This window comes from Spinacia oleracea, chromosome 3 (genome assembly GCF_020520425.1).
Source record: "Spinacia oleracea cultivar Varoflay chromosome 3, BTI_SOV_V1, whole genome shotgun sequence".
NCBI lineage: Eukaryota > Viridiplantae > Streptophyta > Magnoliopsida > Caryophyllales > Amaranthaceae > Spinacia > Spinacia oleracea.
This window is the reverse complement of record NC_079489.1, coordinates 85,344,385-85,416,473: the sequence shown is the minus strand read 5'-3', so window position 1 is coordinate 85,416,473 and position 72,089 is coordinate 85,344,385. Positions and strand designations below refer to the sequence as shown.

Below are 72,089 nucleotides of genomic sequence, written 5' to 3'. Positions count from 1 at the left end.
AAATTTATTTTTCCTAATTTAATCTGGTCTGATTTAATTTGATCTGATTTTTCAGGACCCTAAACATTAAAATAAATTCTACAATTATTAATAGTATTTTAATTAATTAAATTCATAATCAATATTACTTGTAAAATAAAGTTCATTCAAATTTATGATATTGTTATTATAAATTAAACATTATTAATTTGAATTTACTCATAATTTAACTAATTCTTATATTAGATAGACCTTAAGTACTTCATCTAATTTTTTTTATTATTATATATGCGTACACTAAAAAAGTAAAATGTATTAACATGAAGTTTTTGTATTAATATTATTATTAATGAACAAAATGAAAACGACAAGCGAAAAACTTCCTTTCTCTCTGTACCTTTCCTCTCAAAGAAGGAAACCCAGTAACTTCCAAACCCCAACTCCACCGCCTAGTCTCGTTGGCGGCTGAGGACCGCTCTTCTCGGGTCGCCGGCTAGATACTCTCCTGTGTGTCGTCGTTCAGTTAGCAAGGTTCTTGCCGGCCAAAGTATGAAATCAACTCAATCGGGTTTTTTCAACCAGATCTAGTAGGTGAAGGTTGAATTTTGAGCGGTGAAATTTTTGCGATTGAATTCATCTACAACTCTTCGCGGTGCCGACGACGGTGGTAGGCTTCGCCTGTTTTGTAGCCGGTTAGTTTGGTTCGAATATCAATTTCATCGTGGTTAGAAGAGGAAGAAGGTTCCAGATCCCTTTTTAAACAACACCTTGTCTGGTTCCAGATCTTTCCCGTACGCCGCCGTTGATAATCTCACCGGTAAAGGTAAAGTGTGGGGTAAGGTTACTAGTTTGGAATAGGATTTTCGATTTTAAAGATTGGTAATTTTGGACTTTTAATACCAAAGCTAACTAATTCGCCGACGTCTCGTAGTGTCGAAAAACCCCGATCTTGACGGTAAAGGTAAAGAATTAGACAGGGCTTCTGTTTTGGTATTAATTTTGTTGTTTAATGGAGGATCTTGCTACTGAGTATGTTGAATTAGTGGTGGGATTAAGGCTTCCCTTTTTGATGATGGGTTGGTATTTGTTGTGTTTGTTCAGTGTGTTTAGATTTCAAGTTTTTTATAATAGTATAGTTCGTAGCTTGTAATTTGGGTTAGTTAAGCCTTTAGGCTCCTTGTGGTTAATATTTGGTTGGTTAATGTTTGAATGTTCATGGTTGTTATGTTCAAGGTTGACGATGGTAGATGTTATGGTTTTGGGCTTCGTTGTGACCCTGAATGGAGTTAAAAAAAATGTCAGTCATGTTAGGTTGTGGTAATAGTCTTGATCTTGAAGGTAGATTGTTGGGTCATATAATGGAGGAAGAATGTAGTTTGAATAGGTGTGGAAGGAGTGTTGGTTGTGCAGTATAGGTTCGTGAGGGGTGGTCCTTTTGATCTACTCACTCTCAAAATTTCTTATCTGAAGACAACTCCCCAAATTCATTGTTTGGGGGTTCTTAACTTGTCCAGTAAGTGGAGTTTCTCCTTGTTAAATAGGAGGCACTCTGCGTATCCATTTATATGGATACCGAGTCATCTTTGGTGGCTCTGTTTGTGTGTGAGTTTTTACTCACAATGTCGAGTCAACCTTCTCGTAATTTTACCTTCCTTTTGTTTCTTTCTCCTTCGTTTAAAGTCCACGGGTTTAAGGATTCTTCGTGGTGAAAATTTATCAAGCTACAACACAAGTGGAAAAGAGAATGGGGATGTGCAAGATGAGGACATCATTCAAAGGCCAACAAACAAGACAACTTCTATCTCCGTAGTTTATTTTGTTTTTGCAAGCAATGTATTAGTTAGCAGAACTCATGTTAGCAACTTTGGATGTGTTTGGGTTTTCTTTGGCCCCCAAAGTCTAGCTAATGAGTTTTGTTGTAATTTTTAAACTCTTTCGTTAATGTAAGTTTATCCTATGTCAAAAAAAAAAAAAAAAAAAGAGTTTACTTATTTAATTGTCTAAGAAAATGTTCGACATCCATTGCACTCCATATACTCCCTTCATTCTTGAATGTTAGTCACTTTTTGAATTTGAAACAATCCAACAAAAGTACAATTGTCACGTAAATTTTAATAGATATAACCCATGTGGGTAGGAGATATAATAATTAATGGGTTTAGGATAAAAGCTTACTTGAGAGTAAACAAGTGGACCATTTGGATATATATAAGGGTATAAAGGAGATAAATGTTGGACAAATAGGAAAAGATTTCAAGATTGACTAATAAAAAAGAACAACTCAATAAGAAAAGGGGACTAACATTCAAAATATGATGGAGTATTCTTTAGGTGCATGTTCTACGCACATATCTTTCTAATATGGACGTGATTTGGACAAATGGATTCTAATCTGGACGTTGATTTGAATATGTGGGTCTTGATATGGACATGACTGGACATATCGGTTATATCTTGACATATTGGTTTTACTTTGGACATGATCTGGATAAATCAATTTTGATAGTGACATATGGGTTTTGGTCTGAACATGATATGGACAGACCAATTTTTATCTGGACATGGTCTGGACAAATCGATTCTGATATGTACATGATCTAGACCAAATCGGTTCTAATTTGGATATATTGGTTTTGAACTGGACGTACATGATCCGGACATATTGGTTCAGATTTGGACATACATGATCTGCATAGGTTAGTAATTCTGATCTGGAAATATTGGTTATGATCTGAACATTATCTAGATAGATTGATTTCAATCTGGACAAATCGATTGTGATTTGAATATGACACGGACAAATCCATTCTGATTTGGACATGATATATCCAGGAAAATTGATTTTAATCTGGACATGATCTGGACATATCAGATCTGATATGGATATGATCAGGGTATATCATTCTGATCTGAATAGATCTTAAATCTATTATTATTTTTACGGAAATTTCATGAAATGTCCTCGAGTTTTGCCATAATTCACCAAACGCCCATCAAGTTTCAATAATTCATAAAATACCCCTCACAATTCGTACAAATACCCAACATACCCTTACTAATAACGGGCCGTTAGTCCGCCGTTAGCCAAGTTTCCAATTCACCCAAATGCCCCTATTCTGAAACTTATTTCACCAAATGCCCCTATTAGGAAACTTATTTCACCAAATTCTCCAAATTTAAATATAGCTATTCTGATGTTCAGACGGCTAGTTTTTGTGTTTGAAAAGTGGTTCTTGGTCATGGTTGGCTATAAAAACCCCTTTGCTGAATGGTTCTTGTATTTTAGATGTTATTTTACTTTACTTTGCTAATTTCATAAGATTTGTGTCATGAGTTTTCTTTCAAAATCATCTTCCACACCCAATCATTCCACATATATTAGGGTACCTAACAAATTTTGTTATTGTGGTAGGAATGGAGGTTGAAGTGGTGTTCCACAAGCTCTTCTGGATAGCTGCTAATGCTTTTTGGGGTAGTTTTTTGCACATCTGTTTTGATCTTGCACATATTCGTTGAGTAGAAAATAACATTAAATGTAGTTGGTGCAAAGATGTTTTGTAAGTGAAGCTAAAAACAGAAATGCTTCCCACTTTGGTATTTTGTGCAGATTATGCAACATCAATTATTTATGAAATGTGAATTTGTTTCTCATTACTTGTGTTTACTTCATGATTACAAACAGTAAAATTACAAACATCAATATCCCCATTTGTATTACAACTTTGACTACTTTTTGTTGTTGTTTTAGCTTCTTCTTCATTTGCTTCAATTCTTCTTGCATCTTACTGTTTCGCCTGTTTTCAATACTTTCTCATTCGTCTAAGCTTCCCCCGCATTGTCCTTCGTGTTGTTGCCCCTTGTTTTTTTGCTCAACTACTCCCTTTCACCATCTCAGATTGTTTCAAGGATCACACTTGTAGTACAACCTTTGTGGATTGAGTGTTGTATTAGAGCTTCGAATGACAAATTTCCTACCACAATAACAAAATTTGGTAGGTACTCTAATATATATGTGGACTCATTGGGTGTGGATGATGATTTTGAAAGAAAACTCATGACAAAAATCTTATGAAATTAGCAAAGCAAATCAAAATAACATCTAACTTACAAGAACCATTCAGCAAAGGGGCTTTTATAGTCGACTGTGACCAACAACTACCTTTCAAACACAAAAACTAGTCGCTGAAACATCAAAATAGCTATATTTAAGTTTGGGGCATTTGGTGAAAAAAGTTTCACAATAGGGGCATTTGGTGAAATAAGTTTCAGAATAGGGGCATTTGGGTGAATTGAAAACTTGGCTAACGGCAGACTAACGGTCCGTTATTAGTAAGGGTATGTTGGGTATTTGTACGAATTGTGAGGGGTATTTTATGAATTATTGAAACTTGATGGGCGTTTGGTGAATTATGGAAAAATTCGAGGGCATTTCATGAAATATCCGTTATTTTTATATGATTTGGACAGATCAGTTATGTTATGGACAAACTGATTATGTGCATTTGAATATTTTATTAATGTTTATTTTAGTATTCCTTACACAACAAATCACAATTACGCCACCACTGACAATAATAAATTCAATAATATTAATAACAATAAAAAAAATTACTTCATCTGTCTAAAAAAAATTGCAACACTTTTGACTAACACGTTTGTCAAGATATAAGTTTGACCATAATATCTCTAATTATCTTGTTCTAAAAGAATCTTAAAATTTAACATTATAAAAGTATATAATGGGATCAATTCAACAACATTTTACTTGATAGTATTTTCTTTTAATAGATTAGTAAAATACATGTCAAAGTTGGTGTATAAATAGTGACAAAACTAAAAGTATTACAATTTTTAAATAAACGGAGGAAGTAATAATTTGATATGATATGATATGATATGATATGATATGATATGATGTAATATGGTCTGGTTTGATATCATGCAAACTTATTTTGTATCTGATCTAATCTTGTCTGATTTGTTCTGAAATAAGTATTAAGATCCTGATTTAAGTAAAAAGATTCAGAAATAAGGTGAACTAAACAGAGCCTAAATTGCCACTCCTATTTCATAAAGTTAATTTCATTTGCAATCTTGACACTATTTATAACGGAAGATAATCTTCTAACAAAGTAGGTCTTACACGCAACCTTTGTACAATAAATTTATCGTATATTGGAGCAACTTTTACCTTTTTTTTTGGTAATAATATGCATGTTTTGATTAACTTTTTATATTATGAATTAATTTTTATGGATAAACTTATTAAGTTTCACATGGTTACCTTTATAAACTATGACTTATGAGTAATTTTGAAGAGATATTTTTACTTAAAAGAAAAAAAAATTAGTATCATTAAAAATAAATAACTTTTACTAATATGGGATAACTTTTAATTATTTATGGTAACTTTATATTTGTCTTACAATATATATTTATTTTATATCAGGTGTAATTAAGAATTAGTGGTCTTCTAAATTATTTCCAAGGTATAAGAAAAAACACAGTCATGTGGGGTCTTGCTTGACTCGTCTCAATAATTACTTTAACAATATCAAAATTTATAACTTTTACTAAAATGTATTTAAAGATATTAACGATACAAAATGTGAATTGACAAATTCATGTACCCATTGTAAATGATCGACAAGAAATTTCAGGAACGGAGGGAGTACCTCATTACTTTAATAAACACTGGATTAGATCCCGTGCATGCATGGATTTTGATCATCTTTTTTACAAAATATTTAACTGAATATCTTCCAAACTACTACGTAGTTATAACATTTTTAACATACTCGTTTAAATTTATTCATCTAATATACATATTTATAATGCTTATATGGTAATTTGGCTATAATATTGAGTGATATATTTTTCATTATTAATATAGCGATTTGACTAAAATATTACCAATTTAGAATAATTATTATTACGCCGTATCTATTATTGCAATAATTTATAAACTAAATTTTGTTTCCATACATAAATAGTTTATATAAAAGGTAGAGAATAAATATAAAATCAAACGGATACACTTTTTTTTGGGAAAGTGGTTTTTGGCGGGAAAAAATCGCACCAAGAATTGACACGTGTCATTCACGGTGTCTCTTTTAGTATATAGTAATATATAGATTTTCAAATATCTTCAACTATACTACCTCCGTTTCAAAATGATATTTACTCTTTTCGTTTTTGTCCATTTTGTAATGTTCTATAAACTTTGTTTTATTCTATTTTTGGAAATGAAAACTATTATCTAACCCTTCTTACCCCACAATATTTACAATTTTTCACTCACTTTCTCTTACTTTATTATTTTTTTCTTAAATCCACCCACCTTTTTACACATGTCTCTTGCTTTATCCATATTTTATTACTCCATCCGTCCCAGATTAGTTGTTACACTTCTAAATTAGGAATGACCCCACTATTATTATATTGTCTCTTTCTTCCCATTAATTTTTTTTTGTCCCCACACCCTCTCTCATTCAATTAAAAAAAATACCCCACTAACTCCTATCACATCTACTTTTTCAATAAAATAACAATTGATAACCACACTACTACTTATCGCATTAAACTGTGTGCTCAGGAGAGTGTAACAACTATTTTGGGACGGAGGGAGTATATTCAACAACTTTTCTACTTTTATTTTAATATTTGTGCAAATATAACCATAAAAATTTTATGAAACAGAGGTAGTATATGAAAAAAAAAAGTTAGAGTAAGATAAGATATAATTAATAAAAATAGGGTTACTCAAAGGGGTGCAAGTAAGCCAAGAATCACAATATGCAACAGATTGCATTCGGATAAATCTCGTCCATATACACAATTTTCATTATACATAAAATTATATATTTGACTTTTAACCATCAAAAAGTAAGTGTAAATAAAAAAAGTAAATATTTTACTTTTGAGATGTTCAAATGTTCAAAACTAATTACTCCCTCCGTTCCAAAATGTTTGTTACGTTTGGACTTTTGCACGTTTATTAACGTATAATAAAGATTCTTTTGGTTTTTTATTAAAAAAATAAATCAAGTAAAACCTCAATCCACTAATAATTACAACAACCAATAAGATTGTTTTATTTATCAAAATGAACCAATAATGGAAAAGCACAAAGATTGCTAACTTAACATACTTGGGAAATTGTAAAGAAATTTAATGAGTTGAAAAAATTGGACCAATTAAAATTAAAAGTTGGCACAAAAAATAATATTATAATAAGTTTATAAAAGGAAAGATTCCCCCATGTAACAAACATTTTGAAACAACCTAAAAGGAATACGTAACAAACATTTTGGAACGGAGGGAGTACTATTTTATGAAAAAAACCTCGCTTATTAACTAGGTTAATTAATAAACGAGCTTGTCATGTATCGTTCATAAATAGAAAATCCCCTTAAAGAAACGAGTTTGAACAAATTTGTATCTCGATTAATTGAAAGATCATACTCGAGCCCAAACTCACCCAAATTGAATGAACAAGAACACGGGCATGGTAGTACCTAATTCGACTTGGCTCGTTTACATTCCTTGTTACACGACTACAATTTGTTACTAAGACTTTGTTATATTCGAGTTATTTTGTCTGAACTTATATATTATGGAGTATCTGAATTTATTTTATTTGGAAAAAAAAAACTTATTTTGATATGAAATGAACTTATTTTTGTGTGAAAAATATATGGAAAAACATAGTTATCTGAGCTTATTTTGTCTGAAGGATACACTACAAGAAATTGTACTTATTAACGACGGGAAATCCCGTCGCGAAAGGCCAATAATCGTTGATTAACGACGGGATTTCCTGTCGCGAACCCGTCATAAAAGGGGGCCGTCGTTAATAGAAATCCCGTCGTAAATCCGTCTTAAACCCGTCGTAAAAGACATTTGCGACGGTTATTCCCGTCATTGTTTGGTTGTTAACCCCGTCGCAAAAGGCTTTTGCGACGGGATTTTTGACCCGTCGTAATTAGATTGTCGTTAAAGATACAAATTCTTGTAGTGATAATTACACATAAATTTTTTAAAATCGGATAAGTAAAATCTGGTGAATATAACACATAAGATCCTCCACATGAGTATGGTGGTTCTTATGTTCAAGTATATAATGATAAAGCATAATTACTCAAAGGTCAAAATTTTCTTTAATAGGTTTTGTGTGCCCTCACATATTCGTACAATGATTTTACTGTACCTTGGGCACCTCACACATAACACGAGGTAGGCTACATCGCAGTCCACCAGCGATAAAAAGATCTCATACCCAGGGTAAAATTGTATTTTCGCTACATGAGTTGAAAAGTCAAATAAATTACTAAATATCGGCAATATGACAGTAATTGATACAACAATGACAATATTTTAATACAACAATGACAGTATTTATGTAAACGATGATAATACTTATATAACACGTGTATTCATACTTTTGTCCATTCATTTAATATGCAACACTTTTATCCATTCATTTAAGTGGTCCCTTTATTTTTTCTATTTCATTACACTTATATACATAATTTCCTTTTTTGGGTGATTGTGACAGTATTTTAATACAACAATGACAGTATATATATAACAATGACAATACTTATATTACCGATGACAGTATATAACAAGTTAGCAACACTTGTACACATTTATTTAAGTGTGGACCATCTTTCCATTTTTTTTTTTTTTTTTTATGGGTGGATATGAATTTTTTTTGTCGCTGGTGGACAGCGATATAGCATGCCTCTAACACCACATAACACCGATTTCAGCAAAGTATCGATACAATTATCTTGATCTAGGATAAAAATGACCATTATTAAATCTAATAGTGACAATGGGTATCTAAGGTGAGAAGTACCACTACTCTTTCACCCCCTTATCCCCACTAATATATTTTTAAATCAGCAACTTTCCTGTCAGACGGCCTGACACACACGCGTCTGTCAGACCACCTGGTTTCCCACGCGCGAGTGGGAACACGCGCAGTATATTTTTTTTTAAAAAAAAAAAAAATTCATTTCAAGCCTGAAGTTCCCCTCTCCTCTCTCCTGGTTCAAAATTACTGAAAGCCTCCGCCTCTTTCCTCCTCCTGTGCGCTTCCCCTCTCTCTCCTCAAAGTCGTCGCCTTCCATGGAAGCTTTCTCCGGCTACATCGATCTCGACGCCGACCTCTCTCCCTCGTCAAGTTCGCCGTTCATTTGGATTTGATTTGGATTTAGGATTTTGATTTAGGTTTTTAATTTTAGGTTTTTGATTTTAAGATTTTGATTTAGGTTTTTGATTTTAGGATTTTGATTTTGATTTTGATTTTGATTTAGATTATTGACCAGCTGCCGACTGCCCATCGAGAATCATCGCTACCTGAGCTTCTCCCTTTTCGACCGGAGATCTTGCGGTGCGGTGGCCAGCGAACAACGAGAGAGGAAAGAGAAGGGCGCTGAAGGAAGGAGAGTCGGCGAAGAACTAGAACCTGAAGATCGGCGAGGAGAGCATGAATAGAGAAGATCGATTGATGGAGACAATGTTACTGCAAAAGGAGGGAGGTTGTAGCGGGGAAGATTGGAAAGTAGCTACTAGTCTACTAGCTAGTGTCTTGAGATTGAGGTTTTAGTGGAGAGTAAATTCACGTGATTGGATTTGTACGAGCTCCATTATTTACTTACTACTAAAAAAAAGTACTTCCTTCAACTAAAATGTATAACTAAAGACCCTCATTTTGTTATTAATATTTACTATTTAGCATTAAAATTTGATTATTTTAATAACTATTTAACTAAATGTTTAACTAATTAGTTTCGTTGCTTAACTAATTTGTTTCTTTGCTCAACTAATTAGCCTCATTGCTTAAATAATTGATTCCATTGCTTAACAAATTTGTTACATTGGTTAACTAATTGGTTCCATTGTTTAACTAATTGGTTTTATTTATTAACTAATTGGTTTCACTGGTTAACTAATTGGTTCTATTGTTTAATTAATTGGTTTCATTGGCTAACTAATTGTTCTATTGGATAACTAATTGGTTATATATTAACTAATTGTTTCCACTGCTTAATTAATTGGTTCTATTGCTTAACTAATTGGTTCCATTGGTTAACTAATTGGTTCCATTGCTTAACTAATTGGTTCCATTGCTTAACAAATTAATCTTCACTATAGAGTACAAAAGTATAACTAAATATGGAAAAACATTAACTAATTTTTACTAAATGCAATAAAAGCATAACTAAGTACAATAAAATCATAACTATCCCAACAAAAGCATGAACATATTCATAAGTAAACACAACATTAACTACTATAACTAAATATTCTGGTTTCCACATTTTGTCACCATCATTGCATAGAAACATAGTATCTGTAAACTTATTGGTTCCATTGCTTTAATTAATTCGTATCATTGCTTAACTAATTTGTTATTAGTTAAGCCCAAAATTCAATTAGTTAAGTTTAGGTACCAATTAGTTAAGAAATTAAATCAATTAGTGAAACATTGAAACTCAATTAGTTAAGCATTTGAACCAATTAGTTAAGCAATCGGACTAATTAGTTAAGATTTGAACCAATTAGTTAAGCAATCGAACTCATTAGTTAAGCATTTGAACCAATTAGTTAAGCCTAATATTCAATTAGTTAACTCTAATATTCAATTAGTTAAGCCTAACATTCAATTAGTTAAGCCCAAAATTCAATTAGTTAAGTTTGGGTACCAATTAGTTAAGCAATTAAATCAATTAGTGAAACGTTGAAATTCAATTAGTTAAGCATTTGAACCAATTAGTTAAGCATTTGAACCAATTAGTTAAGCCTAATATTCAATTAGTTAAACCCAAAATTCAATTAGTTAAGTTTGGGTACCAATTAGTTAAGCCATTAAATCAATTAGTGAAACGTTGAAATTCAATTAGTTAAGCATTTGAACCAATTAGTTAAACAATCGAACTAATTAGTTAAGCATTTGAACCAATTAGTCAAGCCTAATATTCAATTAGTTAATTAAGCCTAACATTCAATTAGTTAAGCCCAAAATTCAATTAGTTAAGTTTTGGTACCAAATAGTTAAGCAATTAAATCAATTAGTGAAACGTTGAAATTCAATTAGTTAAGCATTTGAACCAATTAGTTAAGCAATCGAACTAATTAGTTAAGCATTTGAACCAATTAGTTAAGCCTAATATTCAATTAGTTAAGCCTAAAATTCAATTTATTAAGCCCAAATTCAATTAGTTAAGTTTTGGTACCAATTAATTAAGCAATTAAATCAATTAGTGAAACGTTGAAATTCAATTAGTTAAGCATTTGAACCAATTAGTTAAGCCTAATATTCAATTAGTTAAGCCCCAAATTCAATTATTAAGTTTTGGTACCAATTAGTTAAGCAATTAAATCAATTAGTGAAACGTTGAAATTCAATTAGTTAAGCATTTGAACCAATTAGTTAAGCAATCGAACTAATTAGTTAAGCATTTGAACCAATTAGTTAAGCCTAATATTCAATTAATTAGTTAAGCCTAAAATTCAATTTATTAAGCCCAAATTCAATTAGTTAAGTTTTGGTACCAATTAGTTAAGCAATTAAATCAATTAGTGAAACGTTGAAATTCAATTAGTTAAGCATTTGAACCAATTAGTTAAGCCCAAAATTCAATTAGTTAAGTTTGGGTACCAATTAGTTAAGCAATTAAATCAATTAGTGAAACGTTGAAATTCAATTAGTTAAGCATTTGAACCAATTAGTTAAGCAATCGAACTAATTAGTTAAGCATTTGAACCAATTAGTTAAGCCTAATATTCAAGTAGTTAAGCTTAAAATTCAATTTATTAAGCCCAAATTCAATTAGTTAAGTTTTGGTACCAATTAGTTAAGCAATTAAATCAATTAGTGAAACGTTGAAATTCAATTAGTTAAGCATTTGAACCAATTAGTTAAGCCTAATATTCAATTAGTTAAGCCCCAAATTCAATTATTAAGTTTTGGTACCAATTAGTTAAGCAATTAAATCAATTAGTGAAATGTTGAAATTCAATTGGTTAAGCATTTGAACCAATTAGTTAAGCAATCGAACTAATTAGTTAAGCATTTGAACCAATTAGTTAAGCCTAATATTCAATTAGTTAAGCCTAAAATTCAATTTATTAAGCCCAAATTCAATTAGTTAAGTTTTGGTACCAATTAGTTAAGCAATTAAATCAATTAGTGAAACGTTGAAATTCAATTAGTTAAGCATTTGAACCAATTAGTTAAGCCCAAAATTCAATTAGTTAAGTTTGGGTACCAATTAGTTAAGCAATTAAATCAATTAGTGAAACGTTGAAATTCAATTAGTTAAGCATTTGAACCAATTAGTTAAGCAATCGAACTAATTAGTTAAGCATTTGAACCAATTAGTTAAGCCTAATATTCAAGTAGTTAAGCTTAAAATTCAATTTATTAAGCCCAAATTCAATTAGTTAAGTTTTGGTACCAATTAGTTAAGCAATTAAATCAATTAGTGAAACGTTGAAATTCAATTAGTTAAACATTTGAACCAATTAGTTAAGCCTAATATTCAATTAGTTAAGCCCCAAATTCAATTATTAAGTTTTGGTACCAATTAGTTAAGAAATTAAATCAATTAGTGAAACGTTGAAATTCAATTAGTTAAGCATTTGAACCAATTAGTTAAGCATTTGAACCAATTAGTTAAGCATTTGAACCAATTAGTTAAGCAATGAAACGAATTAGTTAAGCAATGAAACGAATTAATTAAGCACTGAAATTAATTAGTTATTCAATCGAACTAATTAGTTAAGCATTTGAACCAATTAATTAAGCAAGGAAACCAATATAGTTAAGCACTGGAATTAATTAGTTAATCAATCGAACTAATTAGTTAAGCATTTAAACCAATTAGTTAACTAAATTTCAAGAACCGGTAACAAAAGCAAAAAATAATGTTCTAAACTGAAAAAAATTATAATAAATAAAGCAAAATTATTATTATTAATTAAAACGAAATAAATCATAACTAAAACGACATTATTAATAACTATTGTGAAAAACGACATTATTCATAACTATTGTGAAGAATGACTAATTGAAGAACAACCAGAACTATTTTAAAGTATAACTAATTGAAAGAACAAACAACGCCAAAGCATGTTCCCTGCACCGTTGCTCAAGAGCAACGACCAACCACGTCGCGGCGGCGGCGGCTACAGAAACGTAGGCAAATAAGAGTACGATAGTCGTTGATGCATCTGATGGCGAGCAGCACCGAGCACTGGAACCTCTAGCATCAGGCGGCGGCTTCGAGGCGAGAAGCTTCCCACCTCATCCCTAACCACCTCACCTAGTCGCCTCCAACACTGTCGCAGCCGCCTCAAACACTGTCGGTGGTTGTGGTTGTGCCGGCGGCTCTTCCCTTTCGTCTCCTTCCTTCGCCGCTCTTTCGCTTCCTCGATCGTTGTTCGCCGGCCACGACAACGGCTACTGTTGATGTTACCAAATCATTCGCGAAACCCTAAACAAAAACAAAATCAAAACAAAAATTGAAGCACCTAAATGTAAAATCAACCAAAATAATTAAGAAAGGAACTGAAATCAAAAACCTAAAACTAAGATGGAGGAGAAATATGTTAGAATTACCTTGTTGTTGCAGCCACAAAATATCTCCGGTAGAAGAGGGAGAAGCTCACGGCGACGGAGAGAGAGAGAGGCGACAGAGAGAGAGAGAGAGAGCGGGGAGATATTGAGGGAGAGAGAAGGGGCAGAGAAATCTTGAGGAGAGAGAAAGTAAATTATGGTCTGAAGTTTGGTGAAAACTAGGGTTTTATACGACCCGAAAATTAAAGCCTACAACCCGTATCCGCGTATATTGACCCGCGACACACCCATGGGCTGGGTGGTCTGACAGGTCCGACGGACTTTTCTAAATGTTTGTATTTTTAAATAGACATGGTCCACACTAAATTTATTGTGGACCACGTCTAAAATTTTTTTAACAACTTACATCTAATTTATTTTGATGTGTTTATTAGAATTAATACTTCATGACAAATTTATCAAATTGGTGTCGTTAGCACATGTTGTGCTTGAATAATATGATTATAAGTCACTGTTCTCTTCTAAAAACATAGGGTTACTTTAATTCATAAAAGGGTTACTATATGGCCTACTTCGAGGGCCTAACCTAGTTTTCTCTCCGTATAAAAAAAAATAAAAATAAAATAAAAGGGTTACTATATCTTAGAAAATTGATGTTTAATTTATTAGTCACCATGTGAAAATTAAAAATCACTACATATGTAAAATGAGTGCTAGAGTAACTGTTGGCTTTGGGTCCTAACAATATTATTGTGGATCAGGTCCACACAAGAATAATCCATCTCTATCTCTCGATGCTCCCCAAATCCCTTTCTGCTTGTCCAGTATTTCTCTTTGGAGGTTCCTTTCAGATTGCTCCATACTTTAAAGGATTTTTTTCAAAATTACCACATTATAAAGTCCATTTTTTCAAACTTACCACCTTATAAAATTTTAATTTTTAATTACTACCTTATAAAATCACAAACTTTCAAAGTTACCACTTGTTAACGAATTCTGTCAATTTTTCCGTCAATAGGTGATAACTTTGAAGGTTTATTTATGTTTTTTCTTCCAAAATTTTTGAGTTTAACACTACCACCTTATAAAATCACAAACCTTCAAAATTACCACTTGTTAACGGAAAAATTGACAAAATTCGTTAATAGATGGTAACTTTAAAGGTTTGTGATTTTATAAGATGATAATTTTAAATTAAAATTTAACAAGGTGATAAATTTAAAAATTTGGACTTTATAAGGTGGTAATTTTAAAATTTTCCTACTTTAAATGGAAAATTTTTCAACTTACTTTTTCTCTATCGCTTCCCACATGAGAGTATGAGACCACTCTATATCTCTATCAATCCATAAACACATTCAGCGCGTCTCCTGTGAGACCAGTCACACCATCAACTTGATGGTGTGACGAGCGCGAAGCCAATAGCGTACCTCCCCTAAAACTATTAAAAAAAAAGTAACAGATCTAAACTATAGAAGTAACATACCTAAACTTAAAAAAGTACCTCCTCTAAAATTATATAAAAAAAAAGTAACATGTCTAAACTATAGAAGTAACATACCTAAACTAAAAATGTACCTCCCCTAAAATTATTCCGTATAAAAAAAAGTAACATGTCTAAACTATAGAAGTAACATACCTAAACTAAAAAAGTACCTCATCTAAAATTATATAAAAAAAAAAAGTAACATGTCTAAACTATAGAAGTAACATACCTAAACTAAAAAAAAATACCTCCTCTAAAATTATTAAAAAAAAAAAGTAACATGTCTAAACTATAGAAGTAACATACCTAAACTAAGAAGGTATCTCCCCTAAAACTACTCCGTATAAAAAAAGTAACATGTATAAACTATAGAAGTAACATACCTAAACTAAAAAACGTACCTCCTCTAAAATTATATATAAAAAAAAGTAACATGTCTAAACTATAGAAGTAACATACCTAAATTCACAAGTATGAACTGGTCTCACCATCAGTTGATGGTGAGGACAGTCTCATATAAGAATTTGGAAAACATATTTTACAGTTTTACACCAAATTTTTAATAACTTGGTTTGTAATAGGGCCAAACAAAAAAGGATAGAGTACAACTCCTGATACGAAATAATTAAGTTAAACAAGAGGATGAGAGTTTTTTCTTTTCTTTTCTTTTCTTTTCTTTTGAGGGGATGACGGAAGGAGTAGTTAATTAACACCTCCATCATTCTTTCACTGTTTTTTTTAACTATATTTTCTCTCTCATCCTCACTTTTTTGTATTCTCGTAAAAAAAAACTCACTTTTTCGTATTTGCTTCACAATTTCACATGTTATAAAATCGTGATTTTGCACTAAAATCTCTAGTCTTAAAAAGCAGGCGTGTGAACTTACTTAACACTTCCATTTTCTCTCTCCTCTTTTTTCTCTTCACTTTCTTAAACCTCAATCCGATACGCTTTCCTCAATGTGAATGTAACTTCTTAACAAATTCAATGAACAAAAAAAATTATAAACGTAAAATTGTTTTCCCATTTAAGGTTTGATCCTCCATGCCACTTCTTTGCCCAGTTCGAAGTTGCTGTGATTTGCAGAGTTTCTGCAAATATAATAAAAAAGATGAAAAATTTAGATGTCTTTTTTTTCGTTCTTGGTTGTGCAATCAGCTGTTTTTGTAGCGTTTCCGCTGCGTTCAATCATCGACAACCTTTCAACCCCATCAACTCCATTCTGGGTAATCATCTAATTTTAAATTTGCTCATTTATTTCTTCTGGATTATCATTTTATTGGTTAATATTTGATTTTTGTGGTTTCTTTATTTGTTAATTTTGATATTTGGGATATGGTGTTTTACTGTTCTTGAAATGGGGTTTTCTGGGATAAAGAATGTTATTATATTATTGATCATTTTACTTTTTGTTTGTTGATGATAATGCTTGATTTAGGTCTGAATTATTGTTAAGAGATTTTGTCCTATTTTGTATATTAATTAATTGTTAGTGCTTTTTATGGGACTGATATGAAAGTGAAAAGTAATTTGCATTTTTTATTTTTAGGCAATGGTGGGGGTGTTGTTGGTATAATGATATCATTTTAGTATGGAATAACATCAACTATAGTGTTACAAAAGGAAAGCAAGTTGGACATAAATAATTAACTTCAAATTAATAATAGTTAGATAGTAGCTATCAATGTACAAAGTATTTCTGTTAATTACTGGAATTTGATGCTTCTTACCTGATCAACTACCTAAATTGTCTATAATTTTCTTGATTTGGTATGTACTATTTCTGAATCAATGATCAATTTCTTATCTGGATCTGAGGAAGGAAATTTTTCTGTTGTGCTCATTGTAATTATAATCACTATCTGAATATCATGCCTTTCCCTTACTCTTCCAAAAATGTTGTACAAGAACTATGATGGTGTTGATTTGAAGAACATTGTTCTGAATTTTGTTGGTTCTCTGCTACTGTACAGGCAATGAGAATTTGGGTCCATTGAAAGATGGAATCTTAGGTCAAGCCCAAGCACCGGGGCCTGCATTTGATGAGCCTAAGATACCTTTGATGTTGGCTGGGAATCGAACAAAGAGACCTGATATACTTCGAAAGTTTAGGATTTATCAAGATGGATGGGACATTTCAAATAAGCATTACTGGGCTGTAAGGGACTTTTACTTATTTAATTTTCTGGTTTTGATTCAATTTAAGGGTTTCTCAGTGCCGGTCAGTTCAGATATTGATGAATGTAAATATGTAATAATATTAATTTATTTTTGGTTGTCTATTTGTTAGTTTGTCTTTGATCTTCTGTGAAATGTTTAGTTAAGGAATGTATTTGTTATGATCTTAGATCAGCTTATCACTCCTGAAGTGCTGACGTCCACGAGTGGTTAAATACTTTTGTATATGCCTGATTGTTTATTCCTTATTGCACTAGTTTACCTGTTTAGGTATGTTCTAATTCCAACTAATCTGAATCCTGGTTTGTTCTGTTTTATTTGTTTTCTAGGGGGTGGGAATGTATGTGTACGGACATAGTTGTTTATTTTAATTTTCCTTTTTCATACTTCTGTTTGTAACTTTCATCTTATTTTCTATGAAATATTACATCAGTAGGATGACACTTGATTAATATATTTTAAATTTTATGTCGTGCCTTTCTTTAGTGGGGTTGTTTTGGTATTGTCCACCAGTATCTAAGATAAGCAGCATCATTAGCATGAGATTTCTGATATTTAAAAACTTTTACATAGAGATCAGTTTATAATTTTGATAGCACGTGCTAATAAACTTGTATTTTGAGATCTAGATCTTTGACTACATAATTAGACTTGGATCTTGAACGGAAACCTTATGAATATCTCATGGAATAATTATCTGTAAATATTTTCTATTGTGTGTGTAGGAAATGTTTGTAACATTTATGAGAAAAATTCTGGGTACATGAGACTAATAATGGTAAAAGAATAACATAGAATAATCCTATTATGGTTATGTTGACTACGGACAACTGATCCGTCGTATTCTTAAAACATGTGTTGAATGGTGATTGCACAAGTCTTACGTGTTTATGGCGATGTTATGTCAGAACTAACCTATCTCACTCATAAATGCAAAGGTCGCTGATGGAAGTTTCTGTCGTGGTTAACTTCGATTTGCTATTTCCTGAGTATAAGCATGTGTGAACTTTATGCTCCTGTCAATCGTATGATGTTGTGTTCCAGTTGGAGTTGCAACCAATTTTAATATGACTTTTCTCTTGCAGTCTGTTGTTTTTACTGGTGTTGCTGGTTTCATCATCACACTCGTATGGTTGGTTTGTTTTGGTATAACGCTGGTTGTTCACCATTGTTTTGGATGGAGGATAAGCTTCAAAGGGAAAGGATCACCGCATTCCCAAAAGATTCGTCTTGTGCTGCTAGTACTTTTCTCATGTGCCTCCATGTAAATGACCTGAACTCTTCCTATAGTCGTTGAAAGTTACATAATTTTTATGTTTTCATTCTGGTTTACATTTTTATTAGTCTAATGTTGTTAACTTGTTAAGTCGAACATCCGCGCAATTGTTTCTATCATTTGAGTTGAAATGCTGTCTTTGTCTCTGTGGCATAATGTTGCCTTCAATCTGCCAAATGATGATGAGCCATGAGCCTGTATGAAGTGAAGTATTTGGCATTTTGGCGGTCGTTGTAGTTCTTTTGTGTAATCCTTAACCTGATATCCCTTGATTCTGTTTCCTTTTGATCCTTTTGGCTACCCATGCCGATATGCCAATATATCCTAGTTTATGCTTTTCTCTTTAAGTATAAAATTAGATAAGTGTACATTTGACAGTTTTTGTTCAGTACTTCAATTTTTCAGTGTCAGCTACTGTGGTTTGACTGTATAATTTGTTTGCAATAATTTTTTTCTTATGTTTTGGTTATTTTTTCCTGAGAGGCAATTTGTTTGGGATAAAGCAGAAACTGCACTGGTAAGCAGAAAATGGTTAAAAAGTTCTGGAAAAAGTAAAAAAAGATCGAGAGGCAGACAACATGAAAGATTGTAGTATACACCCAGAACAAAAAAATATAGGAAGTTTCCCGCTTTGTTTAGCATCTTTCAAATGCACAATACCTGTCTCTAATTTAAGGTGCAAAGTATAGTTTTATAAGTGTCATCCTGATTTTCTCTAATATTTTTCTTTCCTCACAGGGTCGGTTGTATTCTGTTATCTGTTGGCCAACTTGAACTTCATAGTGAAGGCTTGCGGACGTTGAAATATGTTGTAAACCAATCAGACTACACGGCTCAAATGCTAAGAAATGCATCGGACTACTTATCTCTGGTAAAGTCTGTTGATGTGCCTCAATTCAACCTGCCACAGAGTACCATGCAGGAGATCGATGATCTAAATTTGCGCTTGAGTTCTGGTGCCGACACATTAAACGAGAAAACAAATAAAAATTCCGTTAAAGTTAGAAGAGTCTTCAATACCGTGTATGAACTCATCATAATATCATATTCCCCAATTATTTTCACTTTCCCAGTAGTTTCAAGGTTCTCATGGTTTTAATTTGAGGTAGTGTTTTAATGTTAATTTTCTGATTCACCGCCGTTGTTCCTTGTTGCAGACGATCAGCGTTAATTACTGTGGCTTCAGTTATGCTTGTTTTGGCCATTCTGGGTCTTGGTATGTAGTATCGATGCCATTCATTTCCTTAAGTGATATCATCTTTATGGTCATTTGATTCCAGGGGTGACATAATACTTTTTTTTGCTGTGCAGTGCTTTCACTCCTTGGGCGCCAAAATGTGATTCATATGTAAGCCTTTGTAATGTGAATTATTTTGTCCTTCCTATCACCAATGTACACTTCAAGATAACATTTGTGTTTTTTCTTTTTATGCTAATTTATGTCTCATACCTTGGCTGCAGATTCATTTTCAGTGGATGGATACTCGTGGCAGTTACTTTGACTCTTTGTGGAACTTTTATGATCTTCAATTCGTAAGTTAGATTCAAGAAACTTTGTTTTCTTTTATAAATGCTGTCATTGTGGTTCTCTGTCTGACTAATGGTGAATGGAATGAACTTGGTGTATGATGCAGTGCTATTTCTGACTCATGTGTGGCAATGCAAGAGTGGGTTGATAATCCACAAGCCGAGACAGCTCTTAGCAACATTCTTCCATGTGAAGATGAGAGAGCAACCAACAACACACTGTTTGAAAGCACAAAAGTCGTTAGCATGCTTGTAGACACTGTTAATACCTTCATTTACACTTCAGCAAACACGAATCGGCCACCATCTGATCAGTTCTACTACAATCAATCTGGACCTTTGATGCCCCCTCTTTGCTATCCTTTTGATAGTAAAATGCAAGACCGCGAGTGTTCATCACAAGAGGTGTCCATGACAAATGCTTCCACGGTATGTAATTCTTTTAGTTCTTTTGTCTTTTGTCTTTTTTCTAATTGTTGGTGATACCCGAGTAAGATTGTTTAATGGACAATTATACCAGTATAATTGTATAACATAGATTCTACCTGAACTATACTGCAGGTATGGGCGAAATACATATGCACGACATCCGTGGATAATAAGAATTGTACAAGCGTTGGGAGGTTGACACCAGAGGTATATATTCAACTAGTGTTGGCAGTAAACGCAAGTTACGCTGTGCTGCATTACACCCCTGGGATGCTCAACCTTCAGAACTGCAATTTCTTGCGGGACACATTTATGACAATTACAAAGAGGTTTTGCCCGAGTTTGGAGCATAACCTTGTAATTGTGATTATAGGATTGGGATTCATCTCAGCTGGTATAATGCTCTGTCTTATTCTTTGGTTAGTATATGCAAACCGCCCCCAAAGGGAGGAAGCGTTTGTGAAAAACCCTTCTATAATAGGCACTATCAACCAGCTGAATGAAAACAACAAGGAAGGTCGTCTTAATATCAGAACTTTTGTAGTAACTTCTCCAGCTAGAGTTGCTCCAGATATAGAAAAATAGTTCGTCTCAGATTTTACTTTTCCAATTTATGCCAGAGAAACCGAGGTGGCGCCAATTTGATATACACCATCTTGAGTTGAGTGGTAGGATCTAGGAAATGTATGATTAATGTATACCGTTTTGTAATTAGTATAATGCTCCATAAATTATTTATACACGATTAGAAAATAAACTGTCATTAATTTATTATTGTTTTTAACTAAGGTCCCGCTTCGTTCACCTTATTTTTACTAACTAGTTAGCACCCGTGCATTATTCATTAAAAGGTTTAATAACTAGTTTATTCAAAAGTTATATTTATATGAGGGGCAATGGATAATTTTAAAGTGGATATTAGTTAACAATATTGATTTTTTATGTCAACTACTAAAAAAGAAGTAGTTGTATTTAGATGTAATAAATAAAAGGGAGTCACTTCGTAATTTACTCTGCACTAAATATTTTACTATCACTATTGTTTTCGAAAATTATAAATGAGTGGTTGCACTTAATTTCAAAATGAGCATTAAATTGAAATATATATAAAAAAAAAAAAATTTAAAAATCATGTAAGGTTTTGGTGGAAAAAAGAATTGTGCTTTAGTATACTCCGTAGTATATAGATATCATCCGGTATGATCTAATCAAAATCTGAACTTACTTTTTTTCTGCCTGGTTGGGTCCAATCTGAATTTTCAGAACTATGATTTAAATAAAAAACATCTACCGTCGTTATTAATAGATTAAATGACTAACGTCATAATCAATTAATTTTACTCAGTAAAATTATTCAGATTTATAATACACATTGTTTGCCTGCTCATGGTTTAACTACAATACTATTACAGTAGATAGACCTCGAGTTTTTCATCTAAATATTTTTCAATTACAAATACATTCGCTAAATAAAACATATTAACATGAAATATTGTATTAATATTAATACACTATCAAATATTGGTGAAACAAAATGGGAAAAACGACAAAATTTACCTAGTTTTTAAAGGTCAAAAAGAGGTTTTCGACATCCATTTCACTCCACATATTCTTTAATGCATGTTCTACGCACATAAGTACCGTTCTGATTAGGAAGTGATATGGGCATCTGTATTCTAGCCTAGACATATTGGTTCTGATCAAGACATGATCTAGACATGATCTAGACATAGCGATTCTAATCTCGACATGATCTAGATAGATCGGTTAAGATCTAGACATAATATGAAAAGATCAGTTCTGATCTGATCATGACATGAACATATTGGTTCTGATCTGGACATGTCTAGGTAGATTGATTCTGATCTAAACATGATGCAGACAAATTAATTCTTATTTAGACATGATCTAAGTATATCGTTTATGATCTGGATATAATCTGAACAAACTAGTTCTTATACTGACATAATCTAGGAAACAAATTGATTATGATACGAACATGATCTAAGTAGATCAATTCTTATCTTAGTAGATCAATGCTAATTTGTACATGATTTGGACAGATCGGTTCTGATCTTGATATATATTGGTTCTGGCCTAGACGTACATGATCGATCTAGAGAAAACAATTTTGATCTAGACATAATCTTGAGAAATTTATTCTGATCTGGAGATGATCTGGATAAGAGGTTTTGCTCTAGATATGATCTGGACAGATCGGTTGCACACATCTAAATATTTTGGTACATTTTTTGTACCTAAATTACACATTGGCTTATAATGCACCTCATTTTGGGAAAATACCCACTAAGACCAAAGGTTATAGAGGGTTGTCAAAAACTGACCCGACCTAAGAAGACCGAAATGAATAGGTCCGAAAATATGGATCTCGATACCGATCCGAACAAATCTGATATTGACCCGAAATCCGATTTAACCCGTAATTCAACATATGAACCTGAACCGCTAGCAACTTGAGGAGACCAGCAATCCGATTGCATCTAATAACTTTTAACCTAACCGAATCCGCTTCCGACCTGATAGCAATTCGAAAACTGGCTTTACCAAATAACAGTTGTAATCGACCCCAACCGATAAAATCGACATCCTATTTAGCCCGACCCGTGTCAAGCCGAATTCGAGATTAACCCAAACCGAAACCGACTCGAACCCGAAATAGTATATGACTTGACTTCATCCGAATTCAAAATCATCCTAACCGATCTAAATTGACCCAGATAAAATATTGACCGGCATTATCCGATTTCGGCTTGAGCAACCATTTATAACCGATCCGAAACCGATTAAATGACTAGATTTGATAGCCCTACGGTAGTACAGACAATTACTAGCATTAGTATGTACGTAATTCCATATGTGTGGATGTCTATTACTCTTAAGAAGAGTATGCTGCATGTAGAGCAGGACATGTACCGGATTCACAACGTTTTGGCTACACCCAGGTATTAACCCCTCCAAAACGACTTCTTTTGTGTTGTTCAACATGAACATTTATATATAAATTTTAAAAATGCACATTTTACTGATTTGAAAATGATCATTTACTTATTGATTTAGAAATGAACATTTATTATTTTGAAAATTAACATAGTTAAGTACTGTATGAATATGTATTACTTTGAAACATATATATATATGTACATATTGTGCAAAAATTCCAAATAGATTGTTACGGAGTACTAACAAATTCAACATGTTACTTTAACAGTTTTATAAGCTGAAAATAGTACGGAGTAAATAATTTGATATAAATGAATACTACTGAGGAACATATATTGTTTTTGAAAATGATGAACAAAATGTTTAAAGGATATTGAATATACGAGGGTAATAACAATGTATTAAGCTTGAATATTCAACCTTTTACAAATATGTAATAACAATGTATTAAACTTGAATATTCAACCTTTTACAAACGGTTTTTTCATGAAATGCCCCTGAGGTTTGCAATAATGCACCAAATACACCTGCGCGTTTCAAAATTCATAAAATACCCCTATTTACTCAAAACTGTTCACCAAATACCCCTATTATGACTTTTCGTTAGTCCTCCGTTAAGTCATGTTTAAAATTCATAAAATGCACCTAAATATAAAGGTTTTGCATAGTATACACCTATTTGTAAAGTTCTTTGCACCAAATACCCAAACTTCATAATTTGAATCCAACGGCTAGTTTTAATTCAATATAGCCGTTATGTTCATGCTGCCTATAAGTAAGGCTGTTGTTCACTTGACTTGCTCCATGTTTAGCCCTCTATTTCCTAAATAGCTATGAGTTCTAATTCAAAAACCGGATCCTCTTCCATCCCAAGTTTGTCATACCTAAGAGTTCCAAATAAAAACTGCAATTGTGGGAGAAGATTTGCAATTAGGAGCTCGGAAACGGCTAAAAATCCGCAAAAGCTTTACTACAAGTGTGATCCTTGTGATAATTTCAAGTGGTGCAAAGGTTTTGTTGAGCAGACATTTGATGAAGCTCAAAGCAAGGGAAACAGAGCTGATGAAAACAGGGGAATGCAAGAAGAAAATAGGGGAATGCAAGAAGGAAGCAGGGGAATGCATGAAGAGTTGAAGCTATTGAAGAAGAAACTGAAACAACAGAAACAACAATTCAAGTTTGCAATAAAAATTGGTGTAATAATGTTTGCATTTCTAATTTGGATAGCAATGAAGTAGAGTTGTAACAAATTTCAAGCAATAACATCACTTGTTTAAGCATATGAGCTTTACAAAAACTGATTTCTAAGTGGACAAATGCCACTGAAACTGCACAAAAACATCTTGTCTAAGCAATTGTGTTCTTTCCAAAAAGTGATACTAACTGTAAATTGCCTAAGCTATTTTAACTTTGTGCACCTACAATTCACCAAAAACTGACTAACTTTTAACTTTGTGCATGGTTAAGTTGCTGTGTTTGCTCTTTTCCTCCCCCTTGGACCCCCTTGTGATGTACTTGCTCCTGCTGCTGCTGACGTGCTTGGTCCAGTGCTTGGTCCTCCATTCTTACATGTCCTTGAGTTATGACCAAACTCCCTGCACTTTCCACATTTCACATTGCTGTTCCTCTTCCCCTTCCTGGGTTCATTTGGTCCTCTCTTTCTCTTCTTAGCAGGTCTGCCAGCTTGTCTTTTGATGACTGGAGGCTGAATGGTAGGGAGAGAAAAGTTAGGCCACTGTGTTGGGTCTGACATGGGGTGAATGTGGTCTGCATATGTAAGCTTGTATGCAGCAGACTTGAAGAATGGGGAGACAAAATCAATGGGGTTCAGCCTTTGGTCATAAATCACCCTGAGTGCATGCTTGCAGGGGATTCCAGAAATTTGCCACTTCCCACACCCACAGCTTCTAGTTGATAACCTGATGGGGAAGTTCACATGTGCGTCTCTGACCTCAAATTCCCCCCCCACCACAGGCTGTAGCATAGCAGAACCTAGACTCTCCTGTTCTTTCATCCACCTCTTTCTTGGCATACTCAGTCAACTGACCATCCTCCATATCAATTGCCATGTCAAATCTTGCCCCAACCCTCTCCATACACCACTTTCTGATTGCTGTACAACAACACAACAACATACAACATTATACACAGAACATCACAAACATCACAAAATAAAGGAACAGAACATGAAGTGGTGAGCTATACCTTCCAACAATGAGAATACAGGCATGTCTCTGTATGGTTTTGTGCATGCATTGAATGACTCCACAAAGTTTGTTGTGTTGTGATCACAACAAACAGCAGGGTCAAACATATGCCTGGACCACTGCTCCTGGCATGTGTCCAAGTATGCAACAGCATTTGGATCATGAGCAGTGATCTTCTCTAATGCTTTACCATACACATACTCATTGTGTGCATTTGCAGCTATCCAAAACAGTTTGAAGAAAGCAGATCCACTAAATCCATTGTTTTTGCAATTCATGTACAAGTGTTGGCAGCAAACTCTCCTAGTAGCTCTAGGAAAAGTATCTCTCACTGCCAAGTCAACTCCCTACACAGGATATGTTCATTTTAGGCCAATCATATCTGTTGCAATATTATAAAATTGAAACAAAAAAGGAGCAAAATAAACATATACCTTCATCCTGTCACTGATGAAGGTCCAATCATCTTTGTTGCAACCCTCTTGCTCAAACATCTGCCTCAAGCATCTCATGAAATATGTCCAACTATCACAGCTCTCAGTGTCCACTATCCCATAAGCCAGAACAAATATTTCATTGTTCCCATCAATGCCAACAGCTGTGAGTAGGATTCCCTTGTAAAACCCACTTAGATGAGCCCCATCTATTCCAATTATAGGCCTGCACCCCCTCAAAAACCCCTTGACTTGAGCAGCAAAGGAGAAGAAACAAGCTCTGAACTTGGGGTTCACATCCCCACTTGTAGCACCCCATGAAATCAGTGTATAACTTCCTGGGTTTGTCTGTTTAATCATCTCAGCATACCTAGGAAGCAACTCATAAGCCTCAGCCCAACCACCATGTATCTTCTCTACTGCCATACTCCTTACTTTGTACAACAATCTCTTTTTAACCCTCAATTGAAATGTCTCCTGTGCATACTTTCTCAATGTCTCAACAGGAATTTCAGTGTTGGCCTCAATTAGACTCATCATTTTCTTACATAGCCACTCAGAGGTCACCACAGGGTTCTCCTCCAATCTCCCACAAGTTTTGTGGCACCCACTGATCCCCTTAATAGCCCAACTGACACTGTCAAACATCTTACTTGCATGTATCCTCCAGTCACAAGTTTCTATTGCACACACTGCAGTGTACCTCTTACTGTCAGCCCTCTCAACACTAAGTCCAAACCCATCTTGTATGAAAAAACTCCTCAAAACATCTAGGAAAGTGGACTTGTCTGGAAAGATCAACCAAGGTTCTAATTTGATGGACCCATATGGTTGATGAGTCCATATCTTTCCATTCTTGTAGGCCTTATCCATCTTACTAGAACCATCCAAACATTCCTCAAACAATAAGTCAGGCACATCATCTGTTATCACCTCAGCCTCCACATCAGAGTCAACCCAATCATCAAGTTTATCCTCCTCTAGTTCAGAGTCTGGTTCAGATTCCTCCCAATCTGAATCCTCACTCTCCTCTTCTGAACCTATATCCTCAACATCAGTGAACACCCTTGCACTCTTTGACCTCCCTGTACCCTTCCTACCTATGCCCTTCCCTTTGGATACCCAAGTTCCAGCTTTCTTGGCAGTCACTTTGTTCACCCTGAACCCTGTAGGTCTAGTTCTGCCCCCCTTCCTTTTAACAGCTCCAGACTGATTCTGTGTTGGTGTTGAATGGGGTGGCTGATCATTTTGGGTGTTCTGTGGTGGTGGGGAATGGGGTGGTTGATCATTTTGGGTGTTCTGTGGTGGTGGGGAATGGGTGGGGTGTGTTTGTGGTGATGGGTTGGGTTGCTGTGGTGGTGGGATGGGCTGCTGTGTTGTTGGGGTGGGTTGCTGTGCTGGTGGGATTGATTGTTCTGGAGTTGGGGTGGGTTGCTGTGGTGTTGAGGTGGGCTTTTTTGTTGTTGGGGTGGGTTTTTTTGCCTTTGGTGTGGCCTGTTTTTGAGTTGGGGTGGGTCTCCTCTTAGGGGTCAGTTTCTTGGCTTTAGGAACCTTAGGAGCTTTTGGAGTAGTTGGCTTGACTTTGGCCTTTTGTTTTGGTTTAGGAGAAGTAGGTTTTTTGGAGGGTGAAGATTCTTGTGTGGGTTGTGGTTGAGAGGCTCCTGGAAACACCTCATCAGCACCATCCTTGCTTATAATCCTCACATACTCAGTGCTTAAGTCCTCACAATCAACCACAGGCACCTTCACAGCTATTGTGTACTCCATTTGTTCTTGAAGTTCCCTTAAAATGTCCTCTCTCTCCTGTTTTTTCCTCATTTCCTCTTCCTCCTTTCTTTGAGCCCTAAGAAGTTCATCTTGTCTCTCTTTGAGCTTTCTCTCACTCTCCTTCCTATGATGCTCAATTGTGGCAACAACATTTCTAAACACCACTCCTGGTTTGTCTGTACCCTCAACCCATATTTCAGCAGTGTCCTTACCCCAATTCCATCCCCACATTAGCTTCATTGTCTTATCATCTACCAACTCAACTCTACCACAGGGAGACTCAATAAACAGGGCAAATGTACTAGGTAAAAACACATCCTGCCTAACAGATTCCTCAAAAATATCCAAAAACAACCTCAAAAGACGATACTTTTCCATGTCTGTAACTCTCACATCAAAGCTATGTGATCCATGATGCAATAACAACCACATTGCAGTCATCCTAAAGGGAAAATTTAAGAAAAAAAAACATGAATTTCGATTCAACCAACAACAATTCATCAATAAACAACCACAATCATGATCACAATGAAATTCAACAGGTCACAATCACAACTTACAACTAACCAAACAATTATTCACAACAAATCCAAGGAATAACTAACTTCTAACCAATCAATTAATCTCAACTGACAATTTCAAAAAATCACTGACAATTTCGCAAAACCCTAACCCTAATCAATTTCGCGAAAAAAAGTGTACTTTACAAGCAAAATAAATCAGCGAAGAAGGGATTATTACCTTGAAGTAGATAATCCAACTAGGAAAAGGGCCCTTGTTCGTCCACTACACCCGAAGCTCTAAATCGCCTCCAAGTTGCCCCCTTTTTGTCGCGAATTCACCAAACGAACACCCACGAACTCGCCAAAAGAGAACGCAACAAATTTCACTAAATTCTTGAAGATCTACCCAGAATTTTGTCAGTTACAGTAGAATTGATGAGGGTTGAAGAACAGGGGAAAGGAGAGAGAAAGAAGAGAAGTTGAGAAGTTTTTTTTTTTTTGGAATTTCAGTCACAATTGTTACCTAAATCGCGCCAAACAACAATTAAGGGCAAATTGGTAAAACGTCACTAACGGCAAGCTAACGTCCGTTAAATCCAGGAGCATTTAATGAACAGTACGGAACTTTAGGGGTATTTTATGAATTTTGAAACGCACAGGTGTATTTGGTGCATTATTGCAAACCTCAGGGGCATTTCATGAAAAAACCGTTTTACAAATATACATATTCAAAATGAATTTTAACGTGCTTTTGAACTACTATAATACAATACAAGCACTAAACACATGAGCATTAAATCATTTTATAAATGAATATAATACGAATTTGTGATGTATACGTACTAACTTGATAATATGAAATGTATTTTTGATGATAAACTTAAAACTTACCTAAAAACTGAAGGAAATAATGCCCTTGGTCCAAGTATGCATTCTATGTTAAGTCTAATAAATGCGGTTCAGTATTAATTAACAAGTTAATAATTCAGTGAGATCAAGTGAGATGAATGCCTAGCTAGAGGCCGCTTCAGTTCAAGTGGAATTAATGATATTAATCCACAGCTTACTCTTGACTGAACCCGTAGGGTCACACAAATAGTACGTAAACGGATCAAGTATTTAATGGCATTAAATACTCCATCTATGGATATTCGGAATCGACGGATCTTGGTTTCAGTGGGAGCTGAGATCGTCACAGGCAAGAAATGAATACTCCGGAAACGATGATATTGCCGGAAACGGAAATATGGATCGTATCGGAAATATAAACATTATCCAAGTCGTAGATGTTGCCGGAAACGGAAACATGGTACGTATCGGAAAATATTATCGGAAATGGAAATATTGCCAGAATCGGAAATATCGCCGGAAACGGAAATATTGTCAGAATCGGAAATATTATCGGAATCGGAAAATAATTCCGGAAACGGAAATATTAAATATTTGTTCGAAAAGGAAATTAATTCCGGAATCGGAAATATTAAATATTGTTCGTATCGGAAATGAATTCCGGAATCGGGAATTTAATCGGAAGCGTATCGTACGAATTAGCATCGGACGAGGCCCGCTAGACGAAGGCCCAGCACGAAGCCAGGCCGTCGCCCAGCGAGCCAACGCACACCAGCGCACGCCAAGCCTCGACCAGGCCCAGCGCAAGGCCAGGCCCAGCCAAGGCCTTGGGCGCGCGCGCGCGGAGCGCAGCAATGGGCCGAGCGCTGTGCGCCTAGCGTGGGCCGCAAGGCTTGCGCGGGTGTACGGTGCTCGTGCAATGCTTGTGCGAGAATCCTGAAGCAATCAGAATTCGAAGTGTGATTAAATCCTAAAACTATTAGATAATGATTATTTAATTAGAGTCCTAGTAGGGTTATAATTAAATAAATTAGTATCCTAATAGGATTCCAAAACCCTTTCCATAACTCTATAAATACGTGCCTAGGGTCACATATTTTCAGAGATTATTCAAGTATTCAAAGTGAGTTTTTGAGAGAAAATTCAGACACATTTCTTGACCATAAGTGCCGAAATTCTTTAGTACCTTAAGGGCGATTCTAGTTGGTCAATCTTAAGGCGGATCCGGACGTGCTGTGGACTATCTACGGAGGGACGACACTTGGAGTCCTAAAGACTTGTTCTTGTTCGGTTCGGGCGCAGCTAGGGAAGGCACGCAACAAAGAGTATGCATCTAAACTATGCTATATGATTATGTGTAAATAATATGTATTCCTGGCTAAATGGTTTTTCCGCATGATTTATGAATTGTCATATGTATCATAACCTAACAGTGGTATCAGAGCCCCTTATTATTTTCATAATCTAAATTGCATGAACATGGTTAAATATTACAAATTTGCAAGAATTAGAAGGGGTGATTAATTTTCGTAATTGTTAATTAATTGCAAATTGCGTTTATTTAATTATACGTACGCAGTTTTTCGGCAGTTTCTTCGTTACTCATCCAAATCGAGTGATTTTTGTGTCAATTCCGCATGTAAAAAGCATTCTAAAATTTTGACAAAAATAAAATTTTTCTGCCGAACCCAGAATTCTCAAATTCGAAGCCTAACTATGACTTTTCGAAGGTTTTAGTTTTTCGAATGCAAAATTTCGTAAATTTAAGATGTTAAATTAAATATTTGCGATTCTTGTTGATAAATCTTGAATTTTTGATTGACCTACTGTATATGTTTAACAAGTTTGAATGCCTAGCCTTGTTAATTATGCAATCTAATTTGTAATTATGATTAATTTGTTGAAAATTAGAATAATTTAGAATTAATTTGATTTTCATAATTAATTATAATTTAATTAGAAACCTATGATTAAAAACCACCATAAAAATTGTAAATTTATGATAAATTTTAAATTTTTATGACCTAGGCTTGAATCCATAATAATCGGAAATCAATTGAATAATAAATTTTCGATTTTTCGCCCTAAAATTATGAAATTAATATTATTTATTAATTTGTCATTAATTTTAAATATAAATTTTAAATTTTTATGCGATTCGTTCATATAACTTGCACGCACAAAGCAATGGACGCTTCGTGTTACCCTTAAGGGGTGTTGTATAGTGCGGGCATGCGACGACGAGCAAGGGAGCTCGTCGCCCGTGCGGCACGAATGCAATGAGCAGGGGCATGGTGCACGAGCACAAGGCAGCAGCCCTGCCTTGTGTCGTGGGCCACGAGCTATGAATGAATGGGCATGGGCGAAGGCAAGGCATGGCAGTCGCATGTGGGCAGCAAGCGAGCTGCGCCACAACGTGCACTGCCTCGCGCAAGCGCGCGCAGCCTCGCGCGCAGCGAGCGCAAGCTCGCGTGCCACGAGCGCTGCGCCCAGCGTTGATCGCGCGCAATTGCTCGCGCACAGCGAGCGATGGCTCGCGTGCATCAAGCGCTGGAGCGCGCACAGCAAGCGCTGGCGAGCGCGCACAGCGAGCGATGGCTCGCGTGCGTCGAGCGCTGGCGCGCGCGCAGCGAGCACCTCTTGTGCGATGGCTTGCGATGGAAGATGCAGCAGCTATGCGACGAGCGCATGGGCTGCGCGCACATGGCCAGCGATGGCTGTGTGCGTGCGGCCCATGGGCGTGCGATGCGTAGGGTGTTTGCGTTGCGATTAGATCGTTTTGAATGTTTAATTTGAAATTTTCAGTTTACGTAATTTTAATTAATTTTAAAATTAATAATTTAAATTATTTTCTTGGATTTTAATTTTGAATATTGTAATTATAATAAATTTTATTTATTCTAATTATTTTACTAAAATTAAAATCATGAATTAATTTAAATACGACTGAAATTAAATTAAACTTTTGGATTCAATTATAAATTTATATGAGCTTTAAATTTTAATTAAATTTGTATGTTTCCGGTTAGACTAGAAATACATTTTTATGTTTAAAATTAGTAAAGCATATGAATTTATTGGTTTAAGTGGGAGCCCTTTTAGTCATAAACTCTTGATTAGGTCTACAAATCCTTAAGGTTAAAACAACTTGATTAGAATTAATAAGGACTGAATAATTGGTAGATTATTGGTGCCCTTGATTAATTGCTGCAAATGTTTACGTGATGCATAATGTGTTTTACTAACCAGCTATGTGGGCCATTCATGATAATGAATGGGTGAATGGTATATATTGTATATGTACTGTTTTGCAGGTTATGAAGTGACTAGTATGGCCCAAATAGGATAGAAAATATGGTCTGCGTACCATTAATTTGAATGTAATTGGTCTAAAGTACCAAAGTTGTTTTTCAATTCAAATATGGTCTGCGTACCATCAAATAGTTGTAATTAGTTTTAATTATAGCTTATCCTATTTGAAGAAAATGGTGCCTCCCACGGAGATTTTCAAGACGGACTTTGAAGTTAAAGCTTCAAGATGAAGTCGGGCCATACTAGATCACATTTATCTTATGCATGCTTTAAGTTATTTATTGCTTTAAATATGTCTTAATTATGCATAAGATTGTGGCTTGATTATGTTGCATGATTAAGGATTTTAGTTCACTTAAAATCTAACCAACATAGTAAGAGCCTTAAGTTCCAAACTTAAAAATTGAGTTAAAAGGTGCCATGCCAAAATATACACTTGCTTGGATATCCTTTACATCAATCTAGTAATAGTTTTCGCTCAGCGATGTGTTACTTATTGGTCCTAAAGGGGCAAGGTACACAATTAATTGTGAGTACATGTTAGTTTTGGTGAAACTCAACGATATAAGTAAGGAGTCCTTTTATGTCGTGGCAAAATCGATAGGTTTACCTAATAAGTTCTTAGACGTACCTATCAACCAAGAATAGTTTCTAGACTATTAGCAAAAGGCTTTTGCTTACCTAAGATGTTTTAGGATTAAGTCGACAAACTGTGCTTAGTTCTTCAATGATTTTAGGATCTTGGAATCATTTTATTCACACCTGCCGGAACACATAACTTGAATAAAATGCTTAATAAACATTGAATTATGCATGTATGCTAGAATTTAAGTTTATTAAGAGAAACTGTGAATGGTTATTTATTTGTTTATTCTTTTCAATTGTAGTTTTTAGTATGGCAAACAACAATCAAAACATCATCATATGGTCAAGCTGAACCTAGCAAATTTTCTTGAATGGGAAGCTAAGCTAGTTGAAATAGTCAAACTCAATGGACTTGAGTATGTACTATCACATCCCATGCCAAGCTACTATGCCAGAGACATGACCCCTGAGAGATTTTACGCCTGGGATGCGGATCTCAAAAAGGTTATGAGTCTCATGCTGAACAATATCCCTGATGATTGGGCTAGAAGGTTTGTAGCCTATGAACCTTTTACGCTCATCAAGAATCTGAGGGATATCTGTCGTGGAAGCACAGAGGACAGGGACCTGAACGTCCATGAGTTGATTGAATCAATGTCTGGTCTAAAGGTTAGTTCTCCCAACAGGTGTTATAGGATGGAGGTCCAAGAAACACATGTTCAGCTCCTTCGCACTAAACAGAGGGTAGGCGTCCCACTGAGGTTCCATGTGGATCTTATGCGTTCATACTTTGATCGCCTAAGTCTACTAGGAACACCAATAAGCGAAAGGATGGCAGTCTCTATCTTGCTCAATTCACTACACAGTGGGTTTGGTCGCTTCAAGCAACTATACCTAAGTGAACCAAGAGAAGAAACAGTTGCAGAATTTGTTCACCTTGTCAGAAAGGCTGAAATAATACTGGACTGTGAAGCCAAAGATTTACTCAAGGCTAGAAGGAGACCGTTCAAGAAAAGTGGAAAGTCCAAGGGCAATGCTACATCAAAGCAGGACAAGTCCACATCAAGCTGTCTTTATTGTGATGGAATAGGCCATTACAAAAGAGAATGTCCAAAGCTAAAGGAAGATCAGAAGAACGGAACAGTCGTTCCATCTTCAGGTATTTTCGTTATAGACTGTATACTTGCTAATTCAACTTCTTGGGTATTAGATACAGGTTGTGGCTCACACTTATGTTCCAATCCACAGGGACTAAGAAGAAGTAGAAAGTTAAGCAAGGGTGAAGTCGACCTACGAGTGGGAAATGGAGCACGGATTGCTGCATTAGCTGTAGGAACTTACTATTTGTCGTTGCCCTCCGGGCTAGTTTTGGAACTGGAAGAATGTTTCCATGTTCCAAGTCTTACTAAAAACATCATTTCAGTTTCTTGCTTAGATGCTAAGGGATTTTCCTTTTTAATAAAAGACAATAGTTGTTCGTTTTATTTTAAAGAGATGTTTTATGGATCTGCTAGATTAGTCAATGGACTTTATTTATTAGATCACGACAAACAAGTATATAACATAAATACCAAAAAGGCCAAAAAGGATGATTCAGATCTCACCTATCTGTGGCATTGTCGATTAGGCCATATAAACTTGAAACGCTTAGAAAGACTTCAAAAGGAAGGAATTCTAGAACCATTTGACTTAGAGGATTATGGTAAATGCGAATCATGTTTACTTGGCAAAATGACAAAGCAACCTTTCTCTAAAGTTGGAGAAAGAGCAAATGAACTATTGGGTTTAATCCATACAGATGTATGTGGACCAATGAGTACAAATGCTAGAGGTGGTTTCAGCTACTTTATCACTTTCACTGATGACTTCAGTAGGTATGGTTATGTCTACCTAATGAAGCATAAGTCTGAATCCTTTGACAAATTCAAGGAATTTCAGAGTGAAGTAGAGAATCAATTAGGCAAGAAGATTAAGGCACTGCGGTCTGATAGAGGCGGTGAATATCTGAGCTATGAATTTGATGACCATCTGAAAGAATGTGGAATTCTATCAGAATTGACTCCTCCAGGAACACCACAATGGAACGGTGTGTCGGAACGGAGGAACAGAACCTTGCTAGACATGGTCAGGTCAATGATGGGTCAGGCCGAACTTCCATTAGAATTTTGGGGACATGCACTAAATACAGCTGCACTCACTATAAATAGAGCTCCGTCTAAAGCTGTCGAAAAGACTCCATACGAATTATGGTTTGGAAAGCCTCCAAATGTGTCTTTTCTTAAGATTTGGGGATGTGAAGTATACGTCAAACGATTAATTTCAGACAAACTTCATCCAAAATCTGACAAATGTATCCTTGTGGGCTATCCAAAGGAAACAAAGGGGTATTACTTCTACAATACATCTGAGAACAAGGTGTTTGTTGCTCGAGATGGTGTCTTTTTGGAGAAAGATCACATTTCCAAAATGACAAGTGGGAGAAAAGTAGACCTCGAAGAAATTCGAGACGAACAACAAACTCTAGAGAATGCTCAAGATGACATTCATGATGAAACTCAGAGATCTTTAGAAGAATCTGGTGAGAATCATGGTCAATCTAGGAATGTTACCCCGCGTAGATCGCAAAGATATAGATCTCAACCAGAAAGGTACTTAGGTATTTTGACGAACGAGAGCTATGACGTTCAATTACTTGAAAGTGATGAACCTGCGACTTACAAACAAGCTATGACGAGCCCTAGCTCCAAGCAATGGCAAGAAGCCATGCAATCTGAATTAGACTCCATGTCTGAAAACCAAGTATGGGATTTGGTCGATTTGTCAGATGGCTACCAAGCCATTGGAAGCAAATGGGTTTTCAAACTGAAAAAGGACAAGGATGGGAAACTTGAAGTTTTCAAAGCTAGATTGGTTGCAAAAGGTTACAGGCAAGTCCACGGTGTGGATTACGATGAAACCTTTTCACTAGTTGCAATGCTAAAATCTATTCGGATAATGTTAGCAATCGCTGCATATTACGATTACGAAATATGGCAGATGGATGTCAAAACTTCTTTCTTAAACGGCGTTTTAACAGAAACTGTGTTTATGACACAGCCTGAAGGTTTTGAGGATCCAAAGAATGCTAAAAAGGTATGCAAGCTAAAGAAGTCAATCTACGGATTGAAGCAGGCATCCAGGAGCTGGAATATACGTTTTGATGAAGCAGTCAGTGACTTTGGTTTCATCAAGAACGCAGACGAATCTTGTGTATACAAGAAGGTCAGTGGGAGCAAAATTGCTTTCCTAGTATTATATGTCGACGACATATTACTTATCGGAAATGACATTCCTATGTTGAACTCTGTCAAGATTTGGCTTGGGAAATGTTTTTCGATGAAAGATCTAGGAGAAGCACAGTACATATTGGGCATCAAGATTTACAGAGATAGATCTAAAAGGATGATTGGACTTAGTCAAAGCACTTATATTAATAAGGTGCTTGATAGGTTCAAGATGGCGGACTCCAAGCGAGGCTACCTACCCATGTCTCATGGAATGACTCTAAGCAAGACTCAGTGCCCAAAAACACTTGATGAGCGTAGACGAATGAATGGGATTCCATATGCATCATTGATTGGTTCAATAATGTATGCTATGATATGTACACGCCCGGATGTTGCGTACGCACTCAGTGCTACGAGCAGATACCAGTCAGACCCAGGAGAGGCGCATTGGACTGCTGCCAAGAATATTCTGAAGTACCTGAAAAGGCACAAAGATGACTTCCTGGTCTATGGTGGAGATGATGAATTAATTGTTAAAGGCTATACGGACGCAAGTTTCCAAACCGACAGAGATGATTTCAGATCACAGTCTGGGTTTGTCTTCTGCCTCAACGGAGGAGCAGTAAGCTGGAAAAGTGCTAAGCAAAGCACCATTGCGGATTCTACAACTGAAGCGGAGTACATTGCTGCACATGAAGCAGCAAAAGAAGCTATATGGCTAAGGAAGTTCATAGGTGAACTTTGTGTAGTCCCCTCCATTAAAGGACCAATAGCCCTGTATTGTGACAATAACGGAGCTATTGCACAGGCAAAGGAGCCAAGACACCACCAGAGAGTCAAGCATGTACTTCGTAGATTTCACCTTCTACGAGAGTTCGTTGAAAGAAAAGAAGTCGAGATAAGCAAAATTGGAACTGATGACAACATATCAGATCCATTGACTAAACCTCTGCCGCAAGCGAAGCACAACTCGCACACTACAGCTATGGGAATCAAGCATATTGGAGAATGGCTTTGATGTCTCTGTTTAATGTTTTAAAGTTTTAGAGTTTAAATCTTTGTAAAACATTATTGGTTAATCATTCACAATAAATGAAAAGAATTCATTTTTCCATTTAATTTGTGGTTTATTAAATGATGAGTCCCTTCAATTTGACGATATATTCAAGATAGACTGTCAGGACCAGTCCTGTGACTAAGAAATGTCTATCAAGTGAACTTGAATGTCAAAGGTTGAAAATGGTCCCTAGTCGGAGTTTTCTATAAAATTGGACGCATAGAAAACGTTAGACGATTAGAATGCAAGATGACTAGTAGTTCTGTTTCTTGAACTATGTGGACATGGCAATGTCATAATCATTTGCATAGATACTTACTTTGGGAAGACTAGTATCGGACAAGACCTATGAAACTTTACTGTAAGAGATGAAAATCTGTCATAAGTAAATTTTATTAAAATTATTAGACACTAAATCCTCAATACCTGAGTGATTTGAGATTACTTGTTTGAGAACTGGTTGCTTTGACGTTGACCAACCGTCGCACCGTAAAAGGAGGCTATAAAGGCAACGCTCAGGTAATCACCTATCAAACGAAGTCTAATCTCAAGATCGCAAGATTGGGATTGTCCTCCCATAAATCGGGATGAGATGCTTAAAAGTTGTACAAGGCCACTCGGAGAGCTAGAAACTGTGAAATGCATGGCCGTGCTCGGATGAATCATAGGCTATGATCATCTGTTTATTTGATCAGTTGAACTCTGAAACCGAGAAACACCTCTGGACATAATAAGGATGACAACTCTTACCTTATGTTCAAGAGCAAGCATCGAGCGACAAAGGAATTAGGAAATGCACACTTGTCCCTAAGGACAAGTGGGAGACTGAAGGAAATAATGCCCTTGGTCCAAGTATGCATTCTATGTTAAGTCTAATAAATGCGGTTCAGTATTAATTAACAAGTTAATAATTCAGTGAGATCAAGTGAGATGAATGCCTAGCTAGAGGCCGCTTCAGTTCAAGTGGAATTAATGATATTAATCCACAGCTTACTCTTGACTGAACCCGTAGGGTCACACAAATAGTACGTAAACGGATCAAGTATTTAATGGCATTAAATACTCCATCTATGGATATTCGGAATCGACGGATCTTGGTTTCAGTGGGAGCTGAGATCGTCACAGGCAAGAAATGAATACTCCGGAAACGATGATATTGCCGGAAACGGAAATATGGATCGTATCGGAAATATAAACATTATCCAAGTCGTAGATGTTGCCGGAAACGGAAACATGGTACGTATCGGAAAATATTATCGGAAATGGAAATATTGTCAGAATAGGAAATATTGCCGGAAACGGAAATATTGTCAGAATCGGAAATATTATCGGAATCGGAAAATAATTCCGGAAACGGAAATATTAAATATTTGTTCGAAACGGAAATTAATTCCGGAATCGGAAATATTAAATATTGTTCGTATCGGAAATGAATTCCGGAATCGGGAATTTAATCGGAAGCGTATCGTACGAATTAGCATCGGACGAGGCACGCTAGACGAAGGCCCAGCACGAAGCCAGGCCGTCGCCCAGCGAGCCAACGCACACCAGCGCACGCCAAGCCTCGACCAGGCCCAGCGCAAGGCCAGGCCCAACCAAGGCCTTGGGCGCGCGCGCGCGGAGCGCAGCAATGGGCCGAGCGCTGTGCGCCTAGCGTGGGCCGCAAGGCTTGCGCTGGTGTACGGTGCTCGTGCAATGCTTGTGCGGGAATCCTGAAGCAATCAGAATTCGAAGTGTGATTAAATCCTAAAACTATTAGATAATGATTATTTAATTAGAGTCCTAGTAGGGTTATAATTAAATAAATTAGTATCCTAATAGGATTCCAAAACCCTTTCCATAACTCTATAAATACGTGCCTAGGGTCACATATTTTCAGAGATTATTCAAGTATTCAAAGTGAGTTTTTGAGAGAAAATTCAGACACATTTCTTGACCATAAGTGCCGAAATTCTTTAGTACCTTAAGGGCGATTCTAGTTGGTCAATCTTAAGGCGGATCCGGACGTGCTGTGGACTATCTACGGAGGGACGACACTTGGAGTCCTAAAGACTTGTTCTTGTTCGGTTCGGGCGCAGCTAGGGAAGGCACGCAACAAAGAGTATGCATCTAAACTATGCTATATGATTATGTGTAAATAATATGTATTCCTGGCTAAATGGTTTTTCCGCATGATTTATGAATTGTCATATGTATCATAACCTAACAAAAACAAACGTATTACATATGCATTTATGTTAAGAATATCATACCTTTTGATTTTTAAAAAGTTAAAACGAACAAGATCTTTAGTTCAAGTAGTTAATAACATGTTCTCTTTTTATTATGAACATACAATTATTTGAAAATGAACATATCTTTATATTAAATAATATTGGGTTAAAAGTTAAAACATATACGGAGTAATTACGTGTAGTAATTGCAAAATAATTGCAACTTTGTCATTGAAAAACTACCCATACAACCACATATATCTAATAGAATACATATCCGTACATTCTCAAGTAAGTCAATGTTCAAAGAAGATAAAAACAAAAAAACATTTTCGAACATATATTCCGTATCTAATTAGAGATCGATAGTCACAATCCAATATATTTTGTTTATGAATATATTATCTTTTTATTATGAACATAAAAAATTTTCATAATTTATTTTTATTTTTTTGTTATTTTTTTTATTTTTTTTGACAAAAGCTGCACTATCCAAGCACTAAACACAGGAAAAACCTAGAAACCTACATTTTGTTGCCACATTATGGGCCTTTGTCACCTCTGCCCTTGGAACTTTGAGTATAGTACATTGCCGGAAAGTAGAGCCTACAGCTTTGATTTCTGCTATGATTCCCATAATTGTTATATCTACTATCTTTGCAGGGCGAAGATTAGAGACCAAAGCGGACGAATCAGTATCAATTCGCAGACGCTCAATCTGCTTTCCTGAGGCCCAAGTTAGGCCCAGAAGGCACGCTTTTGCTTCTGCATGATCTGAAGAGACTGCCCTGCCATAAAGTCCTGCCACTTCCTCCGACCCATAATTACCGGACATAGTCATTCCCCATCCCGCTTTCCCTGTCTTTTTATCCCACGATCCATCAATCTGCAAAACAAATTCGTTATGAAACACCTTTTCTTGTCCTATATGCACCATGTTGAATCCTGGAGGTTCTAAAGGCCCATCGATAGAAGGTTTTTTGTTCCTTTCCAAATGAATTTCTGCCTCCTTTAGATGGTTAACCCATGCCCCTAAGACAGCCCCTGTATGTCCCCCTTCCCCTCTAAATAGTCGTGCATTTCTCATCTTCCATAAGCACCAAAGCAAAGCAATATATTTCCTAACACGGTCTCCATTCCACCCATCCTCGCTATGAAAGAGCAGGATATATCTCCGTACCCAATCCTTTATTGGGCACGATTCATTTTCTGAGGGGTCAATATGAAGAGAACAAGTAGTCCAACTCAAATGAGCCACCGAACAAAGTCTCAACACATGATTCAAATCTTCCTCCCTACTTCCACAATAACTACAAACCGGATCACATTCCATTCCTCTCCTTACCAAATTTGCCTTGACAGCAAGCCCATTATAAAAGATCTTCCATATAAAAAGTTTCCACTTTGGCATTATGTTCATCTTCCACACTATTCGAAGAGCCACCAATTCATTATCATCCAAAATCCGTGTGTCTTCCGCATATCTTTTGAAGAGAAAATCATAGCCTGATTGTAAAGTAAACCTCCCCGACTTGGTATACTTCCAATATTTGAAATCCTCCATCTCTCCTTTCGGAACCTCCATTGCTAAAATAGCACAAGCATATTTCCACACAAACCTACTTCGAACTAAATCTGGTTTCCAAGCCAACAAACCCCTGTCAATAAACTCACTGACCCTCCATTTTGATGATGGTCCTATAAGTTGGTTGGAACGGACCTCCGGGATCTTACCTCTTACCCAAGCCATCCTTGACGCAAGTACTTTGTTTCCTGTACCTATTTTCCACACCAAACCCTCATGAAACTTACTTTGGGCCGTATATAAACCCTTCCTTCCCCAAGAAGCTCCCTTCCCACTCCCTTTATCCCCTCCAAGCACATTATTATTACGCCCATCAAAGCTGGATATGACTCTTGTAACTAACAGTTGGGGGTTTTGCACCAATCTGTGGACTTGTTTAAACAACATAGCATCATTCAAGACTTCCACTGCTCTAATCCCCATCCCTCCTTCATTTTTTGGCCGCTGGATAACCCCACGACTCACCCAATGCATACCCTTATTTCCCTTCCCAGCCCAAAAGAAACGAGTTACTAAGGCATCTATCTTGTTAGTCACTGAAGCAGGCACCTTCAAGCATCTCATTACATGTGACACAACACTAATCAAAATCGATTGAATCAAGATCACCTTCATCGGTTAAAAAAGGTTCAACGACGACCATGCAAGCACTTTATTTTGAATTTTATCAATGATGAACTGGAAATCCTCCTTTTTCTTCTTACCTAAGTCAATTGGGGCTCCCAAATGGACTCCTAGCTTTCCACATTCCCCTATCGACAAGATAGTCTTAAGCGTCACCCTCAAACTATTATTCAAATATGGCGAGAATTTGACATGGGTTTTCTTGTAATTCAACTGTTGGCCCGAAATTCTACCAAAATCCTCAATGATTTTCATAATGTTCTTGCATGACTTCTCATTTGCCCTAAAGAATATCATTGCGTCATCGGCAAAAAACAAATGGTTAATCGAGGGAGCACGACGACTTACCTTTATTCCCTTGAAAAGCCCAATACTTTCCCCAGGAGAAGCATACGCAAAAAGACATCCATACAGAACAGGAATAAATACGGTGATAGCGGGTCACCTTGACGGAGACCACACCTAGGCTTGAAACCTTTAGTCGTTCTCCCATTGATAAGAGCCTTATAAGTAACTGTAGTGATACATTCAGAAACCAACCCAACCCACCGGTCCGAAAAGCCGTATCCCTTCAATACCTTCAACAGAAAAAGCCAGTTAACTCTATCATACGCCTTTGACATGTCAAGTTTAATTGCTCCCACATCTCCTCTCTTATTCGAGTTAATATAATTTAACATCTCATGACAAAGTAATATATTGTCCTCAATGTATCGACCCGGAATGAATGCATGTTGGTAATCCGAAATTAACGAAGGAAGCACCTTCTGTAACCTCTTGACCATACACTTGGACACGCATTTAAATATTGTGTTACATAATCCAATTGGTCTAAAATGCGAGGCTACCTCGGGTGATGCCACCTTTGGAATCATAACAAGCAACGCTTGATTCCACTCCTTTAAAATATGTCCACTTAAAAAGAAACTCCTCACCCCCTCCATTACCTTTTCCCCTATCTTATCCCAAAACAGATGAAAGAATTCAGCAATCATGCCATCCGGGCCTGGTGATTTGTCCTTTCCAATGTCAAACATAGCACTTCTAATTTCCTCATCCGACATAGGAGCATCCATCATCCTAGAATCTAACATTGATATTTTTGGAAAATGCATATAAACATCCAATAAAGAATCTAGTAAAACCCTCGAAACCTCCTCTTGTCCTTCCACCCATTCATCATCACCATTTTTAATTGAGAAGATTTCATTCCTTGCTTTCCTAACCTTAACTCTCCTAAATAACAAGGAGCTTTCTAATTCCCCCTCTTTGACCCAATTTTCTTTAACCCTTTGCCTCCAATAGTCAAAACCTATTCTACACTTAGACTCCCAATCCTTTAACTGATCCAAGAACAAATCCCCTTGATTCAAACTCAACATTTCTTCCGTAGCTTTTTCAAGTGACTTTGTGACCAATCTCCAGTTTATACCCCAAAATTTCCTATTCTCCAAACACCACTTTTGCAAACTAGTCCTAACATTCCTTTGTCTACAAGCCAAGGAGAACATACTTGATCCTTGATATCTTTCATTCCATGCTGCCATGATCAAGTTCTCCACTTCCTTGAATCTAAATACCCATTTTCCAGCTGATATGGTCTGTTCGAAATAGCTCCCCTTGGTTTAGAATCATACATAATTGCAGCATGATCTCAGCTTGAGATCGGTTCGTTAAAGACTTTCCCATCAGGGAATTTATCCATCCAATCCGAAGAAGCATATGCCCTATCCAATCTTTCCATAATCAAATCATTGTTATACCTCTTGTTTACCCACGTAAATCTTGGTCCCACAAACTCTATTCCTTGCAAACCCAACCTTAGCCTAAAATCTACAAAGTCATCAATCCTCCTAATAACATTCGCACCCCCATACTTATCACTCATGCAATCCAATTGATTAAAATCCCCAATAACCAAACATTCTGACAGAGACTCTAAAAGATTTGCCATTCTATCCCACACTACCTTCCTATATTCAAGAACAGGATCCCCATAAACGAAAAGGACATGCCTACTACTTCCATTACTTTCTTCTATTTTACAAAGTACATAATTTCGAGTGGAGACAACACAACTAACAACAGAACTACCCCACGACAAAATAAACAAACCCCCTTTTGACCCATCCGCATCCACCCCAAAATAAACCCTTGGGTTTAAACAAGCTAACTTCGATGACATATCTACAACTGACATTTTAGTTTCAGACAAAAACATAAAAGTAGGACTTTTAACACGAGCCAGCCAAACTAAGTAAGGAAAAGCAGGGGTTCGCTGGTCATTTAACCCCCTACAGTTCCAAGCCACAATCTTCATAATTTCTCTGGGGGCTGAACAGGGCCAGCCTCCACACCCATCTCCACGTCTTTGATAGACTCCATGATTGCTTGTTGAAATTCCACCTCCATTTCATCAACATCTTCCCTCAATCTGGAAGTTACCTCCACACTCCTTTGCCTCTTTTTATTTCGGGGTGTACTTCCATTACTATCAACTTTCACCCTCTTACCTTTCATTCGGGTAGCAAGATCCTCATTGACCTCAGCACCCCATTGCCTTGCAAAATCGACATCAGTTATCGCTTTTGATATCATCCTCCTCTTCAAGCTCCTTACACCCTCCTCTTCTTCATCTCTTTGCCATACAATGAACCCACCCTTATCTGCCCATCTATATAAAGTTGCATTCCTCTTTCTATGGACCCAATCTAGGTCTTCATCACACTTTCGAATTGAAAAATCTTTCTCCGAGTGCACCTTCTTGTGTTGACATAGCTCCACCTTCTTCTTCTTTTCAGTTTTATCACCTGAGAACATCGACAAGTCAATGGACCCAATAGGAGACACAGGAGAATTTGGTGGGTCAAACTCTGTCAAAGGAACATTTGGGATCCCCTCCACCTCATAATCCTGCACTGGGTGCACCCTGTTAGCTCGAAATGGGCCTCTACAATTCCCCAAAGTCGAAGCTATTTTACGAGTTACTTCTACCATCCTACTCGTAAAATTCCTATCACCATTCCCTCTTTCTTCATACCTTGGCCTGATCACTCCATCCACTAGCCACGTACTTGGAGGTGGCAATGACTGTGGTTCTGGACCTAACCACCCTCCTCTTGTAATATCCTGCAGCAACCCCGTGTTCCTGTCACCCGCTTGAGTTTCGATCATTGGAGTCGAAGTTGCCCATTCCTGGATCCCCAAAGTTTGAAATAGATTCCCTGAACCATTCACTCTCTCCTTTCTCCTAACACCCGCTGCCACTAAAGACTCCCCAACTTCATACGTTGATTTGGCTAACTCCGGAACCGTAATTGGAGGTAAATCATCCGGCAGGTTCGGAAATCTTGTACAAAACCCACTCACTAAGGGTCTCATCCACCCTTTTCCTGCTCTCACCTGACTAGGCCCCAGGTCATTAGTCAAAATACTTTGTGTTATTGTTCTACTAGAATCTTGACTAACCTGATTAATTGGGATATTTGATGTAGGGACCATACCCCCGAGTGGTTGAAGTAGATTAGGGAGAAAATTTGCATTTGGGTTAGTGTTTGGATGGTGGGCCAGATTAGGATTAGGGTTAGGGTTAGGGTTAGGGTTAGGGTTAGGGTTTACAAATTCAGAAGCATTTCTTGAATTGACAGTACCTTGAAAGTTTCTGGAACCTGTAAACACTTCATATGGGTCATCCATCAATCCAAAGCGAACCCCTGGTTGCCTTCTCACATTCAACCTCTGGCCATTAACATCGCCCCCTCTTTCCTCTGATCTTTCATCATCAGCAAACTCCTCATTTCCAGAATAAAATTCATCCGAACTAATGGGGAAGTACCTTGCATCACAATCAGAACTCTCCTCTGATTCACTCCTACTCGCACCTCGCCTTTGATATCTTCTACTGAGAGGAATGTCCTCTGGCTCCTCATATCTCATCAGATCGACCCATGAGTTCCTGTTACCAAAACGATCGTCCAATCCCTCAATGTTGTTGGTGTACACTGGATAATCCGTTGGCCCAAAAAGAACTCGAAGCCCACTCCCTTCCATTCCTTGCAGTCTATTTCGAATCCTTCGTTCAGCCACCCCTTCATCCACCACACATCTCGCCGTTGAATGACCAGCACATCCACATTTCTTGTAAAATCTAAAAACTCCTTCATACTTCAGATACACCCATTGAACTCTATCCCCTTCTAATGGGATATAACACCCAGGCAACAAAGGTTGCGATATATCAACCAAGATTTTTGCCCTTAACTCAGCATTTGATGGTCGCTCTCCATTGACATTATCCGGCCTATTAATGTATCCCACTTGTTCAAAGATTTGTCTCGCCCATCCTTCTGTTAAATAGGGCAAAGGTAACCCATGCACCCTCACCCACAAGCTAGTGGTGTTGAAATTAATCAGATCTGGGCTATCCAGACTCTCAAATCTCCTAAAATTGATCAATCTTCCATCTATCACCGTTGTGTGTTGACGAATAATTGCTTCCATATCCCCTCTGTCTCTACATTCGAACAAGAAAAAGAACCCAAATTGATGAACCCTAATTTCACTTCTACTTACCCATCTTGTTCTCACAATGTGTTGAATGAGTGAAACCTCAGGAGTACTTCTTCCAACAATTGAACTGCTATAATTAATTCTCCCTCTTGACGAAAAATTCGGAGGAGGCTGAATCAGCGGCCCCATTCGAAAGATCCCTCTACGCTCTCTCAGATTTGGTCTAAATTCTCCAGGGTTTTGGCGAGTATTGCCATTTTGGGAAGGTTGGTGGGGAGGGCTTTGATTACTCATGATTGAGATAGAAAGAAGGAAGCAACTGCACACACTAAATAACTCAGAGAATAAAAGGAGAGATTTCAAAGAGATGTGGGTTGTTGATCTTTAAACCTTGCAACATTAACACAATAAATAGCCGAAAAACAAAGGGAAGTTGAAGAGATTTGATTTGCATGCAAGCCACTTGGCTAAAACCCTCTAATGATTTTCTTTACACTCAAGAGAAAACCACTGCCTCTTCCGAAACCTTTCGGAATACTTCACGTAAGAAAACAATTGGCTAAAATTAAAAGTTGAAAAAAAGGAAACCAACTTTTGAAAAGGGAGATTAAGAGTTAACCTTTAGAAAACTCAGAAAATAAGAAATTGATTGGCTCAAGGAAAAAGTAATGATGGCTTCTATTAATGAACCAATACAGATAAATGCATAACACAGTAATTAATATGAAAACCCAATCACTACCAATCTGATTGGCCCAAAGATTCGCAGAAAACCAAGAAAAAGATCTTAAGATCAGAAGATTTAGAAGGTTTTTTGGTTAAGGAAGACTTGGAAGAAAAACAGAAGTCTTTTAGTCTTGCATGCTACAGTACCACTCAAGTGTTTCAACTTGCCTAGAGCTCACATAGTGAGAGATGCTCTAAAATTTTAGAGAGAGAAAAGATCAACAAGATCTTATGTAAAAAAAAAATAAAAAAAAATTCATAATATGATGAGCACTATTTGTACTTTTTCAAATATGTAAATAAAACTTTACATAAATGAACATCATTTCTTTCAAAATGAGTATGATCAACAATAGTATGAATTGATATTGTAACATATGAAATCATTGTGTATTTCACTTGAATTTTCTTTTTATTAAGTTGTTTCTTGTGGAATAACTTAAATTTTAAAATTAAATGGTTGAAATGAACACTATAGTCTATTTAAAAATAATTTTATGCAAATTTAACAACTTAACAATAAAAATATCATAATATATATCCCAAAATAAACATAATGTTTACTTCTGATTTTTAACATTTTGACAACTCTCTAAATTTTATAAAGTTGTAACTATGAATACCATGTACATAAAATTATTTGTAGGAAAAATGACAAAATTATACGTAATGCACAGAAAAATGAACATTTTATTATCTGATAGTGACCATTTTATTCTTTGAAATTGAACTTTTTTTTAAGTTACAAAACTTAATAAATGAATATATATATTTAATACTATTATAAATTAGATATATGACCATTATAATCTCAAAATAAACTTCAAAATTTTTCGAATGTACCATAATGATATATTAATACGAGCATTTAAAAAAATCTAGATAAAAAAAAGAAATCTAGATCTAAAACTTTTGGAGAAATTTGTTAAGAAATTGGAGAAAGAAATTGGAGATCTCAACCAGAACTTTTTAAAATAGCTTACGTATTAGCAATGTGAATTTTAAGACAAAAGACAATATTATACACAACAAAAATGAGCAATTTATTCTCAGAAAATGAATACATTGTTTTCAAAAAAAGAACATTATTATATTCCATCATTTAATCAACAAGCATATATTCAATCTTCCTAAGAAACATATATGAATATTAGTATGTATTAATATAAACTTTGAAAAATATAGATCTAAACTAAAAGTAAAATTTCAGATCTGGATTTCTCAAAATTTGACAAGAAAAATGAACAGGTAAACCAGAAATTTTTTTAACCCCTTAATAATTAACAAAATATAAGTAAAGAATGTTTAAATCACATTTATTTTTGCATTTTTTCATCTAAAATCTTGCCCAAGTTGATTTTCTTTCAAACATCAACTGTGTTCTTCCTTAATTTTGCTTGAAATCTCAAAAACTTTTGGTGATATGTGTTTCTTTTTTTTTTCCCCAAATTTGATGCATATTTCGACGAATATTAGTGTTTTGTGAGTGGTTGTGGGGACGAAATTGATGAAAAAAACTTGTTGGAAGTTTAATGGAGATTTTTGGAGAGAGAAAATTTCTGGTTTTTTTAGAGAGATATGAATTTTATATAGAGAGAAGAATTTTTGGAGAGAGAAATAAATTTGGAGAGAGAAAATTTCTGGTATTTTTTAGAGAGAAATTAATTTTAGAGAGAGGAACTTTTTGGAGAGAGAAAGTGGGGTTTTGAAATGAATTTTTTATTTTATTTTATTTTAACAGCCCATATATAAGCCTTTTTATTACATGTGCTTGGCACATGGGGGTATACCAATAGAAGGCTATACTCGGATACAACTATTACAGATACTACCGGAGTAACGTGCCTTTCGGTGGATCATGTTCGAAATGGGACAACAAGAGTCGATTCAGAATTGTGCCTAACTTGCACATATGAGGCTCATGCACGGTTGTGAAGGGGTCGAAAAAGGACGAGGCACTTTTCCTAAAGAATGGCTCGAATCGATTGTCCTCAAGGATGTGGCAATCATATTAAGTAAAATGGGACTAACAGTGGACAATAGCCTCTTTTTACTAGACTTCGAAGTTGCCATTTGAAGGAAATAATGCCCTTGGTCCAAGTATGCATATAATATTAAGTCTAATAAATGCGGTTCAGTATTAATTAACAAGTTAATAATTCAGTGAGATCAAGTGAGCTGAATGCCTAGCTAGAGGCCGCTTCAGTTCAAGTGGAATTAATAATATTAATCCACAGCTTACTCCTGACTGAACCCGTAGGGTCACACAAATAGTACGTAAACGGATCAAGTATTTAATGGCATTAAATACTCCATCTATGGATATTCGGAATCGACGGATCTCGGTTTCAGTGGGAGCTAAGATCGTCAAAGGCAAGCAAATGAATACTCCGGAAACGATGATATTGCCGGAAACGGAAATATGGATCGTATCGGAAATATAAATATTATCCAAGTCGTAGATGTTGCCGGAAACGGAAACATGGTACGTATCGGAAAATATTAATGGAAATGGAAATATTGTCGGAAACGGAAATATTGCCGGAAACGGAAATATTGTCTGAATCGGAAATATTATCGGAATCGGAAAATAATTCCGGAAACGGAAATATTAAATATTTGTTCGAAACGGAAATTAATTCCGAAATCAGAAATATTAAATATTGTTCATATCGGAAATGAATTCCGGAACCGGGAATTTAATCGGAAGCGCATCGTACGAATTAGCATCGGACGAGGCTTGCTAGACGAAGGCCCAACACGAAGCCAGGCCCGCGCCCAGCAAGCCAAGCGCCCAAACAAGGAGCTGCCACAGCCTCGCCAGGCCCAGCGCAAGGCCAGGCCCAGCAAGGCCATAGGCGCGCGCGGGCTTATGCTCGTGCGCTGCGAGGCAGCGCCTGCTCGTGTGGGCCGCAAGGCCTGCGCGGGTGCGTGCGTTCCTCGTGGTCGTGCAACACTCGTGTTCATAACGAATCCTAATCCTATCGGAATTCGTGCATTGATTAAATCCTAATCCTAAATGATTAAATTTATTATTTAGAGTTCTATTAGGATTCTAATTAATAAATCCATATCCTAGTAGGATTATAATTCCTTTCCATAAACTCTATAAATATAGGCCTAGGGTCACATATTTAATAGACGATTTTGAAGTATTCAAAGGTAAGTTTTTTAAGCAAAAATCAGCCAAACACTTGCAACCCAAATAGCCGAAAATCTAAGTAACCTTAAGGGCGATTCTAGTTGGTCAAGCTTAAGGCGGATCCGGACGTACTGTGGACTATCTACGGAGGGACGACACTTGGAGTCCTAAAAGACTTGTTCTTGTTCGGTTCGGGCGCAGCTAGGGAGGGCACGCTACAAAGTGTATGCATCTGAATTATGCTAAATGATTATGTGTAAATAATATGTTTCCTGGCTTTATGGTTTTTCCGCATGATTTATGTTTATTCATATGTATCATAACTTAACATTGGTATCACGAGCCTCTTATTATTTTCATAATCTAAATTGCATGACCATGGTTAATATTTACAAATTTGCAAAGAATTAAAGGGGTGATTAATTTTGGTAATTAATTGCAAATTGCGTTTATTTAATTATATGTACGCAGTTTTTCGGCAGTTTCTTCGTTACTCATCCAAATCGAGTGATTTTTGTGTCAATTCCACATGTAAAAGGCATTCTAAAATTTTGACAAAAATAGTCGGCCGAACCCAGAATTCCCAAATTCGAAGCCTAACTATGACTTTTCGGAGGTTTTAGTTTTCGAACGCAAAAGTTTGTAAATTTAAGATGTTAAATTAAGTATTTGCGATTCTTGTTGATAAATCTTGAGTTTTTGATTGACCTACTGTATATGTTTAACAATTATGAATGCCTAGACTTGTTAATTATACAACCTAATTTTTAATTATGATTAATTTGTTGAAATTCGAATAATTTAGAATTAATTTGATTTTCATAATTAATTAATAATTTAATTAGGTATCCATGATTAAAATCCACCATAAAAATTGTTAATTTATGTTAAATTTTAAATTTTTATGACCTAGATTTGAATCCATGTTAATCGGAAATTAATTGATTAATAAATTTTTGATTTTTCGCCCTAAAATTATGAAATTAATACGTTTTATTAATTTGTCATTAATTTTAAATTAAAAATTTTAAATTTTTATGAAAACGCTCATGAATGTTGCACGCACAAAGCAATGGAAGCTACATGTTACCCTTAAGGGGTGTTGTATAGTGCGGGCACGCGACGACGAGCAAGGGAGCTCGTCGCCCGTGCGGTACGAATGTAGCGAGCAACATAGCGTGGCGCGCGCGCGAAGCAAAGGAGCTGGACGTGTGTGCTATGCGATGGGCGAGGGGCAAGGCAAGCGAGCAGTCGCGTGTGGGCAGCAATCGAGCTGCGCCGCAGCGCGCACTGCCTCGCGCAGCGAGCGCTGACTCGCGTGCAGCGAGCGGTGCCTTGCGAGGGTGAGCAGCAGCAGACGCGACACATCACAGAGGCTGCGCGCATCGTGGCCAGCGATGGCTGCGTGTGCGTGTGGCCTATGGCTGTGCGTTGCGTGGTGATGTGCGTACCTTGTGTTACGATTAAATCGTTTTAAATTTTAATTTGAGATTTTCAGTTCGAGTAATTTTAATTAATTTTAAAATTAATAATTTAAATTGTTTTCTTGGATTTTAATTTTGAATGTTATAATTATTATAAATTTTAATAATTATTTTACTAAAATTAAAAACCTTGAATTAATTTAAATTCAACCGAAAAAGAAATTAAATAAAATGGATTCAATTATAAATTTATATGAGCTTTAAATTTTAATTAAATTTGTATGTTTCCGGTTAGACTAGAAATACATTTTTATGTTTAAAATTAGTAAAGCATATGAATTTATTGGTTTGAGTGGGAGCAATTTTAGTCATAAACTCTTGATTAGGTCTACAAATCCTTTAAGGTTAAACAACTTGATTAGAATTAATAAGGACTGAATAATTGGTAGATTATTGGTGCCCTTGATTAATTGCTGCAAATATTTATGTGATGCATAACGTGTTTTACTAACCAACTATGTGGGCCATTCATGATAATGAATGGGTGAATGGTATATATTGTATATGTACTGTTTTGCAGGTTATGAAGTGAATAGTATGGCCCAAATAGGATAGAAAATATGGTCTGCGTACCATTAATTTGAATGTAATTGGTCTAAAGCACCAAATTTGTTTTTCAATTTAAATATGGTCTGCGTACCATCAAATAGTTGTAATTAGTTTAATTATAGCTTATCCTATTTGAAGAAAATGGCGCCTCCCACGGAGATTTTCAAGACGGACTTTGAAGTTGAAGCTTCAAGATGAAGTCGGGCCATACTAGATCACATTTATCTTATGCATGCTTTAAGTTATTTATTGCTTTTAAATATGTCTTAAATATGCATGAGATCGAAGCTTGATTATGTTGCATGATTAAGGATTTTAGTTCACTTAAAATCTAACCAACATAGTAAGAGCCTTATGTTCCAAACTTAAAGATTGAGTTAAAAGATGCCATGCCAAAATAACACTTACTTGGATATCCTTTTTTCATCGATCTTAGTAATAGTTTTCCGCCATAGCGAGGTGTTACTTATCGATACTAAAGGGGTAAGGTACACAAATAATTGCGAGTACATGTTAGTTTTGGTGAAACTCAACGATATAAGTAAGGAGTCCTTTTATGTCGTGGCAAAATCGATAGGTTTACCTAATAAGTTCTTAGACATACCTATCAACCAAGAGTAGTTTCTAGACTATTAGCAAAAGGCTTTTGCTTACCTAAAAGATTTTAGAATTGAGTCTAAATACATAATGTGCTGAATTCTTCAATGGTTTTTAGGATCTTGGTATCATTTTATTCACACCTGCCGGAACAATAAAATCGAATAAAATGCTAATAACTTGTTTAAATTGCATGATTGCTTTAATTTTCAAGTTATTACTCATGATAAATTTTTAGACTTTGCATGCTTCAATGTATGTTTTAATTATTGTTTATGATTAAATATCTTGCACTGCAATAAATCCTTTTAGAAAGGTAATAGTAAATTTCCTCGATTGGTAGTGAATCCAAGAACGATTCACGGAAATGAGAGAAAATGAGAAATTTAAAATGTACGTTTCTTTTAGCGACTTTTATGGTTGTTTTCGAGTATCAAAGTCGAATGGCGAACCGATTGGTGCTTGTGAATTCAAAATACAATGTAGTTTTGAGATCATAAAGCATTGAGTTTAAACGCTCAGCTTTACCAATGGTTAACAACCTAAAATCTTTTTTTCCATTTAATTCTCGAATGAGTCTGGTCCCTAGACATTCGAATAGATCGATGCTTAGAGAACTTTAGAAGCTTCTGGTAAGATCATCTAGTTGAAACAGAATATTCAACATAAATTAAATGGTAAGAACCTTGTTGGAGTGACATTGGACATGTCTAACATAGTATAAAAGTCAACACTAAAGAATTCAATTCTTAAGACTATAAGAAAGGGTACAAGAAATAGGAAAACAAGGAACAAATGAAAGGAATTTACGATTCCGTTTCTACCTATAAGTTTATGTTTAAAGAGAAGTGACCTAGCAATCAAACTTCCTTGGTACCATATACCGCTTGAGGTTCTTACTTCGGTAATAACTCAAACAATGGAAGCTAGGATACACTAATGACCTACACCTGGGAAATGAAGCATGACAATGCTACATTAGTTGTAGGGTCATCTGGTTTGTTTTAAGTCCTTTCAAGGCTGGAACTTAATGGCTATTTTGTTCCATAATCAGCATACCTAAATTTCTGCTTCAAACACAGAAAGACTCACATTCAAGAAAAACAAAAAACAATGTTTGTTTGTTTATTTGAATGAAATGGTCATTTACGGGTTGACTCAATATGCTTGATTAAAACAAACAACTCTTTAACAATAAGAACTTTACTAGGTTCAAATCAATCTCCTGATTTGAGTTCCACAAATCTTTGGAATTGTTACTTAGACCATATCAACAAGTTAACATTCAAAAGCTCTATTTTAATGGACTTTTGAAAGTTGGTTGATTTCCAGATCAATTTAAGACAAGCAAGTCTTACTTGTTGAAAGTAACAAAAGTTATGAACTATTGTTAGAACACCTAGACAATAGAGTTCAAAGCTAAAGAAAGATTTTATGACTTTATTATTTCACATAGATTTGAGTGAATATAGGTTTATTTACTCAAAGTGATATAAATTTGAATCTGTTTGGCTAGTTCAAAGATTCAGAAGTATAAAATCCACATGGCAAGAAATCATAAAGATCTAGGATAGATCATGTTAATGATTACTTGAGACCAAAAATGATCATCAATGATTGTGTGTTGTAAATTTCACGATCTAGCTCCATAAGATATGGCATATCTAAGTTGGAATGATCGAAGTCAATTAGTACTTGATTCGATCAATGATGAATCATAAAGACTTTTCCTATGATTTCTAAACAAAATGCTCAACTACCACCAAACTAAACCAAATTCGTCAAAGCTATTGAAAAGTAATTTCAGAATATCTTTTCATAAATATATATCTAAAGAGTTGCTAAACTCAGTGGGAGCTTAGTGTTTGTTATTCAACAAACTAAGGCCCAAGTATAGATATATGTTTCATTGTGATTTATTCAAATGAGACACAAGGGTGTTGTTTCTACCACGAATTTTTGAGAACATAATGTTTGTTTGCTCGAAATGATGTCTTTTTGGAGATTCGTTTCCAAAATGACAAGTGGGAGAAAATAGAGCTCGAAATTCTTCGAGGCGAACAACAAACATAAACGGACATTCCGGAGGCTTTTCGAAGTGCTTCACAAAATCCGAACTTATTCTTTAAGGACTTTAGAAGTGGCTTTAAAGAATAGACATCTCTTAGAAGACTTTACAAGTGCTTCAAGGAGAACAGAATATTCAAAGGACTTTCAAGTGGCTATTGATATTCTATTGTTTGATGTTCTATACCCAAGTAGGCATATAATTCAAGTCACTGAAACTATGAGATTCTTCTATTAGATAGTGAAGAAACATGGAGTTCAGGTCACTGAAGCTATGCGATTCTTCTATTAGATAGTGAAGAAACCTACAAATTGCAGTCAAACTATTATCATGAGTTTGTGACCTGTCAGAAAGCTATGACGAAACCCAGATTCCCTAAAATGGTTAGAGGCCATATATAGACTCAAATGTTTTAAATGGTTAGAGGCCATAAAACATACTCAATGTTTTGATGACAAAATTGAAATTTTGTTGATTTGCAAGAATAGTTTCACACCTATTGGTTGCAAGTTTGTTTTAAGGATAAAAACCATGAAACATGGAATTGTGTTCACACACAAAGCTAGATTAGTTGCTAAAGGTTACAAGCAAATTCACGGCGTGGATTGTGTTGAAGCCTCATGCAAAATGGTAATGCTTGAGTCTATAATTCAAGCAATGATTGCATATTGGTACATATGGCAATTGGATGACAAAAACTAATTCCTCAATCAAATGTTGGAAGAAACTATGTAAATGGTATGTCATAGGATTTGTGGATCCAAATAAATACTTGAAAAGGAAAGCCAGCTTATGAAATCTAAGTACAGATTTAAGCAAGCAAATTGGGAATTAAAATTGTATTTTAGTGAAGCTAATAAGTATTTTAGTTTCATAAAATGTACATGATTCTTATAGATATATAAGAAGTTTAGTGGGAGTACATAAAAACTTAATTGGTCCTATGTGTGTCATATACATATCTCTCTATTGTGAAATAACATTCAAATGCTAATGACTTAGATTTGAAAATTATTCATCAATGACGGACCAAGGCGAAACTTAGTGCATACTGGGTATTAAGATCCATTCACAAAGATCTTATAATATTGTTCTGGATTAAGTAATGGCATTTACTAAATCAAACACGAAAGACTCCATTGGAGATATTCGATCCATATGAATAAATCTAAGTAAAAGATGTTTGAACTATGTATAAGCATTTACTAAGTTAAAACATCAAAGGATCTAAGTGAGATTCTTAAACCTATATTATATGTCAAAGAATTTAGCTGGATTCAGTATCTGCTGAAATTGAATGAGCTAAAGTTACATGAATAGAATTCAATTGGGAATTATTCTACAAAAGAATTTATCATGTATGATATGATATGAGGATCACCAAAAACGTATAGTATGACTTTAGGCATAACAAACATATACCAATCTCTATTGATCTAAGTGAAGATCAACTAGATTGAGATCAAGAAAAACTTATGGTACTTGAAAATGTACATAGGAATAGTTCTTGATTCAAGGAAATAAAGATATGCTAAATATTGATGCTACACTCATAAACACTGGCAAAGGATCAAGCAAGATTCCTTTGGAGTTAGCAATTGACAAGGACGAGCTAAAGAGCATCGTGTTCCGAAATGGCAACATGGATTGGAGACCATGAGTTGTTGCGTGGGAAATTAAAATACTAATTTGTATGTTCTAAGATACAGCTGGAAATCTTCCACATACCTGTGAACTGCTTGGATAAGTAAATCCAAACAAAGCATCACTAGCAACCTAAACAGTTGAAGTAAAAGTACTTATTGCCTAAGAAGCAATAAAACAAAGTTGTTTATATTAATGAGTTCTTCATTGAACCTGGGTGGATCACATGTCTGCTAACTTGATGGTTCTTCATTGCAAAATGTGTAGAACCACTATCGAAGTAAGAAAGACTAGATCACATAATAAACAAACTCAAAAGATCTTATCATCATATCTCGAAAAACATTCGATGAAAAGGATATTAAGATTGGCAAAGCATGATAACTAAACCTATGCAACAAGTGAGAAGCAACACTCACATTGTAGCACTGGAAATCAAGCATAGCTTTGAAATTCCATGAACTGTTTTAGAAGATGGGTTTGAGGCCCATGGTTGTAAAACATTGGGGTTGAACATTTATCATATATGAAATGTATTTTCATATTCCATTTAATCTTGGTTTAGTATTAAATGATGAGTCCCTTTAAATTTGACGATATATTCAAGATAGACTGTCAGGACTAGTCCTGTGACTAAGAAATGTCTATCAAGTGAACTTGAATGTCAAAAGTTGAAAATGGTCCCTGGTCGGAGTTTTCTATAAAGATGGACGCATAGAAAACGTTAGACAACTAGAATGCAAGATGACTAGTAGTTCTGTTTCTTGAACTATGTGGACATGGCAATATCGTAATCATTTGCATAGATACTTACTTTGGGAAGACTAGTATCGGACAGACCTATGAAACTTTACTGTAAGAGATGAAAATCTTTCATAAGTAAATTTCATTAAAATTATTAGACACTAAATCCTCAATACCTGAGTGATTTGAGATTACTTGTTTGAGAACTGGTTACTTTGACGTTGACCAACCGTCGCACCGTAAAAGGAGGCTATAAAGGCAACGCTCAGGTAATCACCTATCAAACGAAGTCTAATCTGAAGATTGCAAGATTGGGATTGTCCTCCCATAAATCGGGATGAGATGCTTAAATGTTGTACAAGGCCACTCGGAGAGCTAGAAACTGTAAAATGCAGGGCCGTGCTCGGATGAATCATAGGCTATGATTATCTGTTTATTTGATAAGTTGAACTCTGAAACTGAGAAACACCTTTGGACATAATAAGGATGACAACTCTTACCTTATGTTCACGAGCAAGCATCAAGCGACAAAGGAATTAGGAAATGCACACTTGTCCCTAAGGACAAGTGGGAGACTGAAGGAAATAATGCCCTTGGTCCAAGTATGCATATAATGTTAAGTCTAACAAATGCGGTTCAGTATTAATTAACAAGTTAATAATTCAGTGAGATCAAGTGAGCTGAATGCCTAACTAGAGGCCGCTTCAGTTCAAGTGGAATTAATAATATTAATCCACAACTTACTCTTGACTGAACCCGTAGGGTCACACAAATAGTACGTAAAGGATCAAGTATTTAATGGAATTAAATACTCCATCTATGGATATTCGGAATCGACGGATCTCGGTTTCAGTGGGAGCTAAGATCGTCAAAGGCAAGCAAATGAATACTCCGGAAACGATGATATTGCCGGAAACGGAAATATGGATCGTATCGGAAATATAAATATTATCCAAGTCGTAGATGTTGCCGGAAACAGAAACATGGTACGTATCGGAAAATATTAATGGAAATGGAAATATTGCCGGAATCGGAAATATTGCCGGAAACGGAAATATTGTCTGAATCGGAAATATTATCGGAATCGGAAAATAATTCCGGAAACGGAAATATTAAATATTTGTTCGAAACGGAAATTAATTCCGGAATCGGAAATATTAAATATTGTTCGTATCGGAAATGAATTCCGGAACCGGGGAATTTAATCGGAAGCGCATCGTACGAATTAGCATCGGAGGAGGCTTGCTAGACGAAGGCCCAGCACGAAGCCAGGCCCGCGCCCAGCAAGCCAAGCGCCCAAACACGGAGCTGCCACAGCCTCGCCAGGCCCAGCGCAAGGCCAGGCCCAGCAAGGCCATAGGCGCGCGCGGGCTTATGCTCGTGGGCTGCGAGGCAGCGCCTACTCGTGTGGGCCACAAGGCTTGCGCGGGTGCATGCGTTCCTCGTGGTCGTGCAACACTCGTGTTCATAACGAATCCTAATCCTATCGGAATTCGTGCATTGATTAAATCCGAATCCTAAAAGATTAAATTTATTATTTAGAGTTCTATTAGGATTCTAATTAATAAATCCATATCCTAGTAGGATTATAATTCCTTTCCATAAACTCTATAAATATAGGCCTAGGGTCACATATTTAATAGACGATTTTGAAGTATTCAAAGGTAAGTTTTTTAAGCAAAAATCAGCCAAACACTTGCAACCCAAATAGCCGAAAATCTAAGTAACCTTAAGGGCGATTCTAGTTGGTCAAGCTTAAGGCGGATCCGGACGTACTGTGGACTATCTACGGAGGGACGACACTTGGAGTCCTAAAAGACTTGTTCTTGTTCGGTTCGGGCACAGCTAGGGAGGGCACGCTACAAAATGTATGCATCTGAATTATGCTAAATGATTATGTGTAAATAATATGTTTCCTGGCTTTATGGTTTTTCTGCATGATTTATGTTTATTCATATGTATCATAACCTAACACCATTCAGTTTTTAACGACATTGAGGAAAACTGCCAAAACGCGATTATTGTGATACGCAAGTAAAGTCGAAGCCCATGCGAACGTATTTGACCACAACGGCCTTAGGTTCCCTTGTGATCCCTATTATGGAGATCGCTCCACGTACATCCAGCGGAGTAAGGATTGAGAGTTCGGGGGACGTTTACTAATAAGGGGAGTGTCCTATATTAGCCCATGCGACGGTCCTTACTAGTTTAATGCGACGACGAAAAGGGCATGCGTTAGACTACATTCCTAATGAGTTGATTTTAATTCACAGATAATTACTAACAACGTCAAAATAGTGATTTAGATTGATTTAAGGAGCCCAGAAGTAATCAAATTTGTCCAGAGATTATCTTATTAGGCGTGATCGATACAACAGATTTATATGAACAAATTTATACAGTGACGAAAGCAATAAAAATGTAATTTCAGGTTACAGTATAGCTTAGGCTAAACTGCGGTTCTCAGGAACACTAACCACTTGTCTTTACTGGATTTCCTTTTCTATTTTGAACTTCCCGATAACTGGCTGACTGTGCTCGATTCCTGGTACGATTCCTCCAGAGTTTCCCCCTTAGATTATTCGGTGTAGGCTTATTGTTTGACTATAGTTCTGACACCAATTGAGACAATTTTAGGTGTTTAGACGGACATAGTTTATACTTAACAAGAGTTAATACGACAGAATTACCGCAGATACGAGACGGATTTACAGCTTCGGTCAATACTCAAGCTTAAGGGGGGGGGGGGGGGGGGGGGGGGTATTTGGTTGATATTTGGTACCGATTTCCAGATTCTAGCGGGATGTATTTATAGTGTAATAGGTCGAAATAAGATAGACGTTTGAAGAGTTTGAGTTTTTATAAAACTGAAATGACATCGCCAGGTATTTCCAGCGCTAGCATGGTTAGCGCTGGAAATAACCAGCGCTTGCCAGGTTGCGTAAGATCTGCTGGGTGCTGATTCATACACAACTCATTCTAAAAATTTATTTGTGTCGTGATTGGTTGAGAAAAAAACTGTAGCCCCAGTGTTTAATTGCACTGGTGTCTATGCGCTGGAAATTAGCGGCGCGTGTGTGCCACGCGCTAGAATTTTCTAGCGCTGGCAAAAATCTATCCGCGGGTTTTTCCAAATCCTTCTAGTTTACTCCATATTCTTATCTCTTTCATGATTTTATCTCTTAGTAATATCAGTTGGAATGCAACTCTTATCATTTTCAAGGATCAATTGTAGTGCAATGTAATCACTTGGAATATCTATCTTGTACAGTTACTTTATCTGGTAGCTGTTAAGCATAACAATTACTATAAATGACAGTTATTAAAAATGGAAACATAGGTTACGGGATCATGTCAGTCAGTCAAAGGTCATTCGCTGCGTACTTAGAAAAGTGTTGACAAACAGTGTTTGATTTCATCATTGAACTCACCGCTTCGTACCTAGGAGACAAATATAGGAGTCTACAATAGCCTAACATACGTAACGTGTCGTGTAGGATTGTGTCTCACTAACGCGCCCCTTAATAATTGTTTGATACGACGTGATTTGTTAAAAAAATGCGGCCGACATATCGTGCATGTGTCGGTTTTGTGCCTTTGAATATGGTATCCAACTATCCATGAACACCCATGGCCCACGAATATGTCTTTCACGTATCAGGTGGATTTTTTGGTGGCCTTACCCAATGAGCCTATAATGAACCTTTTGCAAAAGCCTAAGCTGTATATGGTACCAATGTTATTACCCAACAGAAGAGTGGATTGCATACGTGTTCAAAGCCCAATTCTTTGAACAACATCTTTTTTTATTGTGCGAATGACCATAGTACCATTATAAACTACTCGTACAAATAAGTAGGGTTGTCAAATCGGATCATTGGTCGGTTATGGATCGGGTATAATCGATTCGAGTATAACTGGATAACGTATTTGTGTGAGGTTATTGCGTTTATGCAGATTGAATGTGTGAATTTACGCGGTGTACAATAAATATTATAAGACCGAAACAAAGTTACGTAGATATAGTGTAAAAGTTATTTTAATTTGGAAAAATTAATTCTAGTAATCCAACCTTTGACCGGTCTTCCATTAACAGTCACACTTATACAATATCTCTCGCTGATCCAACCTTTCACACCTATTTTCTTTTAAACATACCCTTTTCCGGCTACCTGAAAGAAAAGCCAACTAATTTGAAATTGACTTAATTTAGCTCGCGTGACATTTTTTTTTATCGTTTTTCTTTAATATTATGCTGACTCGAACATAAACCCTTCATTTCCCTCCCATCCCCTCTCATTTCACGATTAATTCTTCACCTACTCAACCCTCCTCTGTTTCTCTTTCCTCCTCTCTCACTTTCTCTCACTCTCGCATTCAATTATTTCTACACAAAAGGCCGTAATCGTTGCAGTACGAGTGAAGTTGGTGGTGAATCTCTGCAAATCGGGTACAATATTGGGTGGAGAAGTTAATTGCATGCTCTAAACAATAAAAATTTCAAGGTATGAACATAAACCCTAATAATAGCGCCCAAAAATTGCAACTGCATGCTTTAAATTATAACTAAAGTGTGTATTTATTATAAAATTTATTTAAATTATATTAAAGCCCTAATTTTATGTGAAAATTGTGCAAAATTGTTGTTGTTGGAACCCTAAACCCTAAAATCCGGTTACTGTAAAAAAAAATTAAAATTCTGGAAATTTAGGGGCTTAATTTTGTAAATTGTATTTAAATTCCTAATTAAAAACCCTATGTTAATGTAAGTAAAATGTTGGATTGATTATGGTTTGGAATTGTTTGATTGGTGTTAGGTTAAAATGGGAACACCGGGTGATGTGACCTTGAAATTCTAGCATGGTGGGCTGTTTAAGGAGTATGATCATGGGTTCTCTATGTATGTGGTGAAGGAAATAATGCCCTTGGTCCAAGTTTGCATTTAATACTAAGTCTAATAAATGCGGTTCAGTAGTTATAACAAGTTAATAATTCAGTGAGATCAAGTGATCTGAATGTCTGGCTAGAGGCCTCTTCAGCTCAAATAGAATTAATAATATTAATCTACAGCTTACTGTAAGTTTAGATGAAATCTCCCTCCCGAGGCTATGTATTATTATTAACATATATATAGTGTACAATGCTAATTAGGGTTACATTACCATAAATACAAACCTAAATATGGACAAATAATATTTACATATTATTATGTCTAACACACCCCCTCAATCGGAGCGGGAGGAGGACGGACGCTAAGACTGGATCGAAAATCAACAAACAAAGGTGAAGGGTGCCCCTTTGTGAATATGTCGGCGTACTGAAAGGAAGAAGGCACATGACGAACTCGAATATGGCCTAAAGAGACCTTTTCCCGAACAAAGTGAATATCCATCTCCACATGCTTAGTGCGTTGATGATGTACCGGATTATGAGACATATACACTGCACTAATATTATCACAATATACTACCGTTGCCCGTTTAAGAGGGCAATGTACTTCTAGGAGCAAGTTCCGAATCCACGTCGTTTCGGCCACGACGTTAGCAACGCCTCTATACTCTGCCTCAGCACTGGAACGAGACAAAGTAGCTGGCGCTTAGACGACCAAGAAATAAGATTATCACCAAGAAACACACAATACCCAGAAGTGGATCGGCGTGTGTCCGGAAAACCACCCCAATCAGCATCCGTATAAGAAACCAGACCAGTAGCCGGAGCAGAAGAGAAGTTCATGCCATAGTCTAGAGTACCTTTGATATAACGGAGGACACGCTTCAAAGCATGGAAGTGAGGTTCACGAGGGTCGTGCATGAACAAACATACCTGCTGAACGGCGTAAGATATATCTGGACGGGTGAAAGTGAGATACTGAAGTGCCCCAGCTAGCTGATGATAGAAGGAAGGGTCAGCGATCGGTTTCCCACTATTAGCACTAAGCTTGGACTTAGTGTCAACAGGAGTTACAGCTGACTTACATGAGGACATGTCAGCACGAGCTAGAATTTCCTCTGCATACTTACGTTGGCACAAGAACATGTTCTCCTTTGTGCGGAAGACCGAAATACCAAGAAAATAGGACAAGGGGCCAAGGTCCTTCATTGCAAACTTGGAAGTGAGACGGGCGATAATACTCGTCAGGAGAGTGTTAGAAGAACAAGCAAGAATAATATCGTCAACATATAATAGAGGATAAGAAATATCCGTACCGTGTCGGTAGATGAATAATGAAGTATTACTCTTGCTGTTGACAAATCCCAAAGAGATGATGTAAGTCGCAAGACGCTGATACCAAGCCCGTGGAGCTTGTTTCAGCCCATAGATAGACTTACGAAGAAGATATACATGTTTAGGCTTGTCCGGATGTAAAAACCCTGGTGGTTGGTGCATATAAGCTGTTTCCTGCAAATGTCCATGAAGAAAAGCATTCTTCACATCAAGTTGATGAATAGTCCATTTCCGAGAAAAAGCCAAACTGAGAACCGTACGGATCGTAGTGGGCTTCACCACCGGACTGAATGTCTCACCACAATCAATACCAACCTCCTGTCCCTTACCATTAGCCACTAACCTGTCCTTATGACGCTCAAAGTCCCCATTAGACTTCTCTTTGTGAGTAAACACCCACAAACACCGAATAACATTTGCATCCACAGGACGCGGAACCAAGTCCCACGTATGAGTGTCAATCATGGCATTATACTCATCACTCATGGAATTAAACCAGTTAGGGTCCCGTAAAGCAACCAAAGGAGATTTGGGAAGGGGAGATATTTTAGGCGTGGATGAAGCTAACAAAACAAGGTTTGCATATTTCGAATTTGGCCTGAAAACACCTGCCTTGGACCGTGTTTGCATAGAGTGAGTGGGCTGATGTTGGGGCATGGGCTCAAAATGAGGTGTGGTGGTTTGAGAAATAGAAGGGGAGGAATGGGCCGGAGAGGACACGTCCACTGAAGAGGAGTGGGTAGGCAAGGATTGGGCCGTGGCTGATTGAACAGACCCACAACCCACCCCCTGCCCATTCTGCCCAGTTTCCGCATGCAAAGGAGGAGAGGAAGGGGTGAGTGGGCCAGGCCCACAAGAAGATCCAGCAGTAGGTGATGTGGGGACATCACGTGGACCAGATGAGTGGACTAGAGGGAACAGTGGAGTGGACTCATATTGGGCTGTAGAATTGGGCCTAGGAGGGGAAGAGTTTTGCTGGACCGTGTGCTGAATAATGGGTGGGGGACACACATTCTCAAGGTCGGGAACCGGAAACTCATTATCTCTAGAATGAGGGGAATAATTTGTTGAATTTGGAAAAGTATTTTCCTCAAACACGATGTGTCGGGAGATGATGATTTTCTTAGTTTTAATATCCAAACAACGACAACCACGGTGAGACAACGGATAACCTAGGAAAATGCACGGAGTAGAGCGGGGACTTAATTTATTCGGTGTGGTAGCCGATAAATTAGGATAACAAAGACATCCAAAATTACGTAGATGGTTATAAGAAGGTGCTTTATTATATAGAACCTGCATAGGACAAGGAGCCGTGTGGGCCGAATATTAAGCAAATATGCGGTCATGTGACGGGATTCAACCCAAAAGGAAGGAGGTAGAGAGGCATGAAAGAGAAGGGAACGACATATATGATTTATAGTCCGTATCATGCGCTCAGCCTTGCCATTTTGTGGGGAAGTTTGCGGGCAAGAATGACGCCATATCATTCCATGGGTTTGGGAAAACAATGTAAAAGACACATTATCATATTCCCAACCATTATCACTTTGCAATGCCTTAATAGATACCCCAAATTGAGTTTTAACGTACGTATGGAAACGTACAAACATGGGGAAAACATCCGATTTTGTTTTAATAGGAAAAACCCATAAATAGTGAGAAAAATCATCCAGGAAAAGTAGGTAGTATCTAAATCCCGTATGACTATTAATAGGATATGTAAACAAATCGGTATGAATAATATCAAATGGTGCAAAAGTCTAAGTATGAGAAATCGAAAAAGGAAGGCGACAATGCTTGCCTAATTGGAAGCCATGGAAAATTTTATATTTTTGCCTTTATTACAATAAATAAAATTACGATTTCTAAGAAAACTAAGAACTTGTTCGTTCGGATGACCCAAACGATTGTGCCAGACATCAGACGACAAAGCAGCAAAAGCAGAAGTTGAATTGGAGTTGTGTTAGGTTATGATACATATAAATGAATATAAATCATGCGGAAAAACCATAAACGTCAGGATTCCAAATTAATTGCCACATAACAATTAGCATAATTTAGATGCATAAACTTTTGTAGCGTGCCCTCCCTTGCTGCGCCCGAACCGAACAAGAACAAGTCTTTAGGACTCCAAGTGTCGTCCCTCCGTAGAAAGTCCACAGCACGTCCGGATCCGCCTTAAGATTGACCAACTAGAATCTCCCTTAAGGTACTAATAATACTCGGTTAATATGGGCAAGTGTTTGGCTGAATATTTGCTCAAATTCTTACCTTTGAATACTTGAAACTCGTTGTAATTTATGAGCCCCTAACTTATATTTATAGGCCATGGAATAAGTAATCGAATCCTACTAGGATACGAATTAATTAAATTAGAATCCTAGCAGAACTCTAAATTAATTAATCTATCTTTTTAGGATTAGGAAATTCAATCATCAAAGGAATCCTATACGCTTTAGGTTTCGTAAGTGAACACAAACACACACGCAAGAACAGCAGCCCACGAGGGGCGTCATGCGCGCGCGCGCAGCCCGAGCACTCGCAGCCCACTCACCACGAAGCCCACACGTTGTCGCAGCCTTGGGCGCGCGCTGGGCCTGCCTTGCGGTGGGCCTGGCGCAGCCTTGGGCTGGCGTGTTGTGGCGCGTGTTTCCCTTGCTGGACGTGGGCCTGACTTCGTGCTGGGCCTTCGTCTAGCAAGCTCGTCCAATGCTAATTCGTACGACGCGCTTTCCGATTAATTTCCCGATTCCGGAATTCATTTCCGATACGAACAATATTTAACATTTCCGATTCCGGAATTAATTTCCGTCTCGAACAAATATTTAATATTTCCGTTTTCGGAATTATTTTTCGATTCCGATAATATTTCCGATTCTGACAATATTTCCGTTTCCGGCAATATTTCCGATTCCGGCAATATTTCCATTTCCGATAATATTTTCCGACACGTACCATGTTTCCGTTTCCGGCAACATCTACGACTTGGATGATATTTATATTTCCGATACGATCCATATATCCGTTTCCGGAGTATTCATTTATTTGCCTTTGACGATCTCAGCTCCCACTGAAACCAAGATCCGTCGATTCCGAATATGTATTAAATAGAGTATTCAATGCCATTAAATACTTGATCTGTTTACGTACTATTTGTGTGACCCTACGGGTTCAGTCAAGAGTAAGCTGTGGATTAATATCATTAATCCACTTGAACTGAAGCGGCCTCTAGCCAGGCATTCAGTTCACTTGATCTCACTGAATTATTAAGTTGCATAATTAATACTGAACTTCATTTATTAGACTTATCATTAAATGCATACTTGGACCATGGGCATTATTTCCTTCAGTCTCCCACTTGTCCTTAGGGATAAGTGTGCATTTCCTGATTCCTTTGTTACTCGGTGCTTGCTCTTGAACATAAGGTAAGAGTTGTCATCCTTATTATGTCCAGAGGTGTTTCTCGATTTCAGTTCAACTGATCAAATAAACAGGTAATAATATCCTATGATTCATCTGAGCACGGCCATGCATTTTACAGTTTCTAGCTCTCCTGAGTGGCCTTGTACAACTTTCAGCATCTCATCCCGATTTATTTATGGGAGGACAATCCCAATCTTGCGATCTTGAGATTAGACTTCGTTTGATAGGTGATTACCTGAGCGTTGCCTTTATAGCCTCCTTTTACGGTGCGACGGTTGACAACGTCAAAGTAAGAAGTTCTCAAACAAGTAATCTCAAATCACTCAGGTATTGAGGATCAGTGTCTAATAATTTTAATGAAATTTACTTATGATAGATTTTCATCTCTTACAGTAAAGTTTCATAGGTCTGTCCGATACTAGTCTTCCCAAAGTAAGTATCTATGCAAATGATTGCGACATTGCCATGTCCACATAGTTCAAGAAACAAGACTACTAGTCATCTTGCATTCTAGTCGTCTAACGTTTTCTATGCGTCCATCTTTATAGAAAACTCCGACCAGGGACCATTTTCAACTTTTGACATTCAAGTTCACTTGATAGACATTTCTTAGTCACAGGACTGGTCCTGACAATCTATCTTGAATATATCGTCAAATTGAAGGGACTCATCATTTAATACTAAACCAAGATTAAATGGAATATGAAAATACATTTCATATATGATAAATGTTCAACCCCAACGTTTTACAACCATGGGCCTCAAACCCATCATTAAAACAGTTCATGGAATTCAAAGCTATGCTTGATTTCCAGTGCTACAATGTGAGTGTTGTTTCTCACTTGTTGCATAGGTTTAGTTATCATGCTTTGCCAATCTTAATATCCTTTTCATCGAATGTTCTTCCAGATAGATGATAAGATCTTTTGAGTATGTTTATTTTGTGATCTAGTCTTTCTTGCTTCAGTAGTGGTTCTACGCATTTTGCAATGAAGAACCATCAAGCCAACAGACATGTGATCTACCCAAGTTCAGTGAAGAACTCTTTAACATAAACAACCCTGTTTTATTGCTTCTTAGGCAATAATTACTTCTACTTCAATTGTTTCGGTTGCTAGTGATGCTTTGTTTGGATTTACCTATCCAAGCAGTTCACGGATATGTGGAAGACTTTCCAGCTGTATCTTAGAACATAGAAATTATTATTTTAATTTCCCACGCAACAACTCAAGGTCTCCAATCCATGTTGCCATTTCAAAACACGATGCTCTTTAGCTCGTCCTTGTCAATGGTTAACTCCAAAGGAATCTTTCTTGATCTTTTGCCAGTGTTTATGCGTGTAGCATCAATATTTAGCATATCTTTATTTCCTTGAATCAAGAACTTTTCTTATGTACCTTTTCAAGTACCATAAGTTTTTTCTTGATCTCAATCTAGTTGATCTTCACTTAGATCAATTAGAGACCGGTATATGTTCATCATGCCTAAAGTCATACGATACGTTTTTGGCAATCCTTATATTATATCATACATGATAAATTCTTTTGCAGAATAATTCCCAATTGATTTCTATTCATGTAACTTTACCTCATCTAATTTGAATAGATACTAAATCCAACTAAATTCTTTTACATATAATATAGGTTAAGAATCTCACTTAGATCCTTTGATGTTTAACTTAGTAAATGCTTATACATAGTTCAAACATCCTTTACTTAGATTTATTCATATGGGTCGAATGTCTCCAATGGAGTCTTTCGTGTTTGATTTAGTAAATGCCATTACTTAATCCAAAACAATATTATAAGATCTTTGTAAATATATCTTAATACCCAGTATGTACTAAGTTTCGCCATGGTCCATCATTGATAAATAATTTCAAATCTAAGTCATTAGCATTTGAATGTTATTTCACAATAGAGAGATATGTGTGTGATACACATAGGACCAATTAAGTTTTACGTACTCCCACTAAACTTCTTATATATCTATAAGAATCATGTACATTTTATGAAACTAAAATACTTATTAGCTTCACTAAAATACAGTTCTAATTCCCAATTGCTTGCTTAAATCTGTACTTAGATTTCATAAGCCAGCTTTTCTTTTCAAGCATTTATTTGGATCCACAAATCCTTTGACATACCATGTACATAGTTTCTTCCAACATTTGATTGAGGAAGATGTTTTGTCATCCAATTGCCATATGTACCAATATGCAATCATTGCTTGAATTATAGACTTGAGCATTAAGATTATGCATGAGGCTTCAACACAATCCATGCCATGAATTTGCTTGTAACCTTTAGCAACTAATCTAGCTTTATGTGTGAACACAATTCGATGCTTGATAGTTTTTATCCTTAAAACAAACTTGCAACCAATAGGTGTGAAACTATTCTTGCAAATCAACAAAATTTCAAATTTGTCATCAAAACATTGAGTATGTTTTATGGCCTCTAACCATTTAAAACATTGAGTCTATATATGACCTCTAACCCTTTTAGGGAATCTAGCTTTCGTCATAGCTTTTTTACGAGTCACAAACTCATTAATCTTCATAATAGTTTGACTGCAAGTTGTAGGTTTCCTCACTATCTAATAGAAGAATCTCATAGTTTCATTGACCTGAACTTTATGTTTCTTCACTATCTAATAGAAGAATTTCATAGTTTCAGTGACTTGAACTCTATGTCTACTTGGGTATAGAAATCAAACAATAGAATATCAACAGAAACTTTGAGAGTCCTTTGAATATTCTGTTCTCCTTGAAGCATTTGTAAAGTCTTCTAAGAGATGTCTATTCTTAAAGCCACTTCTAAAGTCTTTAAAGAATACGTGTTCGGATTTTCTAAAGAAATTCGAAAAGCCTCCGGAATGTCCGTTTATGTTTGTTGTTCGTCTCGAATACTTTCGAGGTCTATTTTCTCCCACTTGTCATTTTTGAAACGAATCTCCAAAAGGACATTATTTCGAGAAAACAAACATTATGTTCTCAAAAAGTTCGTGGTAGGAACAATACCCTTGTGTCTCATTTGAATAAATCACAATGAAACATATATCTATACTTGGGCCTTAGTTTGTTGAATAACAAACACTAAGCTCCCACTGAGTTTAGGAACTCTTTAGATATATTATGAAAAGATATTCTGAAATTACTTTTCAATAGCTTTGACGAATTTGGTTTAGTTTGGTGGTAGTTGAGCATTTTGTTTTAGAAATTACAGGAAAAGTCTTTATGATCCATCATTGATCGAATCAAATACTAATCGACTTCGATCATTCCAACTCAGATATGCCATATCTTATGGAGCTAGATTGTGAATTTTACTACACACAATCATTGATGATCATTTTTGACTTAAGTTATCATCAATATAATCTAACCTAGATCTTTATGATTTCTTGCCAAGTGGATTTTATACTTTTGAATCTTTGAACTAGCCAAACAGATTCAAAGTTATATCACTTTGAGTAAATAAACCTATATTCACTCAAATCTATGTGAAATAATAAAGTCATAAAATCTTTTTTTAGCTTTGAACTCTATTGTCTAGGTGTTCTAACAATAGTTCATATATTTTGTTACTTTCAACAAGTAAGACTAGTTTGTCTTGAATTGATCTAGAAATCAACCAACTTTCAAAAGTCCATCAAAATAGAGCTTTTGAATGTTAACTTGTTGACATGGTCTAAGCAACAATGCCAAAGATTAGTGGAACTCAAATCAAGAGATTGATTTGAACCTAGTAAAGTTCTTATTGTTAAAGAGTTGTTTGTTTTAATCAAGCATATTGACTCAACCCGTAAATGACCATTTCATTCAAATAAAAAAACATTGTTTTTGTCTTTCTGAATGTGAGTCTTTCTGCGTTTGAAAACATAAATTTAGGTATTCTGATTAAGGAACAAAATAGCCATTAAGTTCCAGCCTTGAAAGGACTTAAAACAAACTAGATGACCCTACAACTAATGTAGCATTTCCATGCTTCATTTTCCACTTATAGGCCATTAGTGTAGCCTAGCTTCCATTGTTTGAGTTATTACCGAAGTAAGAACCTCAAGAGGTATATGATACCAAGGAAGTTTGATTGCTAGGTCACTTCTCTTTAAACATAAACTTTTAGGTAGAAACGGAATTGTAAGTTCTTTTCATTTGTTCCTTGTTTTTCCTATTTCTTGTACCCTTTCTAATAGCCTTAAGAATTGAATTCTCTAGTGTTGACTTTTATACTTTGTTTAGGCATGTCCAATGTCACTCCAACAAAGTTCTTACCATTTTATTTATGTTGAATATTTGCTTCAACTAGATGATCTTACCAGAAGCTTCTAAAGTTCTCTAAGCATCGATCTATTCAAATGTCTAAGGACTAGACTCATTCGAGAATTTAAATGGAAAAATATATTAGGTTGTTAACCATTGGTAAAGCCGAGAGTTTAAACTCAATGCTTTATGATCTCAAAACTACATTGTATTTTGAATTCACAAGCACCAATCGGTTTGCCATTCGACTTTGATACTCGAAAACAACCATAAAAGTCGCTAAAAGAAACGTACATTTTAAATTTCTCATTCTCTCTCATTTCCGTGAATCGTTCTTGGATTCTCTATTAATCGAGGAAATTTACTGTTACCTTTCTAAAAGGATTTAATGCAGTGCAAGATATTTAATTATAAACAATATTTAAAACATACATTGAAGCATGCAAAGTCTAAACATTTATCATGAGTAATAACTTGAAATTAAAGCAATTATGCAATTCAAACAAGTTATTGACATTTTATTCGAATTTATTGTTCTGACAGGTGTGAATAAAATGATTCCAAGATCCTTAAATCATTGAAGAATTAAGCACATTATGTATTTAGACTCAATTCTAAAATATTTTAGGTAAGCAAAGCCTTTGCTAATAGTCTAGAAACTACTCTTGGTTGATAGGTACGTCTAAGAACTTATTAGGTAAACCTATCGCATTTGCCACGACATAAAATGACTCCTTACTTATATCGTTGAGTTTTACCAAAGCTAACATGTACTCACAATTATTTGTGTACCTTATCCCTTATGAATCAATAAGTAACACCTCGCTATGGCGGAAAACTATTACTAAGATTGATGTAAAGGTTATCCAAGTAAGTGTTAT

The 72,089-nt window shown here is 36.1% G+C and overlaps 2 protein-coding genes across 2 annotated transcripts; one reads left to right on the top strand and one right to left on the bottom strand.

The window, feature by feature from the left end:
• The first annotated feature begins 15,838 nt into the window (after window positions 1-15,838).
• Window positions 15,839-21,255, top strand: LOC110793022 (uncharacterized). The gene is made up of 9 exons (XM_021997849.2): window positions 15,839-16,283; window positions 17,031-17,215; window positions 18,321-18,499; window positions 19,250-19,534; window positions 19,669-19,727; window positions 19,823-19,859; window positions 19,973-20,044; window positions 20,146-20,467; window positions 20,600-21,255. The coding sequence occupies exons 1-9, from the start codon at window positions 16,169-16,171 to the stop codon at window positions 21,050-21,052; spliced, it is 1,707 nt and encodes a 568-aa protein (XP_021853541.1). The 5' UTR covers window positions 15,839-16,168; the 3' UTR covers window positions 21,053-21,255.
• A 3,785-nt stretch (window positions 21,256-25,040) lies between these two features.
• On the bottom strand, window positions 25,041-28,617 carry LOC130469826 (uncharacterized). Its single transcript, XM_056839332.1, has 4 exons — window positions 28,578-28,617; window positions 26,070-28,278; window positions 25,634-25,982; window positions 25,041-25,541 (listed from the first exon to the last, which is right to left on the bottom strand). The coding sequence occupies exons 2-4, from the start codon at window positions 28,275-28,277 to the stop codon at window positions 25,381-25,383; spliced, it is 2,718 nt and encodes a 905-aa protein (XP_056695310.1). The 5' UTR covers window position 28,278; window positions 28,578-28,617; the 3' UTR covers window positions 25,041-25,380.
• Between the last annotated feature and the right edge of the window lie 43,472 nt (window positions 28,618-72,089).

Coding starts and splice junctions, on each gene's coding strand:
- LOC110793022 (XM_021997849.2), top strand. CDS start 16,169: ATGAAAAATTTAGATGTCTTTTTTTTCGTTCTTGGTTGTGCAATCAGC. Junction 16,284..17,030: donor CCCCATCAACTCCATTCTGG/GTAATCATCTAA, acceptor GCTACTGTACAG/GCAATGAGAATTTGGGTCCA. Junction 20,468..20,599: donor CCATGACAAATGCTTCCACG/GTATGTAATTCT, acceptor ACTATACTGCAG/GTATGGGCGAAATACATATG.
- LOC130469826 (XM_056839332.1), bottom strand. CDS start 28,277: ATGACTGCAATGTGGTTGTTATTGCATCATGGATCACATAGCTTTGAT. Junction 25,983..26,069: donor TCATCAGTGACAGGATGAAG/GTATATGTTTAT, acceptor TATCCTGTGTAG/GGAGTTGACTTGGCAGTGAG. Junction 25,542..25,633: donor TGTATTCTCATTGTTGGAAG/GTATAGCTCACC, acceptor GTTGTTGTACAG/CAATCAGAAAGTGGTGTATG.